Source organism: Dipodomys ordii, unplaced genomic scaffold, assembly GCF_000151885.1.
Source record: "Dipodomys ordii isolate 6190 unplaced genomic scaffold, Dord_2.0 Scaffold117, whole genome shotgun sequence".
In the NCBI taxonomy this organism is placed as follows: domain Eukaryota; kingdom Metazoa; phylum Chordata; class Mammalia; order Rodentia; family Heteromyidae; genus Dipodomys; species Dipodomys ordii.
In genome coordinates, this window is record NW_012267333.1 from 3,693,384 (window position 1) to 3,763,013 (window position 69,630).

Consider the following 69,630-nt stretch of genomic DNA (forward strand, 5'->3'; position numbering starts at 1 on the left):
CAGCCAGGACTGCCAAGTTAATGGGTTACACTTGAGTCTAGGGCTTACTTGAGAGGTTGAGGATGTGGTGTGAATAATAGATAGCAAGGAGAATCTAACTCTTCCCAGTATGCTTTCCAATCACCTGCCCACCATACCCTCTAGGCAGGCACTAACCTTTGAGACATGCTGGTGATCCAACCCAGGGCCTTGTTCAGGCCAAACATGCAATCTACTACTTATCACTGCCTCCAGCCCTGAGACTCTTTTTTTTATTGTGTAACCTTTTGTACTACTTCTTTTCTTTTTCTTTCTCTTTTTTTTAAAAATTGTGCACATGTATTATCTCTTTAATAATTTAAAAGATAAAATTAAAAAAAGAAGAAGTTTCTGCCCGAGGCAGGACCCACATTGGAACAGGGCCTTTCCAAGCTATAGGTAGAACGTCAGACTCCATAGGCCCAGGTGGGAGCAGATGGATGTCAGGGCTCAGATTCCTCCCCCACAACCCATTCAGAACCTTATTATCTGTATGGAGGAGATCTTCTCCTTTCCTTTCTTTGGCTAGTTGCTGTTAGTAGTGGTTTCAGGGGTCTGTTATTGGTATATTATTGGACATATTTCAGTAGCTTTGCTGAGCCTAAAGCCTCTCACCTCTCTAAGACTTTACTTTCTTTTTCTTAAGACAAAGATAGCACAAACTTCACACTGTGCTCGTGAGATAGACTGGTGTTGAGTGGTACTTGAAGATAAGAGAGAGTGACAGGGACAAAACTCTATGGGCAAAAGGCACGAAGCTCCCCGGTGAGGGATAGACTCGTCCAATCAGCACCTAACAAGAGCCATGAGTATTCCCTTTATTGGTTAGAGGACTTGGTGGGGGAGGTGCAAGCTACAGAAAGCCCATTCCTAACTGGCTTGACCAATAAGAAGGGCATGTTGCCAGGTGACAGTGGCACACTCTTGTAATTATAGCTCCTCAGGAGGCTGAGATCTGAGGATGGTGGTTTGGAGCCAGTCTGGACATGAAAGTCTTCTCCAAAAACTACCCTCACCCCCCGCATCAATAAAAAGTCAGAAGTGGAACTGTAGCCCCTCTATATAAGCTTATGGTTTGTTGTCCGCCTTCCTACTAGAATGCAAACTCCGTAAAATAGGTATTGGGCTAAAAAATCATTTATTTATTTTTGTGTGAGTGCTGGAGCTTGAACTGTGCTGGACTGGGACTTGAACTCATAGATGCCTAGGCAGATGGGGTGCACTGGATCTCAGATCTCAGTATGGGGCACACCCTATACTGAACTCTGGGCCCGGGCATTGTCTCTCAGCTCTTCAGCTCAAGGCTAGCGCTTCACCACTTGAGCCACAGCACCACTTCCAGTTTTTTCTGCTTATGTGGTGCTGAGGAATCGAACCCAGGGCCTCATGCATGCGAGGCAAGCACTCTCCCACTGAGCCAACTTCCCAGCCCCAATCCCTGAGTCTTACCACTGGCTTTGAACCCTGTTTTCAGCATCCAGCTTAATCTGAAACCTCTAGATCTGAATTCAAATTCTTCCTTGCCTTCATATTGCTTAAAAGCTACACGGTCAGGGGTGGAAAGAAACTCTGAGAAGCCCTGATTTTGTGTGTGTGTGTGTGTGTGTGTGTGTGCTTGAACTCAGGGCGTGGGTGCTGTCCCTTAGCTATTTTTGCTCAAAGCTAGTGCTTACCATTTGAGCCACACCTCTACTTCTGTGTGTGTGTGTGTGTGTGTGTGTGTTTAATTGGAGATAAGAGTTTCATGGACTTTCCTGCGTGGGGGGGCTTCGAACTATGATCCTCACATCTCAGCTTCCTGAGTAGCTAAGATTTCAGCTGTGAGCCACCAGTGCCAGGTGAAGCTCTGATTCTGAGGTACAAAATATTGGCGAGTTAAGGCAGGTTGGACTCCAGCTAGCCCAGGCCACAGTGTCTGAGGTTCTCTTCCCACCTTCTGCTCGAGCTGGAGGAGGACACCTCATGACAGAGGTGGGAAGGCTGAGTCTTCCTCCAGTACAGGCCCTCAGTCTGCCCTGATTGTGGCTTCAGTGGAAGAGAGTGTCTGTTACTTCTTGTCACCTGATAGCACAGGAAGTCTACTGGATATTATCTGCCCTTGCTGAAGCTTTGGACCTCTGACTGCAACTTAAGAGTTTGAGTGTGTCCTTCCTCCCTCCCCCAGCCCGATCCCCTCCACCCCAACATTCTCAACTGCTCAAGAGCTGGTCCTGAGCCTAATTAGTGACTTGGCCAGTGTCACCTCTTAGGTGTCACTTCCCCTGAGTTTAGGCATCTTTCAGCTGTGCGCTGATGAACGGCTAATAACTGTCTGCGCCTTAACCCCCCCCCCCCCCGGAGAGCCCGTTTCTCATTAGGGACTCACTAAATGGAAAGAAAAGCCAAGTCAAGCCTAGATGAGCCTGGTGGGCTCCCTGCAGGTGGTGGGGGCAAAGAACCCAAAGAAGGCAAGTGGAAAGTAGCAGTCGTTATCAGCTATGAAAGATGAAGCTGAGACTTTTTTTTTTTTTAAAAAGAGGAGCTAGAGCTCTCATGGTTGTTATCTTCCCAGATCTATTTGGGATGAAAGGAAAATATACATATAATGTAGAAACGTGGGACCATTTGTATCCAGGCCCTTCTTACCACCTCTTCTCCAGAGTGAGAACTCTAATCTCTGCAAGATGCAGCCTCTCAGGATGGGGGCAGACACTCTGAGCCTGGGGTGCGTTCTGTCCTCACCTGGAGATGGCCGGTGAGTGGTATATGAGATGGAGGAAAGGGTAACCAAAACAGAAGCTAGTTCCCACATGTTCCCCCAAAGGATGATCCAGAGAAGTACAAAGCCTGGGAGCTACTTGGCAGGTTAAAGTCAGAAGCAGCTCATTCTCAGAGGTTGTTAACATACCTTACGTCGTGTTTCTAGGAAGGAACTCTTGCTCTGTGTGGGTACCCTTCCTTTCTGCCTGCCTGCCTGCCTGCCTGCCTGCCTGCCTGCCTGCCTGCCTGCCTGCCTGCCTCCCTCCCTCCCTCCCTCCCTCCCTCCCTCCCTTCCTTCCTTCCTTCCTTCCTTGCTTTTCTTTTTCTATTTGGTGGTATTGGGGTTTGAACTCAGGTCCTCGTATTTGCTAAGGGGAAGCTCTACCATACAAGCCACTCTGCCAGATTTTTTTTTTAAATGTTGGTTATTTTTGAGATAGAATTTCACGTTATGCCCAGGTTGGCCTGGATAGTCATTCCCCACTTTGTTGTTAGGATGACAGGCCTATGCCATAGCACCCGGCCATAGAAGTCTTGTGAACTTTTTTTTTTTTTTTTGTCGGTTGTGCGACTTGAACTCTGGGCCTGGGCGCTGTCCTTCAGCTCTTCAGCTCAAGGCAAGCACTCTACCACTTGAGCTACAGCCCACTTCTGGTTTTCTGGTGGTTTTATAGGAGATAGGAGTCTCACGGTCTCTCCTGCCCGGGCTGGCTTTGAACCGTGATCCTCAGATCTCAGCCTCCTGAGTAGCTAGGATTACAGGCGTGAGCCACCAGCGCCCGGCAGTCTTGTGAACTTTTAGGCATCCCTTGAACCTCTGTCCTCCTAAGGAGTTGGGATTGCAGGCTTGCACCACACCCACTGGCTTTATGAGTATGGTTTTGAAGAATGTTTTGCCTCTTCAAACCTTAGAAGATGGCTGACTAAAGTCGGCTGTTTTCTGCCTTTGAAAAATTTGGTTTATAGGAGAAATTTAAGGGTGATAGAGCTACAGAATCTGAAGCAAACTAGTGAACAACCAAAGCACAGGGCTGGGTTCTTCCAAGAGTGCCCCTCAAAGGCATATGAATGATCAGATCTCTGGACCATAGTCTGGGGATCTGCAATCCAATGTTTAAGTTAAGGTGGCTTATGGGAACAAAATCTCTCATTGTACCAGTTCATGCGTATAGTGCATCTTGATCTGTGTCATCCCTTCCATCATCTCCAATGCCAGCCATACCCTCAAGTTACTGGGTTCCAATTTCAAATACATACATGGAGTATTTTCCCTGCATTCACCCATCCTTCTTCTCTGCATCCATCTGCCCTCCTTCCCCTGGACCCTTTCCTCACTAAGTTTCAGCTTCCTGGTATACATTTTGCTGAATTGTAAGTCAGTTATTCAAAGCAGTTACACTATGGGAAAGGTCCCCGTATGTATACCACAAGTATAGACTGTGTATATATGCATGTGACCCTGTATATATTTCCATATAAGTTGATAATTTAGATCTGATTTCTGTATAGGAGAGGAAATGTATGTCCTTTGTCTCACTGAGCCTGACTTATTTCATAGATAAAGTTAAGGAGTATCATTCATATCGTTAAAGGCTTTAGCCTCCAGTATACAGCCTAGCACATTTTCACATACCTTTAGAGTTATATACTTATCACCTAGGGGAAGGGAGAGAGAGCATCCAGGCACCCCCAAAACTGTATCATACCCCTTCCCATGGAAGGGAACCACCCCCCTCTCCCCTCACCAGAAGGAACTAACCACCCTTTCAACTTTTATCACTATCCTTTAGTTTAGCCCATTCTTGAACCTCACACAAGTATAATTTTAGATTATAATGCTGTGCATGTGTGTTTCTGGCTTTTATTCATTTATATGTTTATTTATGCTGATCCTGGGGCTTGAACTCAGGCCCTGGACATTGCCCCTGAGCTTTTGTACTCAAGGCTTACTCTACCACTTTGAGCCACAGATCCATTTCTGGCTTTTTGGTGGTTAATTAGAGATAAGAGTCTCATGGAGTTTCTTGCCTGGGCTGGTTTTCAACCAGGATCTTCAGATTTCAGCCTCCTGAGTAGCTAGGATTGTAGGTGTGAGCCACCGGTACCTGGTTTTCTGGCTTCTGTTGCTCAACATCATGTCTGCAAAACGTTGTGTCTGCCCAAGTTTGGTTCTTTTTTTAAATTGCAGAATAGTATTTCAGTGCATGAATACAAGACAATTTGCATATTCATATTCCTATTGATGGGCATGCCCACTGTTTGGCTATTATGAATAAAGCTGTTGTTAAAAATGTTCTTGAACTTATCATTCAGTGAACAAATATCTACTTTTCTTTCCCTCCCCCCCACCCCCCACTCCTCCCACCCCCACTATTTTTTTTTGGTGATACTGGAGATGGAACTCAAGGCCTGTGTTTGCTGTCACTTAAGATATACCTCTAATCCTTTTTTCAGAAAGGGTCTTGCATTTTTGCCTAGAGCCAGTCTTTGACCATCATTCTCTGAATCTATACCTTCTGAATAGTTGGGATTATAGGCATGCATCACAATACCCACCCTATATGTACTTGTTTCTTTTGAGTTAATATCTTGACTGGAATTGCTTGGTTGCAGGACAGGTGTGTTAGCTTTGTAATAATGTGTTTACGTGGCTAGGCTAAATGCTCATTCTTGTATGTCTTGGGGAAAGATGGGATATGAGAAGATTTTTGAGCATCAGTTTGTAGCTCAGACACCGTGTGGCTCATCAGCTAACATGCCTACTTGGCACACAAGCCCTGCTGGCAACTTGTTATTATTTTTTTGTGTTGGTACTGGGGCTTGAACTCAGGGCCTGGGTGCTGTCCCTGAGCTTTTTTTCCCCCTTCTTCTCAAGGCTAGCAGGCTAGCACTCTACCCCTTGAGCCGCACCTCCACCTCTGGTTTTTTGGTAGTGAATTGGAGATAAGTCTCACAGGCTTTCTTTCCCATGCTGGCCTTGAACTTCCATGCTCAGATCTCACATCTCCTGATGTGCCAGGATTACAGATGAGAGCCACTTGAACCTACCCAAAGTGGAGCCATTTTGATCGTCAGTTCTATCTTCACTGCGTGCTGGCTGTATGATCCTAGTTGACTTTTTATCTTTCTGGGCTTCAGCTTTTCATCTATGAAATGAATTATTCATCATCGCTAACAAGTATTGATTACTTACCAGATGGCAGACACCGTTCCAAGAGCACGAAGCACGCGTGCTTACAAATTGGGTTCTCTCGATGAATGTTGCTATCACTCCCCATTTGGAGGAGGGGACAGTCGCTTGATGGATGTGTTCGGGCTTTCAGAGCTTATCCATGATGGGATTCAAGTCCGGCTATTTCAGCCTCTAAATCCATGTATTTCCCACTCCCCCCCCCCCATCATGTTCACTGTAAGGCAGTAAGAGGATAGAAGGGTTATGCAGAAGCCCAGCATGGTGATTCATGCTTGTAAACCGGCCACTCTGGCTACTCAGAGGCACAGACAAGCAGGATAACACACGCAAAGCTTTAGTAAGACTTCAGTTTAACAAAACAGGTCTGGGGGTGTGGCTCAAGTGGTAAAGCTCCCCTTCCTAGCAAGTATAAGGTTCAGAGTTCAAACCCCAGAAACACATAAACACAGACCCAGACCCAGACCCAGACACACACATACACACCCCCCCCACACACACACCCTGTAACATAGACTTGAAGACTGCAGAAGGATGTATTGCTTATATGGAGTGATTATTCTTCAATGGGTCTCAAAGGGGCATTGCTTTTCAATTTTATTTTATTTTGTTGGTCATGGCCTAGGCGCTGTTCCTGAGCTCTCTTACTCAAGGTTAGTGTGCTACCATTTAGAGCCACAGTGCCACTTCTGATATTTGAGTGGTCAATTGGAGATAAGTGTCTCACGGGGACTTTTTTTTACCTTGGCTGGTTTCTAACTGTGATTCTCAGATCTCAGCCTCTTGAATAGCTAGGATTACAGGTGTGAGTCACCGGTATCCAGCTGCTTTTCAATTTTATTAATCACAGAAATTAATCTAAACAAATAAACAGATGTGAATTTCAACAAACACATACCAGTCTCCAGATGTGAATCTCAACAAACACATACCAGTCCCCGGGTACCAGTGGCTGCTACTAAGGAGGCTACTAAGGACGCTCCTCAGTTTGAGACCAGCACAAACAGAAAAGTCTACCAGTCTCCATCTCCAAAATAACCAGCAAAAAGCCAAACTGGAGATGTGGTTCAAGTGGTAGAGTACCAGCTGAGCAAGATCCAGGGGCAGAGTCCAAACCGTGATACCAGAAAAGAGAATCAGCCATTGATCATGGAAAGTACATGTTTCATGGGATCTGGAATAGCCCAGTGCTGTCCAGAGGAGAAACATGCAGATGGTTCTCTGCCAGGGGATGTCTGGTGCTTGGCAGATAGGAGGCTTCAGGAGATACGGCAGGCCTCACCTCTGTGTCAATCCATCAGTCCTTCCACTCTGACTTTGTACTGAGCAGAGAACCTTCTGGTATTGATTTCCTTTCCCAAAAAGTCTATCCTTCCTGAAAGAGTTTGTGCTGACCAGTCAACCTCAAGATTCCTGTCTGCTGGGTGATTTGATTTCTCTGTGTAAATTAATAAATTGAATGCTCAGGTGCATCCATCAGTCTCTTGTGAGTTTGTGTAGTGTGGGTCATTTCCTTTGTACCTAATCACAAGGAACACCCAGAAAGGGACTGGAAGAAGAAACACCAGGGTAGGCAGTATAAAGGAGATGGTTAAAGAATGGAATGAAAAAAGACATTGTGGGGCTGGGAAGGTGGCTCAGTGGTAGAGTGCTTGCCTTGCATGCATGAGGCCCTGGGTTCGATTCCTCAGCACCACATAAGCAAAAAGAAAAAAGCCGGAAGTGGCGCTGTAGCTCAAGCGATAGAGCACTAGCCTTGAGCTGAAGAGCTGAGGGACAGTGCCCAGGCCCAGAGTTCAGGCCCCACGACTGTACTCCCCCCCCAAAAAAAGCTTAGGGACAGTGAGTGCCCCAGCCCTGAGTTCAGGCCCCACGACTGGACCCCCCCACTCCAAAAAAGAAAAAGGACATTGTGAGCGGAGAAGGACCAAGTATAGACTTCAGCATGTATGTGTATGTGTGTGTGTCTGTGTGTGTGTCTGCGTGTGTGTATAAGGCCCATAAAGGAAGACTTCCTGGAGGAAGAGGACTTAAAACACAGAGGTTGAAACATAAGCCAGAGCTGGAAATCTTTTTCTTCCCACTTATTGGCTGAGTGACTTACTTGGCCAAGCTACTTTCTCCCGTCAGGCTTCATATCCCTCGCTTAAGGCTTGGATGACAACATTGCACAATGACAGCCATCCTTCTGGATAATCGAGACTTGATTTCAGCATCTCTGTAACTCAGGACACCCACATCCACAGGTGGCCAAATTCTTTATAGAAAATGGCAGAGATTTTCAATGAACCTACACACATCTCATGTGCCTTATATCATTCCTAGATGATATATAGCACTTGGTATAGTGTACTTCATATGTAGACAGCTGTCGCAATTATTATGATTATGATTATGATTATTTTTGTAGGTCATGGGGCTTGAACTCTGGGCCTGAGCTCTGTCCCTCAGCTCTTCAGCTCAAGGCCAGTACTCTACCACTTGAGCCACAGTGCCACTTCCGGTTTTCTGAGTGGTTTATTGGAGATAAGAGTCTCATGGACTTTCCTGCCTGGGCTGGCTTTGAACCACGATCCTCAGATCTCAGCCTCCTGAGTAGCTAGGATGATAGGCATGAGCCACCACCACCTGGCTTTACAATTATTGTTTAAGAGTGTGTGTGTGTGTGTGTGTGTGTGTGTGTGTGCGTAAAACAGTGTCTGTGTGTCTGAGTGTATAGTCCAAGTGTACTTTTTTTTCCCCCTGAGGATATTTTTGGGGTTGTTGGTCATAGAGCCTGGGTGCTGTCCCTGAGCTCTTCCACTTAAGGCTAGTGCTCTACCACTTTGAGCCATGGCTCCAATTTGGGTTTTCTGGTGGTCAATTGGAGATAGGCGTCTCATGGACTTTACTACCTGGGTTGGCTTTGAACTGTGATCCTCACATTTCAGCCTCCTGAGTAGCTAGGATTACAGCTGTGAGCCCCTGTGCCTGTCTAGTCTGTGAGCTTTAAGGCAGCCTCTTCTTCTAGAACGATCATAAGCCTGCCTGTCCTGTGGTTTGGCAGCCCTTGAGTGGAGCTGCAGGTGCAATCTGTAAGAACCCATCAGCCAGGAACTTCTGTGGTTTCAGAGTCACTGTCAGATCATTTTAGTTTCCAAGCAGAAGCTCCCAGGGCTTCTAGACGTTTCTGCCCTTTTCTGAATGGGGGGGGAGGGGAATAGTAGCCTCTGGGACAGCCAGCTGCACCCTAGGGAACTCAATGTGAACTTCTGCATAGAGTCCCAGAGTTTCAGGAAGTCAGGCCCCAGCCAAGAGCTCAACACTTGCTGTGTAGAGGAAGGAACTGAGGCTAAAGATGGCCTAGCCGGGGAGCTCTGGGGTTGGACCCGAAGCCCAGGGCACTGGCTTTCTTGTGCAGTACTGGTGGACTCTTCCCTAAAAAACCCACTTTTGGGGGCTGGAAAGTTGGCTCAGTGGTAGAGTGCTTGCCTCACATGCCTGAGGCCCTGGGTTCGATTCCTCAGCACCACATAAGCAGGAAAAAAAGCCAGAACTAGCACTGTTTCAAGTGGTAGGCCGCTAGCCTTGAGCTGAAGAGCTGAGGGACAGCGCCCAGGCCCAACGACCGACCCCCCCCCAAACAAAACAAAACTCACTTTTGTCTGATGGACAAGGCAGGGAGGGGAGGTGGAGGAATGGACAGACAGGCCTAGAGGGGGTTCTGGGGCTTCCATTTCCCAAGTTCTACCCTGGCAAGTAGAGACTCCTTTATCACCCCATCCCTCTTCTCACATCATCCCTGATCTTTACCCTGACCTCGTCAGCACCAGGGAAACCCTTCCAGTCTCTCCAAGTTTCTCTTGGTCCTTCCCTGCGACAAAACCATTTACTAAAGTTGTTTCTTTTTCTCTTAGCTGTGCAACTAGACTGTGTGTGTGTGTGTGTGTGTATGGTATGTGTGTGTATGTTCATGCATGCACACCAGACTTGAAGCTTGAACTCAGGGTCTCTGGCTCTTGCTTAGCTTTTGCACTCAACACAGGCCTTCTATAGGAGCCACATCTCCATTTCCGGCTTTTTTTTTTTTTTTTTTGCTGGTTATTTGTAGATAAGACTCATATGGACTTTCCTGCCCAGGCTGGCTTTGAACTGTGATCCTTAGATCTCAGTCTCTTGAGTAGCTGGGATTACAGGTGTGAATCACTAACACCTGACCTTGAGATAGCTTTTTATTAACAACAGCTGCGACCTGTTAACCAGATAGTAAGCTAGTTGGATAATTTTCATACATTTTTTTTTCTACTCCACTTTGCTATAAATGAGGAGGGGGAAGCTCAGAGAGATCAGTAATTGCCTGCGTATCAATGTACTGCTGATCAACTAATTGGTTAATTGATTCATTTTGGCTTCACCTCAAGAGGATTAGAATTTTTCTTCCCAGTTAAAATGAAAGGAAAATATATTTGCTTTTACAGTGTGCCTTCCTAAACAGGTTCTCAAAAACTCTTTTAAGAATGCAAGTGGAAACAAACAAACACACATTTTGAATTGTCCAGCTCAGATTTTGAAAAGAAAACAAGTTTACATAGGTTTGGTTTGCTTGCATGCTTAGCCTATTGTGTGGATGGCTCATAGTTCATCTACATATTAAAATCCTAAAAGGCCAGTACTGTGGTTCATGCCTTTAATCCTAGCCGCTCAGGAGGCTGAGATGTGAGGATTGCGGTTTGAAGCCAGTCAAGGTGGAAAAGTCCCCATGAGACTCTTATTTTCAATTAAACACTCAAAAACTGGGACTGGAACTATGGCTCAAAGTGGTAGAGCACTAGCCTTGAACAAAAGTGCAAAGGGACAGCGGCTAGGCCCTGAGTTCAAGCCCCACGACTGACCAAAAACATAACAATAAAATAAATCCTAAAAGGTAATCCTAGCCACTCAGGAGGCTGAGATCTGGGGACTGCAGTTCAGTCAGCCTGGGCAGAAAAGTCCATGAGTCACCTATCTCCAATTAACTACCACACACACACACACAAAATCTAGGCTGGGACGGTGGCTCAGTGGCAGAGTGCTTGCCTTGCATGCATGAGCCCCTGGGTTCGATTCCTCAGCACCACATAAGCAAATAGAAAAAGCCGGAAGTGGCGCTGTAGCTCAAGTGGTAGAGCGCTAGCCTTGAGCTGAAGAGCTGAGGGACAGCGCCCAGGCCCAGAATTCAGGCCCCACGACTGGACCCCCCCCCAAAAAAAAGCTGAAAGTGGAGCTGTGGCTCAAGGGGTAGAGGACTAACCTTGAGCAAAAGAAGCTCAGGGACAGTGCCCAGGCCCCTGTCCATGCAATATGATAATCCCAGAGGGTGGGCCAGCCCTTACCAGTAGATGGACTGGCTCTCTGGTCCTGGAGAGATTTAGAGCAGTTAAGAAACACCATTAAATGGGAGCATTGGTGGCTCATGACTGTTGTAACCTTACCTACTCAAGGGGCTGAAATTTAAGCTCTGTACTTTGAAGTCAGCCTGAGCCGAAAAGTCCATAAGACTCTCACCTCCAATTAACCTGAGCCGAAAAGTCCATAAGACTCTCACCTCCAATTAACCAGCAAAAAAATCCCTGGAAGTGGAGCTGTGGCTCAAGTGGTAGAGGACCAGCCTTGAATGGAAAAAGCCAAGCAAGAGTGCCAGGTCCCTGAGGTCGAGCCCCAGTACAATCAGGAACCATGGAGAGAGACTGTGGTAGCAGATTGGTGTTGGTGTGGAAGCAAGTGATGCCTGTCTGAGAAAGGATGGGTGTCTGAATATGGTCATGGCCAAGGATGGGTAGGAGAGATGGTAAGAGATGGAATCAATAGAGCATGAGTGATTGATATGGGCTGGAATCCAGATGCCGTCCCTCAGGAAGCTGCCATGGTTTTCAGTCTTGTTACTCCCCTTGCCAGTCTCTGCTTCTGCTGGTTCTGGAAAGTTCTTCCTCTTTCCAGGTTCCATGCCTTTGAAGGTTCAGTGCTGGCCTCTTCCTTCAAGAACATTTCCTCGCTCCAGAAATCTTGGGTTTCTTTGTCTCCACTTGTGAATGAGAGCTCAAGGGAAGGTACTAATTTCCTCTCTCTGAATCCCAGGACTTGATTCGGCGCCAAGCAATCAATAAAAGAAAAAAAAAAAAAGATTCAGGATGAAAGTCAGGGAGGCCAAGTGAGAAGCAATGAAGACATGGATGTGGCTACAGATCCTATTAGGATAATTCCTCTCCCTGACTGATATGCAAATCCTCATCAGAGAGAGGCGGGAGAGAAAGCAGGATAGCATTGGCCTGTGCTAGCCACTGGAAGTTGAACCAGACAAGATGGAGACAATTTACACAACACTCTAAGATTCTGTCCCAGCATTTCAGTTGTACTACCATTATTATGAGAGGTGGTATCTTCTGCCAACATGGATAGGGTATGAAATGTTTATCGTGAGAGCTGAGAAAAAGAGAAAGAGAGAGAGAGAGAGAGACAGACAGACAGAGGCAGAGACAGAGAGAAACAGAGACAGAGACAGAGAGAAGGGAAGGGGGGGGGAGAGAACAAGATAGAGTCCCGGTTGGCCTCTCCCTAAGCCTTGCAGTCCAGTCCTGGATGCTCAGATAGCTCATGATTTGGTCCTGCCTGCCTGTGCCTTCTGATTTGCATTCTAAATTCTATCTCAGCTTTGACTTTTTCTCTTCTTCCCTTGCTATTTCCACTTCCTTATCCCCCCAGGTCCTCAGGAGAGCAAAATGTAAGCCAGTGCAAAAGCCAGGGCATGCATTAATTTCGGTATCTTTGTAACTTGCAGTGAAGTAGAAAATCTTGCATCTTTAGTCCTGTTTGTCTTTGGTTGCTATAGACTTAGAATCTCCCCCTCCCTCCCATCTTTTTTTTTTTTTTTAAAGATTTGTTGGCCAGGCTCACACCTCTAATCCGAAGTATTCAGAAACCTGAGATTTGAAGATCACAGTTTGAAAACAGCCCAGACAGGAAAGTCTGTGAGAATCTTATTTCCAATTAACCAGTAAAAAGCTGAAAGTGGTGTGACTCAAGTGGTAGAGCACCAGTTCTGAATAAAAGAAAAAGTAAAAGGACAGTGCCTAGGCCTTCAGTTCAAGCCCCAGTACCAGTACAAAAAAAAAAAAAAAAGGGAGGGGGGAAAGAAAAAAGAAGAAGACTAGTTTTATGTAATCAAGTGCAGGTTTGGGGGTTGGGCAGACACTGCCATACTGGGCAAGTTCTTTGACAGTGACCCTACAAAGCTGCTTCCCAGGCTCTACTATAAAACTGTACCTTGGAAAGTCCACTCCTCTGCAGTGGGTCCGTGGTCTCTGCTCCCTACTGACCGCCCCAAACCCTTCTCATGCTTTTTCCTCTGGTCTTTCAGGTGGATAGGGCAACCAAAGAGCCTGCCTCAGGCAGCAGACTTTGCTAGTTCTTGGGGTGTAAGACAGAAGCACCTTCCTCCTACTCAGGCAAGTCACCTGAGTAATGTTTTTGTTTTTTGGTGCCCGTCCTGGGGCTTGAACTCAAGGCCTGAGCATTGTCCCTGGGCCTTTTATACTCAAGCCACAGCTCCATTTCTAGCTTTTTTGATGTTTAATTGGAGATGGAGTCTCATGGGCTTTCTTGCCTGGGCTGGCTTGGAACTGTGATCTTCAGATCACAGCAAACAGGATTACAGGCCTGGCTCCATTGACTTCCTTGTTCCTTTGCATTTTGGTAGTGACCTGGAACCCATTTCCTGATGCTGGCCTTCCAGTGTTCTAACCTTTCTTTTTCATGTTAAAACAGCTGGGACTCACATCTGTAAGCCTCACTACTCATTATGCAGGAGGCAAAACTAGCCCAGGCAGGAAAAGTCCATGAGACTCTTAGCTCCAACGAATCAGTAAAAAGCTGGAAGTGGAGGTGTGGTTCAAGTGGTAGAGTTCTAGCCTTGAGCAAAAAAAAACAAAACAAAACAAAAAAACAAAAAAACCTAAGGCTTTGCTTAGACCCTGAGTTCAAGTCCCAGCACTGCACCCTCCCTCAAAAAAATAAAACAGAAAATAAGAGGGCTGGACATAGAATAGAGTTCTTGGGGGGTGGGGAGATGGTGGGCTGGGGTGGAGGGAAATAATGTCTGTCTTTAGAATGTATGTAATATGCAAGTTCTTTTGGCCGGGGAAGTGCCAGGATAAGAAGTAAGATGACAGCTCATTTGGTCTGGGCTAACATGATAGCAGTCCATCGGGGTGGTAGCTCTGGGCTGGAGAGATAGCAGTGCAGCTGGGTAGGCCCGGCTATCTCCCACGGATCACAAGCTCCGACGGGCAATTATGTGTGTCTTTGATTAATAAAAAATGGGGCAATGAATGAATAGTTAATCAACGCAGTCTGGCAGGATGGCTCTTTCAGAACGTGGGCTGGGGGTGAAGCCGAGAATAATCAAAAGGGGTCCTTGGGGGTGAAGAGGCGGAGGCCCCCCCTCCTTCCAGGATATGATTTTCAGAAAGCCCCTGGGTCCCCATTCTGTGGTGAGAATTTTCTGGCAGATCGGGGTGTGGATTCTAGGGGAAGGGGGGGGAGGACCTAGTTGTAGGCAAAAGGGTAACAATATGGTGCCCACCCAAGAGACCAAGGTAAAAAGTGCCAGTGGCTCACCTGTGAACAGCCTGGCTCCTCTCTGGGAGATGTTGAATCTCTGTGGGTGGATTTGTGCTTGGGACAGTATTAAGACTAACTTGGGGCTGGGCAATGTGGCACCTGTCTGACTCTAATTGGGAGGCTGAAGGCGGTGGAGGATTGAAAGTTGGAAGGAAGCCAGCCTGGGTTCCGGAGTGAGAGACTCCATCTCAACTTCCAGCTCCAACAAAATAATAAAAACTGCTCAGTTTGGTTAGGAAAAGGGAGAGGCAAAGGAGGAGGGAGAGAGAGGAAAGAGAAGTAAGGGGGGGAGAGATACGGGGGGGGGGGAGCAAGGAAAAAGAGTCAAAGGAGGAGGAGGAGGCTGCAGAGAAGAGGGAGGAAGAAAGGGAGGGGGAGAGAGGGAGAGAGGCAAAGAGGAAGAGGGGGGAGGGGGGAGGGAGGAAGAGGAAGAGGGTAGGGGAGGGAGGGAGGGGAGAGAGAGAAAGAGCGCGAATTACAGTTGTGGAGAGAGGAAAAGGGAGAAAAGGGCGGGTGAGGTCCAGAAGTAAGTGATGGAGACAGAGGCCAGTCCCAGCCTCTTCCGGGCCCCACGCTGGCGGATGGGCGGAGGCCAGTAGAGGATTGGGAGGAACAGCCGGCCAAGTCGCCGGGATCGCGGGCGGGTAGGACGCCGCTGCCCGCTGCCGGGGCCGGGCATGGTCGGGCTGGGTCAGGCCGGGCAGGGCAGGCCGGGCCGGGCGCGCTGGGGCCGGGCAGGAAGTGGGTTAAGTGTGAGGCGGGAACCCTGGCAGTGTCTCGGCGGCGGGGAGGGCCTGTGGGGCGGGGAGCAGCCCGTGGACCTGGGGGAAGTTAGGGGCTGGTGGGGGACCGCAGGGAGAGGGGCCTGGGAGCCCCAGGCTAGGATCTTGGGACCCTTGGGAGTTGAAGTGTTTTGGCACTGGGGTGGCCTGCGTGGTGACTAACCAGCCCTGTGACCCTGGGCGCGGGAGCGGGGAGCGGGGTGGGGTGCGTGGGCCAAATCCTCCGCAAAGATTGTTTCCGGGTCCCTCAATAGAAGATGACAAACTTTGCTGGCGAGTTGTGTGTCCGGTCCTGTTGCCCCTAGTTTATAGAGGAGCTGGAGAAGTGCTTTCTCCTTCTCCATCTGCTGTTGGGGGGGGGGGGCTTTGGGGTTTGGCCTTCCTTGGCTTATCTAAGATCTCCCTCATCTCCTGGTATCCACATTGTGAGTTGGAGGATGAAAGTGTGAGTGTGTGATGTGTGTGTGTGTGTGTGTCTGTGACTGTGTGTCTGGTGCTGGAGTTGGAATCCAGGATCATGCACATGCCAGGTAATTGGTCTATGGCTGAATTACAGGCCAGGTATGCAAGGGTTGATTTCCCAAACTTGGCTGTCAAAGATCATAGCCATTCTTCCTATTCACTCCACAAAAGGAATTCTTTTTGCACCTGTCATTCCTCCCCTTCTCCCCCGCCCCAGTGGTTCTTCATCTGTGTGCTATCCTTTAGCTTCCCTCCCCCCGCCCCAGGCTGGCGCTCTACCACTTGAGCCACAGCTCCACTTCTGGCCTTTTCTTTTGCTGCTTCATTGGAGATAAGAGTCTCTGATTTGTGGGCCCAGGCTGATTTTGAATCTTGATCTTCCAGATCTCAGCCTCCTCAGTAGTTAGAATTACAGATGTGAGCCACCAGCATCCCGCTAGCTTCTGCTTTATTTTTCAGAATCCAGAGACTCACTCACTGATGGTGGTTTTCCCTTCGCTGAAGCCAGGAAGAGTTGGAACCAGAACGCTCCTTGAAGACAAGGAGGGCTTGCCAAAGGAATTTTCCAAGCGTGTAAAGAGCCTGCACTTTGTCTGAGAGGACAAAGCACGGTTTGAGGAGGATCTGTTTACCACCTGGCCATGGCGGGCCAGGGTCGGTCCCTTCACATGGCCACGCTGCTGACAGGGCTTCTGGAATGCCTTGGCTTTGCTGGTGTCCTGTTTGGCTGGGCCTCGTTGGTATTTGTCTTCAAAACGGAGCATTACTTTGAAGAGCTGTGTGAACCAAATGTTGAGCTCATGAGCAATGCCACCGAAAAGGCTGGTAAGGGCATCCAGGGTGGTTTTTCTGAGGAAGCTAAGTCTGCTCTCTGGTAGGTGTGGGGGGGGGGAGAACTCCATTTTGTGCCTACTTGCCAGCCTTTCTCTGGGTATAGGAATTGTCTTCCCCTGCCCCTTTGAGTAAGAGGAGGGAGGTAGCAGCTCCTGAGGGGTTATTAGGGGCAGCCACATTTTAATTCCAGTTAGGGACAGCTTTTCAGGAGTCCAGCTGTCCAAGATGGAGGGGAGCCCAGGCTGGATGCTCGCCTAGCAGGAAAGCTGGGTAGATGGGACTTTAGCTCCTGTACCCTGGGCTTCTGAGAGCTTTTTCTCCTCTAGACTGCAAAGGCCAGGATGAGAGGTTCTCGCTCATTTTCACCCTGGCATCATTCATGAACAACTTCATGACGTTCCCCACTGGCTACATCTTTGACCGGTTCAAGACTACTGTGGCCCGCCTGATTGCTATGTAAGTCCAGAGGCCCAGCCTGGGCAGCAGTGAGTGACAGGAAGCCTTTAGGCCTGTCAGGCCCTGCCCCAGCCACTGGATGATTGGATAGTGCTGCTGCTAGCCCCGCCCTCCTTCCAAATCCTTGCTTCTCTTTCCTTACTTTCTTCCTGGACTTGGTCGCCATCTTCCTTAGCCCCATTGCTCTCTCAGGGCTAGCTAACCAGGCTGTGACTGGTATTCCCCCAGGGTGATTTCACTTCCCCTGAGACTCTCAGGGAGACTGTGGGGGTTTCCCTGGCAGTTGGCAGGTGGGTCAAAGAGGGTAAAAGATATCTCCTTGTGCTTCTATGGTGTACAGCTTTGACCTTGGTGCACGTGGCCAGGTCCACAGCAACCCCAAGGAGCCATGTGTGAGAGCAGGGGTCAGAAAGATGGAGGCTTGGGCCTAGAGTAGGAAGTAGCCAGACAAGAAAGCAAGTCTCTCTTGTATCCTTTAAGCCTGTGGGTGAATAATAACTGTAGCTCAATCTTTCTTGGTCTTTGGGTTCCAGTCTCCTCTTTCCCACCCCACCCACCTCCTTCACCCAATTCCTTCTCTACCTTTAGGACATTGCTTTTTTTTTTTTTTTTGGGGTCCAGTAGTGGGGCCTGAACTCTGGGCCTGGGCGCTGTCCTTCAGCTCTTCATCTCAGGGCTAGTGCTCTGCCACTTGAGCCACAGCGCCACTTCCAGCTTTTTTCTTTTTGCTTATGTCGTGCTGAGGAATCGAACCCAGGGTCTCAGGCATGCAAGGCAAGCGCTCTACCACTGAGCTACCTTCCCAGCCCCTAGCACATTGTTTTTATTCACGATGGCTTACAGGGCTGTTCACTGGTTGGGGTTGGGGTTCTGAAATCATGGTGCCCTTTGCTGAATGGAGCTTTGAGCTTGGAGTCTAGATCAGTCAATCCTTTCCCTTTTCAGAAAAGTTGAAGGAAATCCAAAGAAGGCACACCTAGCTCAAAGTCACATAGTGAGGAGGAATTAGAGATCAGTGTGTTTGTGTGTGTGTGTGTGTGTGTGTGTGTGTGTGTGTGTGTTTGCTTTGTAGGCCACACATGAACTTTTTCCAAAAGGCCTCTTGAGACATCTAAGTGGGACTATGTCCACTCTCATCCTGGTAGGATTTTTTAGCCTATTACGGCCTCAGCTGAACTCATTATCCAAGACTTTGTGGTTTAGCCTTGGATCTTGACTTGAGCAAACTGCACTATCATGGCCAGGAGCCGGTGGTTCAATTCTGTAATCTTAGCTATTCAAGGGGCTGAGATCTGACGGTCAGGGTAGAAAACACCAATAGACTCTGACCTTCAATTAAGCCACAAGAAAGCCAGAAGCGAAGGTGTGGCTCAAGTAGTAGAATGCTAACCTTGAGTGAAAAACCCAAGAGATGACACCGAGGCCCTGAATTCAAGCTCCTATACTGGCACAAAAAGAAAACAAAGCCAATCGTACCTGGGTAAGCTCAGGACCACATGTTGGACCCATCAGGGCTTCTCAGCATCTGCTGAGCCTCTCAAGAGGCATCAGTCCTCGCTGAATTCTAGGCTGAGGACGTACTCAAGGTCTAAGCCTAAATGTTAGGTAAATAGCATCTTTTCCTACTATTCCTCCACTTCCTCCTCCTCTTCTCCTCTCTCCCCCTTCCCTTCTCCTTTCCTCGCCCTTCTCCTGCCCTCCATTCTCCTCTCCTCCCCTTCTCTGTCCCTGAGCTTTTTTGCTCAAGGCCAACATTCTACCACTTGAGCCACAGCTCCACCTCCAGATTTTTTGGTGGAAAGTCTCATAGACTTTCCTGCCCACTCTGGCTTTGAACCATGATTCTCAGATCTCAGCCTTCTGAGTATCTAGAATTACAGGTGTGAGCCACCAGGGCCAGACCAAGCAGAAAATTCTTTTTGCCTCCTAGCTTTCTCCTTTTAAGTAGTATGCTGCGGTTCTGCATTTCAGATTTTTCTACACCAGTGCCACACTCATCATAGGCTTCATCTCGGCAGGTGAGTGCTGGTAGGGGGGTGGGAGGGACCCAAGTTCAGGGTAGGATGCATGGAGCAGCTATGGGAGGCAAAGAGCAGAATTCAAGATGCTCAAGGTTACTCAGAGATCCACAGCTGGAAAGAATCCTTGAGAGAGAACTGAATTCTTGCTGATCTGTGAAAAGTTTAGTCCACTGGGAAAATCAAAAGCAAAGACAATGGAGAGGAATTCTGAGAATGTATTGAAGAGATTGCTTTCATCTTACTTATGTGTGTAACAAAACTCCTTCTCTCTTTATAAAGAAAAGATAATGGGAATGATAATTTTGAAAATATCCTTACTTAGCAGGATAAAAGTAGGCAGCCATATCGTACAAAAGGCATGTTTGTTTTCTTTTGAGTGGGGCACTGGTGGTTCACTTGTGTAATCTTAGCTACTCAGAAGGCTGATCTGAGCATCGCTGTTCAAAGCCAGACTAGGCAGAAAAGTCCTAGAGACTCTTATTTCCAATTAACCGGCAAAAAGCCAGAAATAGAGGTATAGCTAAGTGGTAGAGCTCTAGCCATAAGTCAAAAAGTGAAGGGAAAGCTTGAGGCCCTGAGTTCAAGTCCCGATCCCAGCAAACACACACGCACGCGCACACACACACACACACACACACACACACACACACACACACTCAATCTGAAACAAGGCTAGCAAGTCTCTTGGTAAAGGTGGCTGAGAGATGCGTCAGATCTTGTGGCTCAACTTTTTTTTTTTGGAGGGGGGTATTAGGAAACAAAAGGAAAATTCTAACTTTGATATGCAGAAGCCAGGTGATGTCATCTACTTTATGTCTCTACTTAATGTCTGGTAAACCTGGAGGCTGAATGCTTTGGTTTAAACATATCTCTAGAGGTTCACGTTTGTGAGTTTTGAGCACTAAAATCTGACTTTTTGGTTTGGAAAATGTTGTGGAACTTTGTTGGAAACACTATCTCCACCAAACATTAGCTCACTAGGAGAGATGCCCATTAGATGCGGACAGGAAGTGAATGTTACGTAGGACAAGCCTGTAAAATGAGCTCTTTACAAGGACTCCTCTTGCTCCAGAATTTGCCTGTAATCCTAGTTTAATCAGGAGACTGAGATTTGAGGATCATAGTTGGAAACCAGCCCTGGCAGACAAATCTGCCAGATTCTTTTCCAATTAACCCCCAAACCCAGAAGTTGAGCTGTGGTTCAAGTGGTAGAGCAGCAACCTTGAATGAAAAGGCCAAGGGGCAGTGCCCAGTTCCTGAGTTCAGGCCGCAGTTTGAACATACACAACAATTATATAACAACAATTACTTCCAGCTGGGCCTTAGTGACTCATGCCTGTAATCCTAGTAACTCAGGAGTCTGAGATCTAAGGATTGCAGTTCAAAGCCAGCCCGGGCAGGAAAGTGTGTGTGCGTGAGACTCTTATCTCCAATTAACCATCAGAAAACTGGAAGTGGTGCTGTGGCTCAAGCGGTAGAGTGCTTGCCTTGTGTTGAAGAGCTCAGGGACAGTACCCAGGCTCAGGGTTCAAGACCCACGATCGAAAAAAAAACAAACAAGCAACCAACAAACAAAAAACCCCTCTGAAACAATAATTACTTCCCTCTTCCTGGTTTTTGTTATTGTTGTTGTTGTGCTAGTCCTAGGGTTTGAACTCAAGGCCTGGGTGCTGTCCCTGAGCTTTTTTTTTTTCTGAAGGCTGGTGCTCACTCTTTTTGAGCCACAGCTCTGCTTCTGTCTTTTTAATGGTTAATTGGAGATAAGAGTCTCATGGCTTCTCTTCTGTGCCAGCTGGCTTCAACCATGATCCTCAGATTTCAGCTTCCTAAGCAGCGAGGATTACAGGTGAGAGCCATTGGTAATGGCTAAAACCATTCCCCCCCCCCCCCCTTTTTTTTTTTTTTTTTTTAAATTGCTCTTTTGGTCCTTCTGATTTGACAGAAGTCAATTTGGGGGAGCTGGTGTGGCCCACAGGGATTGACCACAGCTCTCAGTCTCTGAGCATGTGCTGGGGCCTTTGTCTCCAGCCTCAATTCAATAATTTTGAATGCAATGTTATTACATGATGAAAGGGATTTCATTGTGTTTCATTTTAAAATTTACTTTCTATCCATGACAGCCGGTGCAAATGTTTCTATTCAAAGTAGTGGTACAAAATGTCCTTTTTTTAAAACAAACAAAAAAAAAACATAACCAGGTTTCTTTTGGATGAAAGCAAATCAAATTAGAATCTTTTTCTTTTGATCAAACTCACAGCATCACACATGCTAAGCATGCACTCTATTGCTCCTGAGATGCATTCCTATTCCCCAAAGACAAACACTGTAACAAGTAAGGCCCAGGACAGGCATGGCTTATGACCAACATGCAGGGAGGGCAGAAGTCTGGTTTGAGAATAATCTAATACTTATGAACCTATTGTAACTAACCAGCAACTCTGTCGGTCTTTTCCTGAGCCAATGAGGGTGTGTTGACTCATTTCACATTTTCAAGGGCAAGTATAATGCCTGGCCCAAAGCTTCCTGAAGGGAGGAAAATGACCATTTTTTCTCACTTGGTTCTCACAGAGGCAGAAGAAATGGTGACCATTGTTTTCATTTAGAAATGAGGTGACAGGCGTAGTCTCAGAAAGCGAGGGTCAGACAGTGAATGAGCGGCTGGCCTCAGGGACTGAGTTCAAGGTCATCTTCACCAGTGTCCAGGATGAATAAATAGGAAGGGTTGCTTGCAGTTTGCCACAGACCCACAACTCTCTTTGTTGGGCAAGAGGGTGGCTTAGGAGAACTTGGCCTTGACTAATATCCTGACCCTTGGAAGGTGCTAGCAGGCATAGTTAGAATTAGGACTCTGACTGGAGTGTCTGAGTTTTCCTTTAGCTTTTCACTCAAGGTTGGCACTCTATCCCTTGAGCCACATCTTCACTTCTGGCTTTTTGGTGGCTAATTGGAGTTAAGAAATGCTCCCACCAGCCCCCCTCCCGACTTTCTTGCCCAAGATGGGCTTTGAACAGCAATCCTCAGACCTCAGCCTCCTGAGTAGCTAGGATTACAGGTGTGAGCCACTGGCACCTAGCTACCACTGACGACTTGGATGGTTCCAGACTCTGCCACGCTGCTCTTCCTGGCCATGCCCATGCTCACCATTGGGGGGATCCTGTTTCTCATCACCAACCTGCAGGTGTGAACCTGCCCCCGCCCCAGGCATTTGGGGGAGGTCGGGACAACAGAGGGGGGGGGGTAAAAGGGTACTGATGAGGTGCGCCCAAGGCAGGGTGGGAAACCTGGAAGAATGAGAGTTTGGGTATTATGAGTGCCTGGCATGTACTGGATGCCCAGGAAATACTTGTTTTGTGAATAAATAAGCGATGATCCTGTCTTTTTCAGATTGGGAACCTATTTGGCAAACACCGGTCCACCATCATCACTCTCTACAATGGGGCATTTGACTCGTCATCAGCTGTCTTCCTTATCATTAAGGTAAGAATAGCCATAGCCAATATCTTACGGAGTACTTGCACACTATCTGTGACAGGCCTGGCCTTTGCATGATTTCTGTGCACTCCCTGAAGGGGGCACCATTCCTCGGGTGACTCACGTGTCTCCACTTTGTCGAAGCCAGTTGTTAAAGAGAACTTTGTAATAAACATGGTACTTGAACCTGAATCCAGGCCTGGCTGCCTCTAGAGACTGAGCTTGAGACCACTAACCTCCTCCCTTCTTTACACGTAACCTAGGCTGCTGCTATTTATTTTGTTTCCTTTGTACCTGAAGTGGGTCTTGAACTCAGGGCCCTAGGATGCTCTTGCTTAGCTTTTCCCATCAAGGCTGGCACGTTACCACTAGAGCTATGGCTTCACTCTTGTTTTTTTTTTTTTTTAAACTGGCTCATTGGAAATAAGAGTCTTATAGATTTATTTGCTCAGACTGGCTTCAAACTGAGGTCTGCAGATCTCAGTCTCCGGAATCGTTAGTACCACAGGTGTGAGCCACCAGTACCTGGCTTAACCTAGATTTCTTTCTCTCTCTCTCTCTTTTTTTAATGCAGTAAGGGAGTTGTGGCCATAATATGTTTGGGCCTCGGATGGGCAGAGGCTGGAGGCCTTTGGAATGGGGTATTTGGTGGTGAGAGGGGCTAGTGGGCACAGGAGCAGCAGAAGCAGGTGTTCATCCAACTCTCCCAGTGCTGATGTTGAAGGTGAGGATGGACCTTCGCCAGGGATGTTATGCGGGACATCGGTAGCCATTCTGCTGGTTTACATAGGGTCTGGCCATGTAGTATAAGTTATTCCCAAATTCAGTATGCAAGAGAGGGGAACTAAAGCTCCAACTCTTGTTAATGACATTGAAGGGGTGTCATGGAGAACTTCAGAGAACATTTCCTTCCAGAAGGAAGACGAGAGCTGAGTAAGAAGACAGCTGCTAGTCTTTGTGTGAGAGAAAGTGTCTTTTCCATCGAAGTAGTTTGTTCCCTTGCTGTTAACCTTGAGAGAATGGTTTTTCTGAAGGGTTCCTGCTTTGGTCATGTGGCTTGGCTCTTGTTAACTACATTTTAATTACATACATCCTTTTTCTTGAGCCCTTTAATAAAGGCATCCTGTTAGGAGCTCCTTGAATGGTAGTTGCAGCCTGTTCTTTGAGCCACATCCTTTTGCTGATTCTGAACCTGAGCTCAGCCAATGGGAGCAGAGGGGTGGGGCCTACCGGGTTAGGGATGAAAAAGGAGCAGCCTATCTGCTCTGTGTGCTTGCTTGCCAGATTTTTGGCTGATTGGGCCCCCTTCTGCGAAAGTCAATGTTGCCTTGCTGGGTTCCTTTCGAGTTGATGCCCTTATTCCTATGCGACACCCCAACATCGTGAGCTGTTTCTGTCATTTGTCTCTCTTCTTGCCCTTCCTCTTTGAATGAGTAAGTGCAAGGGTACAGTAGCTGGAGCTCTGGCAGCCACACTTCGATCACAAAGCAAGAAGCCAGAGGACAAAACCTGGTGCACTAAAGATGGCTGAGTGAAAGGATTGAACGACTGTGGGTCTCCATCTGGGACTTCCCTTTGGACATGGTGGCTGCTGGCACCATGGGTAGAAGAGATCTCTTCTGTTGCTGTCCACACATGAGCCTCATTGAGTCCCATGAGCACCGAAGATTGGAGGCTCACTCAGAGACTGAGATCCTGGGGTACCATGGCTTTTGGACAAGAGCCACTTTCCAGGTTCCCCCTCCTCCTGGCTGCACCTCCCATTTTCTCCTCTCTGAAGATGGAAGGGAAGGGCTGGAGCAGGGACTGGAATTCTTAGCCTAATCTGACTGGGCTGTTTCCTCTGACCATGGGCTTCCCCAGACCTCTCTGTAAGAGGAAGCAATGGGGCTAGACCAGTGGTTTCCACATGAGCAGTTGCGGTACTTTCAGCTTCCCTTTGATGCTGTGTCAGTCACCTAAAAGAATGCTCGGAAAAAATGACTCAATAGCTTCCCAAGGACGTGTTTGGTAAGGAGACAGAGAGACAGAGAATTTGTTTAAAGCAGGATGTGGCGCTGCAGGCCCTTCATTCTAGCTCTCAGGAAGGTGAGGTAGAAGGATCTTGAGTTTCATGTCAGACTGGACTACACAGCAAGATTCTATCTCCAAAAATCCCCCCAAAAACAACAAAAAAGGCCAGGTGCCAGTGGCTCACACTTGTAATCCTGGCTAATCAGGAGTCTCAGATCTGAGGATCCTTGTTTGAAGCCAGCCCAGGCAAGAAAGTCTATGAGACTCTTATCTCCAATCAACTATGAGAAAAGCCAGAAGTAGAGCTGTGGCTGAAGTAGTAGAGGGCTAGCTTTGAGCAAAGTAGCTCAAGAACAGTGCTCAGGTCCTAAGTTCAAATCATGGGACTGGCATCAACATAATACAATCAAACAAAGAGATATCTGTAATCGCAGCTACTGAGGAGGCTGAGATCTAAGGATCATGGTTCAAATCCAACCTGGGCCCAGAAATTAATGAGACTCTTATCTCTAACTAGCTAAAAAGCAGGGCAGGTTATGTACGACTTAAGTGGTAGAGTGCCAGCCTTGAGCAAAGGGAGAGTGTGAAGCTTTGAGTTCAATTCCCTGGCAAAGAAAGGAAAAGAGGAGAGAGGGAAGGGACAGGGGAGAAGGAGAGAGGGAGGGAGGAGGGAAAGGGAGAAGAAAAAGAGAGAAAGAGACAGAGAGAAAGAAAGGAATTTTCTACTACTGGGACAAAAGAAGACCTCTGAGGGCCACACAAGGAGGTTCTACAAGCCAGGTCCGGTGGCTCGTGCCTGTAATCCTGTCTACTCAGACAGCTGAGATCTGAGGTTCATGGTTCAACACTAGCTGGGACAGGAAAGTTTGTAAGACTCTCATCTCCAATAAACTACACAGAAAAAGTGAGAAGTGGAGCTGTGGCCCAAGTGGTAGAGCTAGCCTTGAGTACAGAGAGGCTCAGGGTCAGAGTCCAGGCCCTGAGTTCAAGCCCTAGGACCAGCAAAAAAAAAAAAAAAAAAAAAGTGGGGGGGACAAAGTGACCCCCCCCCCCCCCCCCCCCCCCCCCCCCCCCCGGCTGGGCCCTGAGGTAAGGATTTGTAGAGATCAGCTATCCTTAATCAGCTTCCAGACTCTGTTGAGACTCCTTGGAAACCTGGCTCCTGAGCCTGCTCTTTCATGCACTGTACCTGTGGTAACAACACATACAGCACAACCCTCACCACCTTAACCATTTTAGGTGTACATACACAGGATGCACATCGACACTGCCCTGCAATCATTACCGCCACCCACCTCCCAAACTCTCTTCTCTTCACCAGACTGGAGCTCTGTACCAATGACACATGAAATTGCTCCTTCTCCCCAGTCCTGACTGCTGGCTACTGCCATCCTACTCTTGGTGAAGGAATGAATGGGGCCACTCTAGGAATATCAGTTACAAGATGTGTCCATTTGGGATGAGCTTGTTTCACTTGGTATGATGTTTGTCATGGTTCATCTGTACTGGCATGTCTTTGGAGTTTTCTTCCTTTTTTTAAGGCTGAATAATAAACCACCGAATGGATATACACCACCATTTGTATATCTATTGACCTACTGATGGACACTGGCTTGCTTCCTTCTTTGAAGCTATTGCTGCTGATGCTGTTATAACTTGGCTTTTCTCTCCTTTTTTTTCCAGCTTCTTTATGAACAAGGTATCAGCCTCAGAGCCTCCTTCCTCTTCCTCTCTGTCTGCAGTGTCTGGCATCTTGGGCGTACCTTCTTGCTGATGCCCCGGGGGCACATCCCTTACCCAGTGCCCCCCAACTACAGCTATGGGTAAGGGCCATTGGCCAACTAGCCCCATCTGACTTGGGGCAGGAAGCAGAGAAGGGCAAATCTGTTGTAGGGAAAGAGGATGGGAAGAGGTGAGTATCAGTTAGCTCTTGCTGCATAACAAATTACCCCTCAAATTCAATAGCCTAACACTAAGCTTGTCTACCTGAGTCACATGCTCATCTATAGCAGGATAGCTTGAACTTACTCACCTGGCGATTAAGGTGTGCACTCTCTCTGAGATTTGCATTTGTCACAGCTTTTGTTTATTGTGCCAGTCCTGGGGCTTGAACTCAGGACTTGAGCTCTAACTTTGAGCTTCTTTTGCTCAAGGCACTCTACCTCTTAAGCAACAGCTTTACTTCTAGCTTTTTGTGGTAGTTTAGTGGAGATCAGAGTCTCAGAGACTTTCCTGCTTGGGCTGGCTTTGAATGGAAATCCTCACATCTCAGCCTCCTGAGTAGCTAGGGTTACAGGCATGATCCACCAGTTGTCATCACTTTTGTTCGGCCCAAATACAGGAGGTGAGAAATCATCACTGTTGCAGGAGAAGAGAAAGGGCATTCATTTGCTGCTCTGCTATTTGTCAGACCCCATGGTGCTGTTCGATTTCATTCTTACAGTAATCCTCTCAGATCAATCTTCTGGCCTTCATTTTTTCTAATGGAGAAAACTGAGGCTCAAGTGTGACCCTTGGGTCTGCAGCTAGGGAAAAAACCAACAACAAAAGAACTGGGGTTTGAACCAAGGTCTATCCTCTTCTTCTTACGATTATAAACTTGGCTGCATTTTCGAATCACAGAGACATTTGGAGATCATTTTATTATATTTTATCTGGGGCTTGAACCTAGGGTTTATCTTTCTTGCTTAGCTTTTTTTTTTGTGCTTAGCTTTTTTTACTCAAGAAGAGAGCCACAGCTCTTCTTCCAGCAGCTTTTTGGGTGGTTAATAGAGATAAAGAGTCTCATGGACTTTCCTGCCTAGGCTGGCTTTGAACCATGATCCTCAGATCTCAACCTCCCGAGTAGCTAGGATGACAGGTGTGAGCCACTGGCACCTGGCTGGCCTTGAATTCTTAATCTTTCTGCCTTAGCTTAACTACCGGAATTACAGGCATGAGTCATCAAGTACCTGACTTACTTGGAGATCATTAAAAACAAACCAGTGAAAATGGATGCCTGGCTCTTACTCCTAGACAGTGTAATATAATTGGTCTGGAGGAACAGTTATTATCCTCCTCCTCATCATCATTATTTTATGCTGGTCAGGGTCTAGTTGCTGTCCCTGAGCTGTTTTTGCTGGAGGCTAGCACTCTACCTCTTGAGCCACACCTCTATTTCTAGGCTGTTAGTCGTTAATTGGCAATAAGAGTCTCATGGACATCCCTGCCTGTGCTGGCTTTGAACTGAGAGCTTCAGATCTCAGCCTCCTGAGTAGTTAGCATCTGAGGCATGAGCCATCAGCACCCAGCTTCTGGTGTTGTTAAATAGCAATGGCACATACAGGGAAATGTGTAATGGCCTCTGGCTTGACTCTTGTGCTCACGGTCCTTGGCCCAGCCGGCTACTGTGGCTTCTGTTTCCACAGCCTGTGCTCCAGATTTGGCACCAAAGAGAAAGAAGGGAGAACAACCGAGGAAGAGAAAACAGTGGAGCATGAGAACAGAGAGCTACAGCCCAAGGACTTGCTCTCAGCCAAGGAAGGTGAGGGCTGTTCCCACTCAGAAGTGGGCTTCTCCTGTCACTGGCCTGGCTTCTCCTTGGTGCTCACCCCAGGATGTCTCCAAGTAGCTCTGAATCATTCAGACCAGGCCGAAAAAGGTCCCTATTGCTTTAGGGGGAGTCTGGAGAGGGCAGGACTTTCCTCTCTTTTCTGTTGCTTCCCCCCTCTTTTTCTTCTCTTTCTTGAACCCCCTGAGAGTCAGGGAGCATCCTTCCCCCTCCCACCCCACTCTGCCCTGCCCTCTCCTGTGACTGCAGCCCGCCAAGGCTGGGTGCCTTGTCCCCATGTCTGGTGAGTCTACCACTTGTATCTCTACCTCTGCCTCCTTTCTCTTCTCTATCTGTTTGGGTGTTTGGTTACAAATATCACCAACTCCTGCTGTCTACCATTGAAATAAACACAGGAGGTGGAGAAAGGAGAAATGGGAAGACACAGGTAAAAATGATGGAAAGTCGCAGATGTGAGGGATGAACAGGACTAGAGATTTAATTCTCAACAGGAGGGCCGTAATTAATAAAATTGTATTTGGGATTTTTGCTAAATGAGCAGATTTTTAGCTGTTCCTTGGCACACAAGAAAGCGTAACCATGTGAGGTGATGGATATGCTAATTTGCTTCACTATGGTAACGGTTTCACTATCTATATGTGTCCTATGACATCATGCCATGTACCTTAAATATACACAAGAAAACATTGTCATCTAGAGGCCATGCGCGGGTGGCTCATACCTATAATTCTAGCTGCTCTGGAGGCTGAGATCTGAGGATCAAAGTTCAAAGCCAGCCTGGACAGACAACTCCATGAGAATATTGTCACCAGTTAACCAGCAAAATGTTGGAAGTGGAGCTGTGGCTTAAGTAGGAGAGTTCCAGCCTTGAGCGAAAAAGCCAAGTGAGAACACAAGGCCCTGAGTTCAAGCCTCGGCACTGGCACACATACAAAATTAGTATTAGTTTATTTAAATTTGGACTGGTCCTGGGGCTTGCCTGGGCACTATTCCTGAGCTTCTTGTGCTCAAGGCTGACATTCTACCACTTGAGCCACTCTGGCTATTTTTGGTAATTTATTGGAGATAAGAGTCTCATGAACTTTCCTGCCCAGGCTGGCCTTGAACCATGATTCTCAGATCTCAGCCTCCTGAGTAGCTAGGATTAGAGGTGTGAGTCACTGGCACCCAGCTATTATTATTATTATTAATTATCATCATCATCATCATCATCATCATCATCATCATTAGACAGTACTGGGGTTTGAATGTGTTGAGCTAGGTGTTTGAACCATGCCTCTAGTGAAGATTTATTATTTTTTTGGTCAAGAAAAATAAGAGTATGTTAGGAAACTCACAAAACCAAGAGGAAGTCTTGAACTCACCGGACTCCAGGCAGTGTAGATCCAAGAAACATTTGGATATTCTCCTTTAAGGACCTAGTCACCTGTTGAGGGAGAGTGAGGTAAGTGGTCAATGGAATGAGGAACAGAACCTTTCATTGATAGTCCCATCTGGACATGGAGAATAGAGCAGTGAAGAATTTTCAAGGGAAAGAAATGTGTGGGAGTCTGAGACCAAAAAGGAAGGGAGGATAGTGGGTGCTGGTGGCCCCTACCTGTAATCCTGGCTATGCAGGAGGCTGAGATCTGAGGATCACAGTCTGAAACCCACCAAGGTAGAAAAGCAAAAAGGCTGGAAGTGGAGTTGTGGCTCAAGTGGTAGAATGCCAGCATTGAGTGCAAAAAAAAGGCTAAGGGACAAAAGTAAATAAATAAAAAGAAAGAAAAAAAACACAAGAAAAGGAGAGGAAGCAGTCGATCACAAATCCTTACATCCTCCCTTTCTCCTTTCTTTTTCTTCCTTTTCACCATGGAGAGCTAGAAAGCTCAGGGATGGATTATTTCAAGAGAGGTCACTGAGCAGGGGTCATCCGTCGCTGAGGGACAGGAGAGACCTCCACAGGCTGAAGGTCAGAGGAAGGTCATTCCAGGCAGAGGGGCCGGGATGATAAAGCCAGAGAACGGGCAGTTGCTATAGGCAGCTCATTCTGGAGACAAGGCTAGAAGGTGAACTTGAACCTAACACTGTCCTCTGCAGGGCCACTCTGGTGCTTCTTGCCCTTCAGTTTTCCTTAGAATTCATGCTTAGTTCCTCCTTGCCCATCAGAGAGCCCAGGACCAGAGCAGCAGCCGGAAGTCCACTCGTTTCGCAGCTGCGTTCTCTCTCGGCGCTTCGCCTGGCACTTGGTGTGGCTGTCTCTTATACAGCTGTGGCACTATCTCTTCATTGGCACTCTCAACTCTTTGCTGACCAACTTGGCTGGTGGGGACAGGGACCAAGGTAAGTGGTGGGCGCAGGAGGCAGCATATCTGTAGATGCCAGCTGGGGAAAAGGCCAGGCAGGACCAGGGCAGGGGAGGAGCGATCGGTCCTGTCAAACAGGCCTGGAGATTTCTTCAACTCTGCCCTGCTCTGCTCTTGTCAGTCAGCGCCTACACCAATGCCTTCGCCATCACTCAGTTCTTCGGCGTGCTGTGTGCCCCCTGGAATGGGCTGCTCATGGACTGCCTTAAGCAGAGATACCAGAAGGAAGCGGGGAAGACAGGTGAGACAGAGGCAGAAGAGATCAAAGCCCTCATCCTCCTTTTTGCCCTTAACCCCCCTCTACCTTTATTTACTTATTTATTTTAGTTATTTTTGTGGCAAGAGTAGTCGGGAAATTGGGTGCTGGTGACTCACGCCTGTAATTACAGAGTTGTATCTGTAAACCTAGCTACTCAGGAGGCTGAGATCTGAGGATCGTGGTTCAAAGCCAGCTCCCAGCAGAAAAAATCCATGAAGCTCTAATCTCTAATAAAACTACTCAGAAAAAGCTGGAAGTGATGCTGTGGCTCAAGTGGTAGAGGGCTAGCCTTGAGAGAAAGAATCTCAGGGACAGTACCCAGGCCCTGAGTTCAAGCCCCAAGACTGGCATGCTCATACACAGACACACACACACACACAGACCCACTCACATACAGAACAGATGGGAGGCAGAGTCCTGGCTTCCTCCAGCCTCCTCTCAGCAGGCCCCTTATGTCAATGTTAGGTTCCATCACCCCCCCTTCCCCTTCCCCCCCGCCCCCTGCCCTGCAGGCTTTCCCATCAATCCCACACCTGACGATTTCCCCAGACATTGTTTGATCAATGTCCAGGCTTGTTACTTGATTAGGGCTATAAAAGGATGATTTTTTTCCCCAGTTTCTGTCTTTTCATAACTAGAATTCCTGTAGAAAGAAAATCTTTCCTCCATACTATGTCATGATGCTGAAATAAATACTGGGTTTTCCCTTCTGCTTTGTAGCCGACTGGGCTCAAACTCTGTGGCATATTTTTTCCACTTAGGTTTTCCCCTCGAGGCTAATGTTCTACCACTTGAGCCACATACTTCTTCTTCTGGCATTTGGTTGGCTAATTGAAGATGAGTTTTTTAGGTTTGTCTGCCAGAGCTAGCTTGGAATAATGATCCTCAAATATCAGCCTCCTGAGTAACTAGGAGTATCTAGGAGTACAGACATAAGTCTCCCATTTTGGGGGGACTTTACCTGTCTAATGTCTATGTCCTTTAGAAACAATCCCATAAGGTTTTTTTTGTTTTTTGTTTTTGTCAGTTGTGGGGCTTGAACTCAGGGCCTGGCTCTCTTGTTCATGCCTAGTGCTCTAACACTTTAAGCCATAGTGCCACTTCTGATTTTTCTGGTGGTTAATTGGAGATAAGAGTCTCATGGACTTTCTTGCCTGAGCTGGCTTTGAACTGAGATCCTCAGATCTCAGCCTCCTGAGTGGCTAGGATGACCTAGTTCCCATGGGTTTTAGATAGTGCTCTTACTTTCTATCTCTGTGAGGTGTTCAAGGCCATTGCATTGAGTTTGTTTCCTGCTCAGGCTTGCTAATAGCCATTTGTCCAACGAACCCTGGGCCCTTTAATAGAAAATGGTATTTAGAGATGGTAGTCTGGACATGGCTTCTTGGCTCCTGCTGTGTCCCCACCAAGTCTGGACCCTGGATAGAGTCAACATAAGCATTAAGTTTTTCTTAACCATGCCATGAATAGATTTTTTTCTTTCCTTTTTCTTCCTTCCTTCCTTCTTTATTTCTTGCTTTGGGGTGGGGGGAGGGGGAGATTTGAGACCATACCTGATGTTTTGGCTCATGGGCTAGGGTACTACCAACTGAGCCATGCCTCTGACCCCTGTCACAAAGACTTAATACTGATAGTTTCATCCACATTCCACTTCATTGATTTCATTTTATTTTCTGATTTTTGGCAGGATTGTTTCACTTGTTTTCTTCCTGTTTATTTATTTATTTATATCATGATGGAGTTTGAACACAGGGCTTACCAAGCAATCTACTACTTGAGCCCCTCTTCAGCCCTTAATTTTATTTTAATAAGTATTTAAATGTTAAGTATGTACCTTTCTGCAAATCTAGAACTGTGAAACAAGCCATATTCAAAGAAGTTTAGTACACTTCAGTTTCTCATTCCTCTTTCCTTTCCTTTTTCTTTTTTTGGCGGTCATGGGACTTGAACTCAGAGCTTGGGCACTGTCCCTGAGCTCTTTTGTTCAAGGCTAGTGCTCTACTGCTTTGAGCCACAGCTCCACTTCCCCTTTCCTCTTTCTTTAGGTACTCATTTTTATTATTTTTAAAAGATCTCTCTCTTCTCTCTTCTCTCTTTCTGTCTGTCTCTGACACACACACACACACACACACACACACACACACACACACACACACACACACACACACACACACACACACACACACCACTGAGGTTTCTCTAGCAGGTGCCTCTCCTTACCCTTTAATGATGGCCTAGTTCTCCAGCACATGGCTGTGGTGTACCTGGTCCTGTCTTCTCCTATTGGCCATTGGGCTTGTTTCTGATTGTTCCCTTTTTACCACTAGAGTTACAACAGAATGTATGGCTTCAGGTTGCAGGGTGCACAGGTGGATTTGGAGCTTGTTCAGAGCTCACAGAAGTGATCTATAAGAGAGTTAATAGTGAGGAGCTGGTGGGGAAAGGGAGCAGTGGACACACTCACATGGCATTTAGGAGGTGGGTTATCACCGTCTTTGAGGAGTTGGCATTGGACGTGTGGGTCGAGGATGACCTGCATGGTTCTCCCTGGATAGTTGGGTAGATGTTGATTCTCCTTCTTCTGTTCTCCTTTCTTTTGAACCAGGTCTCTCCCCCTCGGCTGTGGCCCTCTGCTCTGCGGTACCTTCCCTGGCCCTCACATCTCTGCTGTGCCTGGGCTTCGCTATCTGTGCCTCCATTCCCATCCTCTCCCTCCAGTACACCACCTTCATCCTACAGGTGGTCAGTCGCTCCTTCCTGTACGGGGGCAATGCCGCCTTCCTCACCCTTGCGTAAGTGGGAGGTGTGCCGTGATGGGGGACCCGCTGAGGCAAAGGCAAGTGGGCTGAGGGTAAAGAACTCTGAAGGTCAGGAGACAGGCCTGCAAGTGGTTACATGACAGCAAGTTGGATTTGGGAAAACAAAAGGGATCCAGAGCTCAGCATAGTACCTTTTCTCTATCCTGGGCTTTGAGTGCCTGAGAAAGGAAGAGGAGGAGGAAGGGCTTTGTGGGTAGATGGAGGCAAGGTCTAGGAGGAGGGGGTTAGCATGCATGGCTGGCAAAGGCCCCCAGGAACAGAGCCCTGCTTACAGGAAGAGTCCCTCAAACTCACTGGAATCCTGTGTGCTTCTCTCCCCTAGTTTTCCTTCAGAGCACTTTGGCAAGCTGTTTGGGCTAGTGATGGCCTTGTCGGCCATTGTGTCGCTGCTCCAGTTCCCCATCTTCACGCTTATCAAAGGACCCCTCCAGAATGACCCCTTCTATGTAAGTACTGTAAACCACCAGCAGGACATTCCTGAGGGACGGCGCCCCGCTCCACGGGCCTCCAGCAGGGGGCGCCAAAGCTGGCTCAGGTGACCTGGGTGGGCATGAGGTCTTCTTAAAGTAAGGTCAGTGGGGAGTATTCTTGCTTATACCAGGGGGTGTCCCTGTGGGATCCTCAATTCACAAGGTGCAGTTTCCCAGGGAGTCTGTACTGTTCAAAGTTTTGGGGAAGAATTTTGTGTGGGCATAAACACACATACCTATTGTGAAGTAGGACGCAATTTGTCACAAAATTTCAAGTGAAAATTGAAGATTTCAGCCGTGTACCAGTGGCTCACATCTAAAATCCTAACTACTCAGGAGGCTGAGATCTGAGGATCATGGTTTGAAACCAGCCTGGGCAGGAAAGTCTGAAACTCTCACTTCTAATTAGCTACCAAAAAGCCAGAAGTAGAGGTCTAGCTCAAGTGGTAGAACACTGGCTTTAAGCTAAGAGACAGCATACTAGGCTCGGAGTTTAAGCCCTAGAACAGGCACAAAGATCAAGAAACAACACAACAACAACAACAATAGAAAAAAAAACCTTAAGATTGCAATAATTTTTTCCCCCTGCTTTTGGTGAGTGCAAGCAAATCCTCACCTCTTCCCTAGGCTCCAACACACACTATGGGTATGGGTAGCAGCTGGCCAAGGGTAGGAGCTCTGTACTTTATATCCTTGGGTCCCCATACCTCATAGGACCTGCTCTAGGAGGTGAGCCAGACTCTCCAGATTTTGTAGAAACTGAGGCTCAAAGACATGACAATTATGTATTCAGACAGCTACCAGGCTGAATCTGTCTTTCCCTTGGAATCCATGCTCTGTCTCATGTATACCTCTTCCTCTATTAAAACACATGGACAAGGTATAAAACAAGAGTTCAGACCTTTCACTGGGAGAAAAGGAAGGAACAAGGTTAAAGATGGAGGAAAGTTGGGCGCTGGTGGCTCACACCTGTAATCTAACTACTTAGGAGGCTGAAGTTTGAGGATCACAGTTTGAAGCTAGCCTGGGCTGGAAAGTCTATAAGACTCCTATCTCCATTTAACTACCTAAAAACATTGGAAATGGAGCTGTGGCTCCAGTGATAGAGTGCTAGCCTTGAGCAAAACAGTAGCTCAAGGACAGAGCCCAGGCCCTGAGTTCAAGCCCCAGGAACTGTGCCAGGAAAAAAAAATGGGGGGGGGGAATTCCTCATTGTGAAAACAACTTTAAGTCCTTCCTCCCAAGCACCACAGTGTCCTGATGGAGCGTAGATTGTGAACTAAGCTCAGCTCTGATCTGTGGGCGGAGGTGGGTGTGTCTCAGAGCCGCTGGACTGGCTTCTGTCTTCCTCTTCCCCCAGGTGAATGTCACACTAGTGCTGGCCACTCTCCTGACATTCGTCCATCCCTTCTTGGTGTACCGTGAATGCCGCATTCAGAAAGAAAGCCCTTCTCTGGCCGCGTAGATCAGAAGTCATTGCTTTTCAAGCTCTGGGGATGTTTTCCCTAACTTTTCCTCCCCTCTGAGGATTGCAAAGACTTTGCCCACTCAAGATACTTCTATTAAGTAGCCATTATTTTAAAAAGAAAGCAAAAGGACTGGAAAAAAAAAGGAAGGAAGAACATCTCATTGTAAGCCAGGATTTCTGACCAGCAAGAAGAGAACCTCAGCCAGGCATAATGGCTGGTATCTAATCCCAGCTACTCAGGAAGCTAAGATCCTCAGGCTAGTGAGACCAGACAAGATAAAAAGTTCATGTGACCTCATGTTAACCAATAAAAACCTGGGTATGGTGGCATGCATCTGTTATCCCAACTACATTGAGAAGCATAAATAGGAGAATCGATCCTGGGCACAAAAAGTCTGAGACAAATAGAAACTGTCAGACAAGTTGATGTTAGGCGAAATGAACCCCAAGATAAGGATTCAAATGTTTTTTTTTTCTTTCTTGCGATTGTTTCCAACATATTTATAAGATGATTTCTTTGTTACTTTGTATGTACCTCCCCCAGGGTAGAAGCCCTGCTTTCACTGTATTTGATGTTGGTATAATTTGTGGAGGGGAAGGGGAAAAACAAATTGTTTAAATAGGGTTACAGGTAGGCCCATTGCAACAATGAGATGTATATGATGTTCTGTCGATAAACTTTACAACTTTGGTGGGGGCGGTGGGGGGGAGAGGGTTGGGGGGCGGTGGAGAGGGGAAGGGATGGGAAGGGGAAACAAAGGGGGAGGCAACAATGCTTGATAAGAAATGTACTCACTATCTTGCCCAGGTAATTGTAACCCCTCTGTATGAAATTTTCACAATAAAAAAAATCCTATTCAAAAGAAATAACAAAAGGCTTAAAAGTTGAAGATGTGACTCAAGTGGTAGAGTACTTCCTGCCTAGGAAACATGAGGCCTGAGTGCAAATCCCACTACCACCAAAAAAGAAAAAGAAAAAGAATCTTTGTTGCCAGGCAGATTGCTATCATACAGACCCAAGGCCAGAGCATGTGTGGACGTTCTCAGTGACGTCAAGGCAGGCGGTCACTCCATGCACGTGACTTTGAGGACCTGGAGACACGCGATATGGAGGGGTTTCACTTGCAGTACCTGCCACCAGGTGACTGTCCAGGTGAAGCAAGAGGTTGTCATGGCTGAGGGTCTCCACTGGCCTGGCAGGTGGAAGGCCCAGGGGACTCAGACGCACATTCTGGTTGGAGAGCTCTCGTAAGCTTTGGGAGAAGAAAGAAGAGATGGGAGGTGCCTGGGCCTGAGCCCCAGCTCTTCCACCAATGCAGTTGACCTGGGGCTTGCCCTTAGCAGGCTTGAGCCTCACTTTCCCCTTGTGAATCAAGTAAGGGCTTGCAGTTGAAGGTTCTTTCTGGAGCGGATGTCCTGGGAGGCTGTCAAAGCAGTGAGCGTAACAGAGCAGACACCCTTAAGAGCCTGGTGAACTGGCTCAGCCCCCCGGACAGAGTTCCGATGAGCCCTCCAAGATGTCTCCTGTTCAGGCAGGAAGATAGTGGTTTTACTTTCTGCCTTTTCTTTTTGTTGGTCATGGGACTTGAACTCAGGGCCCTGGTGCTGTCCCTGAGCTTTTCTACTCAAGGCTAGCGCTCTACCACTTGAGCCACAGCGGCACTTCCAGTTTTCTGGTGGTTATTGGGAGTAAGAGTCTCACAGACCTTCCTGCCCAGGGCTGGCTTTCATCTGCGATGCTCAGATCTCAGCCTCCTGAGCAGTTAGGATTATAGGTGTGAGCCACTGGCACCCGGCCCCTAAGACAAATGAAAAACAAAACATTTCTCCCAGTGGTACTCAGTAGCAACTGTGTTAAAAAGGACCTATATAACTTGTGAGTGGCATTGGAAGTGGAAAACTGGGAGTGAGGGAGGGAAGGGGGTGATATTGTCCAAAAAGAAATGTACTCTTTGCCTGACTTATGCAACTGTCACCTCTCTGGAAGTCACCTTTACAATAACAATTTAAAGAAAAAGGGAAAAGAAACCAAAAAACATTTCTCTGTGATAATTTCATAGAACAATAAAAGCACTGTGTTGGAAGCAGCCATTGTTTTTCTGCCTTTTTTATGGACTGAGGTGTGTATGTGTGTGTGTGTGTGTGTGTAAGTGAAAGCATGTGCATGTGTGTGTATGCATGTGAGCAGGCACGTGCATGTGTGGAAAGCACAGATTGAGAGGGTTGTGGTTCCAGGCCAGCTGAGGCAAGAAAGTGAGCTGGATCCTGTCTTACAAAATGAGCTGGCCCTAGTGGTACATGCCTGTGATCACAGCTATTCGGGAAGCCTAGTCGGGAGAACTGTGGTCTGAAGTCAGCCTGAGCAGAAAGTGTGAAGAACCAAGCTGAAGAATAACTGAAGCAAAAAAGGTCCTCATCTAGAAAGTTCAAATCCCAGTACCAACAAAAAGAAAAATGGACAAATTGGTACATGAATTATATCTCAATATAGTCATCATCTTTAAAAGAAACTTTCTTTCTCTGTCTCTGTCTCTCTCTCTCACACACACACACACACACAATACAGAGAACACTCACACCCTGGGGGAACTAGAGATAATTCCTGATGGAGGTGGGCAAGAAGGGAGACAGTAAAGCTGGATGTTGTACCTCACATCTGTAATCCCAGCTATACAGGAAGTAGAGACCCAGAGGACTGAGGTTCAAGGCCAGCCTCGACAAAAAGTTACCAAGAACCCAATTTCAACCAGTAAGCCAGGCATGGTGGCATGCACCTGCTGACCCAGCTATGTGGGAGGCTTTTATCAGTAGGAGAATCATGGTCCAAGCCAGTCTAGGCAAGAAATCATGACACCTTATCTAACTAGATATAGATAGATACTGATACATGCAAAAGTGGTTGGAAATAGGGCCCAAGGGACAGAATGTTTGCCTAGCAAGTGAGAAGCCCTAAACTCAAGCCCTGATCCTGCAGACCAAACAGACAAACACCCAAAAATAAAACAAAAAGAGAACAGAGACAGTGAGAAACGGTCCCCCTTCGGCAACTTCTTCCTCAAGGGGAACCAACCGCTCTTTCAAGTAAGGAAATAAGCAATGCAGAGTTTCACAAACTTGGGGTTGCCTTAGCAATGAGTTTTCAGCACAACGCTTGTCTCCAGCCATCAGTCTTGGCCAAGAAGGACCTGAGAGCACTGAGCAGTGAGCAGTGGCAGGCAGGGCCTCTGCAGGGGTCTAGCAGCCTGCCCTACGAAGGGGCCTGAGACTCTGGGCAGTGTTTATTCTCTCTTTAGGTCAGGAAGTGAGTCTGACCAGCCCTATTTATTTTTGTTTAGTTTTACCAAGGAAGAGAGTTCATCAGCAATGGACTTGTGAGGCTGGGGCGTAAGCTGGTGTTTTGGTGTTTTTGGCGTGTCTTCCGTAAGACACGCGACTGTTGCAAGACAGATCTGAAAATGCAGAATGGCTTGGTCAAGAGACACCACTAATGGCTCACACCTTTGACACAACCCTGGCTTCCTTGTTGCCTCCATGTTTGTTTTCAGTCCTTCGGTGAGCAGAAAGGAACCGATCTCAGTACGTAGCATGGGCTGATTTGGACCTCAGAATCAGCCCACCTCAGCCTTCTGCGTGCTGGGATTACAGGAACGCGCAACCATGCTGGGCTCTGATTTTATGTAAACATTTGACCCTACACTTCTGCTCACAGGCCCCCTCAGCGTTTTGTCTAATGTTAAGCAGAAGCAGTAGAGTGTGTGGTTTGAAAAGAGGTCTGGGTTTTTGCAAGTGCTGACCAGCTGCAAGACCTCAGTAAAACCTTTCCACTCTGCTGAGCCTCAGTTTCCTCAGCTGTAATGGAGATACCCCTGGGCTTTGTGGCCAAGACTAGAGAGAAAGGTTTGGACTAAAGGGTAAAAGTGGCTTAGATTCTGGACTTGATTGGGTTGTTTGAGATCATTTTCCAGCTCTTCCACAGACTCTGGGACTTCAATTCACTGTGCCTCCATGACTTGGACTGTGAAATGGAGCAGTCACAGAAATACATTGGGGAGTTGTCAGGGTTGAGTGACTTAATGAAAGCCCAACACTTCAATCAGAGCCTGGCATACTAGAGTGGGGTCTGTGGGAGCCACCTGCCTGGAAGCAGGTATGCCACCTGGCTGCCGGTGTTTCTAGGGGCATCTGATGCCCTCAGGGAAATACAGGGTGAGCTATGTCTTCATTTCCTCTCTGAAGGAGTCTGCAATGCCGCCGCCTCACGTCAGGCTAAGAAACCATCCTCCCAGCCTTTTCTGTGGCTTAGTTTCCTGTCTAAGGAGGCAGCCTGAGACGGAACACATCAAAGGAAAAAGAAAACAAAAGACTTTCTAATTATCCCAAATCTTAAGCCAAAGTCAATGCAAAATATCAATCTTCATATTCAAGTGTGTGTGTGTGTGTATCTGTGTGCTATGTCCGTTCCTCCTGTAGTCAATGTGGAAAATCCAAGTGCACAGACATGTCAGTTCCCAGGGGGGAGGGCTTTCTATTCCCTTTGGAGCAGAGGTGAAGAGACTGGAGACAGCTCGGCCTCTTGTTCCCACGTTCCCACGCCAAGTGTCCTTGAATGAGCTGAGCTCTGGCATCTCTGTCTCCTTGCTTGGGGGAAAAAGCAGATTACAGCATCTGCTTCTAGGGGTGGGGTGGTGGTGAGGATTAGTAGTTTCCTGTGAAAACACTTGGCCCTGGTACAGAGAAAGACCATAATCACCAGCATCTATTAATTTTTGTTATAGCCAGGCACTTTACTGCTTGAGCCAGTGGCTTGAGCCACTGATAGTTTTGTGTGTGTGTGTGTGGTACTGGGATTTGAACTCAGGGCCTCATACTAGACGGCAATTGATTTGTTTTTGTGCTGATGCTGGATGAACTCAGGGCCTTGGCGCTGTCCCTGAACTTTATTGTTCAAGGCTAGTGCTCTACTATTTGAGCCACAGGGCCACTTTGGATTTTTGCTGGTTCATTGATGATAAGAGTCGAATGGCCTTTCCTGTCCCAGCTGGCTTTGAACTGTGAGTCTTAGAACCCCTGAGTAGCTAGGACTATAGGCATGAGCTATTGGCCCTGGCAGGAGACAATGTTTAGGAAGAAGGCAGTGAAGAAGATAAGAAGGCAGAGAACTGAAGATGGACTGTTGGGTTTGGCCATTGAGTGGTCAGTGGTGATCTTGGGAGGAGGAGGCTTTTGGTAGAGCAACTGGAAGGATAGAAACCAGATTTTATGGTGTGAGGACTAAGAAAGCTTGGGTTTTCCATTTGGAGGAGGACCCGGGTTTGGTATAAAGCAGAGAAGCCATGGTGTTGTTCAACTTCCAGGAAACAACGTATCAGCTATATTTCTAGCTCAAGTGCCATCTGTCCAAGGCCCTGGCTTGGTCTCTAGATGTGTCCTCCCACACCTCCTCTGCCTGTTCTATTTGTCAGTCCGTCAGAGCCCAGCCTAAGTACTGCTCCTCCAGGAAGCCCTCTCTGCCTGTTCGGTATGCAACTCTTGTCAGAACAGCAAGTTCGGATCTCCCAGCTCACACGTGTTCTACACCTGTAAGCACGCACCCAGAACTCTCAGCGCAGAGCCTTCTCTTCCTAATAGGTCATGCTGTCTTTCTTATTTATTTGCCACAATAAACCAACCTGAGAGCACAGACTACCTCTGAGTAGCTATTGAATGAGGGAATGATTCATGGTTTAGGGGCTGATGGTTTAGGCAGGCGCACACACACACACACACACACACACACACACACACACACACACACGTATATGTATATATTGATGGGAAATCAGACTTTCTCTAGGGTGCAGTGTTCAAGCTAATTAGTCAATAGATGGATAAATTCACCATCTAATTGAAAACCTTTTCCTCTGACCTTAGTGGAATTCTAGGCAGAATAAGATTGAACAAGACTGACAACGTCTCTGTTGTCATTAAGGATTACTTCCTGCTAGTGAGAGAGACGGGGAGACAGAAAATAAGAAATCGATGCATAAGCAAGATGATTATTTATTATTTTGGCCAAGGCTCTCGTGGAAACAGAGGAGATAATATTGAACAAAGTTATTAGATAAGGCGTGGGGTGGTCTTCGGAGAAGGCTTCTCAGAGGAGGTGACTTTTGGCAGATGAGCTAAAGTTAGTGGGAAGACTTTAGCTGGGGAGCCAGGTGCTCATTCTATAATCCCTACCTCCTCAAGTGGCTGAGATCCAAGGATCCCAGTACAAAGTCAGCCCGGGCAGGAAAGTCCATGAGACTACTAGCCACAATTAATGACCAAAAAGCTAGAATTGGAGGTGTGTTTCAAATGATGGGATGCCAACCTTGAGCTACAAAGCGAAGGGACAGTTCCCAGGCCTTGAGTTCAAGCCCTAGTACCAACACACACACACACACACACACACACACACACACACACACACACACACACACCCCACACCAAAGGTTGGTCAGTGGAGCTGGTTCCAGTTTGATGGAGGTTGAGTCAGTGGCACCCATCTTATTAATGGATGGCCCCGGCTGGAATTGTGGCATTGAGTTTGGGTTTATTGCTAGGCGGCAGGAGGACTCTGAGTGGGACACATGGGGATGCTGGGCTCTGATGTGTCCTATCAAACATCTAATAGTGTTCTTCCAAATCTGAGACATGGGGACTGGATCGGGTCATCTCTGAGGGCTCCAACATATCAATTACCTTAGTCTGTCGATCATTGGGGCATCAAAAGGGGGAAGTGTTAGGGGAGCTGTTGTTGAGGTTGATTTCACAGAGCAACGGCCCACGTCCCTATCTCCTGGGCCACTGGTCCCTGGATTGTGTTAGCCTTTCAACACCTCTTATCTGCCCCAGCAGGCAGGGGCTCAGCTTTGCAGGTCAGTTTCTGAGGCAGCAACTTGGACCTAGAAGGTTGTTTCCTCCTCCTCCTCTTCTTCCTCCTCTTTCCCCCCCCCCCCCCCCCCCCCCCTTCTTTTTTTGGCAGTCCTGGGCTTGAACTGAGGTCCTGGGTACTATCTCTGAGTGTCTTTTACTCAAGGCTAGCACTCTACCCCTTGAGCCACAGCACCACTTCCAGCTTTTTTTTTCTGTGTATGTGGTACCGAGGAATCGAACCCGGGGCTTCATGCATGCAAGGCAAGCACTTTACCTTTAGGCCACATTTCCAGCCATCCTTCTTATTTTTTAATTATGCCAATACGGGAGCGGCCTGGCTGCTGTCCTTTAACTTTTATGCTGAAGGCTAGTGCTCTACTACTTGAGACACAGCTCCACTCCTGGCTTTTTGCTGGTTAATTCTAGATTAGAGTCGCTCAGATATTCCTGCCCAGGATGGCTTTGAACTGGGATCCTCAGATCTTAGTCTCCTAACTGTATTTTTTTTGTCTTTTCTTTTTTGGTACTGGGGATCGAACCCAGGACGTTGCGCTTGCTAGGCAAGCGCTTTGCCACTGAGCTACATCCCAGCCCTCTTAGTCTCCTAAATAGGTAGGGTTACAGGTGTGAGCCACCAGCTCCCAGCTCCTTCAATCTTTAAACGTTAACTTTTTAAAATTGTTATTAGAAAGATGATGTGCAGAGGGGCTACCGTTGCATCGGTCAGATATGAACACATACATTTTTTGGACAATGTCACCCCATTCCCCTCTCCAAGTTTTTCTCTCTCATTCCTGCCCACAAGTTGTATGGTCCATTTTTAACCTAGTGTCTAGTGAGTACCACTGCTGCATTTGTCCACCCTTCATTCCTCCATTTCTGTGCCCTCTTTGCCCTTCAAAAGACAGATAAGTGAACAGACAGGACAAAAAGAAAAGAGAGCAAAATTAGCAAAAAAGAAAATAACCTCGTGTTGTCATTTCCTAGAGTTGATTTTCATAGATACAATTTTGTAACAACCATTTTATTGTTATTATTAAGGAGTCTTACAGAGGGGTTATAATTCTGTAAGTCAGGTGATGAGTGGACAACGCCACCCTTTCCTTCATTCTCCCCCATTTTCTTCTGCTGTCCCTCCTCTCAAGTTCAATTTTTTTGCATAGTGTACATTGTATAATACAGTGGCTGCGTTTGCTCACCCTGCCTTCTTCAACTAGTGGGAGACAAGGGAGGAATCTCGGTCATTGGCACGATATGATATGTGTTCTTTCTTGGTGTTTCCAGCCCTTCTCAATTGCATATTGGGGTCTTTGGTTCTGAAAGAGACGGCATTGTCTTCTGCATATGCCATGGTCATCTCATCGACACAGCTTTGTTCATACTGCCCCTTCTACCTGAAACACTTCTATTTCCTTCCCTTCTACTCACCACCTGTCAGGACTGGAGGCGGCTCTGTGTTTCCATGGAGGCATTTCTGCTCTCTCTTCCCGGGAAGTGGGCTTCCTTCTGGGCTGCCTAGCTTGAATCTTGACCCTTGTCCTTTGGTTTTTATTTGGATTTGTCCCAGCTTGCAAAGCCAGTCTGCAGACAAATGGAAGTTAAGATCTATACTGCACATGGATTTTTGTCTCCATATAATCACACAGAGCACATGGGAAGGGAGGGAGGTGTGGTGGCGGAGAGATCCAGATTTGCATTCTAACCATTCATATATTCATTCATTCATTCAGCAACTATTTATAGAGCCCCTACTGTGATCCAGGACTTGAACCTGGAAACAAGGACATAATGACAAGTAAAGCAACAAGATCCGAAAGCACATTATTTTGCATAAAAGGTAGATAATAGATGATGGATGGATGGGAAGACAGATGACAGATGGAAAAAGTGATAGATGGATGGATGAATAGATGACATATGATATATGGATAAATGGTGGATGGATGGATGGATAGATAGATAAGATAAGGTAAATATGGCCTCTGTTATTGTGAAGCATAAAACAGGAGGGAAGATAGACATTGATCCATGAACCAGATAATATCACCAAAGAGGTGAATATGGCTACTACAACAAGGACAAAAAATAGAGGTCCAAAGCATAGGGTAGTTGACCCATTTGGATGGTAGGGTGGAGAGGGGTCAAGCATAACGAGCCTCAGTTTCCTCACTTGGAAAATGGAGGCATCAGTTACCCAGCTCACTAGATTATTTAAAAAGGCTTAAATGAGATAACACTCACCATGCACATTGCTTTAAAATGTCAGCAAATATTGTTATAATGAAGCCGGGCACTGGTGGCCCATGCCTGTAATCCTAGCCATTCAAGAGGCCAAGATCTGAGGACTAAAGTTGGAGGCCAGCCCATGTAGGAAACTCTTATGAGACTCTTATCTCCACTTAACTACCCAAAAGCCAGAAGTGGAGCTGTGGCTCAATTGGTAGAGCACCAACCTTGAGGGAAAAAAATCTAAGGGACAGGGGCTAGGAAGGTGGCTCAGTGCTAGAGTGCTTGCCTTACATGCCTGAGGCCTTGGGTTCAATTCCTCAGCACCATATAAGCAGAAAAAGCTGGAAATGGTGCTGGGGCTCAAGTGGTAGAGCGCTAGCCTTGAGCTGAAGAGCTGAGGGACAGCGTCCAGGCCCAGTGTTCAGGCCCATGATCAGCAAAAAAAAAAGAGGGGGGACAGCACTCAGGCCCTGTTCATTATTATGGTAATGAAGGAGATGTGTTGGCAGAGTACTGAAGGTAAGCAGTAGACCTAGAGAAGCACTTCCTGAAAGGAGAGATTCCCAGACTCATTCTATTCTTGTTACCCAGTCTCTTTTCCAAACCTACTGGCCAGAATTTTCCAGTGAGAGGCATATATATATATAATATATATATATATATATATATAATATATATATATGTATATATGTATGTATATATATACATGTATGTATATATATAATTTAAAAACACTTCTAAATGATAGATTTAGCCCATATCAAGCCACTGGAGGAATGTGAAGTTATAAGGAGAAGGAAAGTAACAATGCTCCTTTGCTTTCTTCCTTCTCTTTGCTCATGGAGGGCCCCAAGGGAGACCCCCCCCTCCAGGTCAATGGTGTGGTGGGAATCTTTTCCAAACCTCAAAATCAAAGAAAGCAAACTCATGGTAAGGACTGGCATGAGGTTTTTTTTCCTTTTCTTTATAAAACTTTGTCATACGGAATGTCTTTCTGTGTGTGTTGTTTTTGTCTTGTCGAATATAGCACACCCACCCCAGCTTTATATATATAGATGCAGCCCGTGTGTGTGTGTGTGTGTGTGTGTGTGTGTGTGTGTGTGTGTGTGTGTGTGTGTGTGTGTGTGTGTGTTGGTCCTAGGGATTCTAGGGATTAAACTCAGGGCTTGGGTGCTGTCTTTGAGCTTCTTCCTTTTTTTTTTTTTTGCCAGTCATGGGGCTTGAACTCAGGGCCTAGGCACTCTCCCTGAGCTGCTTTTGCTCAAGGCTAGCACTCTACCACTTGAGCCACGGTGCCACTTCCAGCTTTTTCTATTTATGTGGTACTGAGAAAGCGAACCTTGCATGGTAGGCAAGCACTCTACCACTAAGCTACATTATCAGTCCCCTGAGCTTCTTTTGCTCAAAGGTATTGCTCTACCATTGAGCCACACCTACAATTTTGGCTTTTTGGTGGTTAACTGCAGAGTTTCACAGAGTTTCCTGCCCAGGCTGGCTTTGAACTGAGATTCTCAGATCTCAGCCTCCTGAGTAGAATTACAGTGTCTGGCTCTTCTTTTTTAATTTGATGCCACGGGAGTTTGAACTCAGGACCTTTTGCCTGCCAGGCAGTCATGCTACCACTTGAGTCATATTCCCATCCCTTTTTGTATTCATTGTTTTTTTTACATAGGGTCTCTCTCACATTTATGCCCAGGTTGGCTCGGATTGTGATCTTCCTTTTTCTACTTTCTATGTTGGCAGAGAGAAAAGATACAGAGCACTATGTCTAGCTTTTACTGGTTGAGATGAAGTCCCATGAACTTCTTTATCTGGGTTGGCTCTGAAACATGATCCTTCTTCTCTTAGCCTCCTGAGTAGCAGCTAGAATTACAGGTGTGTGCCCCTGAGTCAGAATAGTTTAGAATAGCATAGTCAAGACCCACGTTATTTCCTAGCCTTTTGGTGGGAGTCTAGGTTGTTTTCAGTTCTGCCAACAATAAAACTGTACCTAACGAGAAAGTGTTTCTTATAATTTATAAGTGTCTAAAGAATAACCATGAAGGAGTCAAATTTCTCAAATATGTGTTTTTAATTCTAATGAATATTGGAAGACTTGCTCCCCGAATCTCCATCCGATCATGGCCTCCTACACGAAGGAGGAAAGGCATGCATCTGGAAAAGCTTCTGAGGACTTTCAGATGCGCAGTGCAGAATTAGAACTCTCAGCCCAGAGCAGAAACAGAAGGACCTCCAGGTGCCTGGGAAGGGTGGGGCTGAGGGAATCACCTAACAGCTAAGGAGTGGAGTCCCCAGGAGAGTGAAGAAAGAATTATCCGTCTCCCTATCTCCCTGGAGCTGAGGCAAACCCCACTTCCTCCAGGCCACTTCCTCCATGGTATGTCTATAAAAATGCCGTTGCAAGATGGAGGAAGGGAGGATCGGAGCTTTAGAAGTTTCCAAAGACCTTCTGGGTAGGTGAGCTCTTTCGCTGATGGCTGCTGTTCTCTCTGGGGACGATTCAGTCTCTCGGGAGGCACCCAGCCTTGGCTGAGGGGTCTGGGGGACCTGCAGTGCTGTGTGTGACTTTCATGTTCAGGTGTGTTCTGGAGATCAGGACTTCTTGCCCTTCTGGGGTCTATGAAAACTCTTCTTGGCTGGGGAGGAGAGAGATTGAGGACATGGGAGGCACACGTGATTTTGGGACTTTGAGGAGGAGACATATTTTCTGAGTGGTCTGAGTTCCTGAAGGGTCTGGCTAGCTTGTGTGTGTGTGTGTGTGTGTGTGTGTGTGTGTGTGTGTGTGAGAGAGAGAGAGAGAGAGAGAGAGAGAGAGTGAGAGAGAGAGAGAGAGAGAGAGACAGACAGACAGACAGACAGATGGTCTGTTCTCCATTGCAGAACAAAGCCAAGATGAAACTCCTGCTTCTCGCTCTTCTGGTTGGAGCCGTGTCTGCTCTTCATCTGATGCGTAAGTCTCCTTTGCCTTTGGTCTTTCTCCATTTTGTTCCTTCCTATAGGAAATGCTGAGTACGCCACCTATTCACTCCATCCTCTGATGCTTCCCTCACTTAGAATTTCTGTGTACTTGAGGAATCAGAACTCAGTAGCCACAAATGGAAAGAACGCTTTAGGACATCCATGATGTTCACACTCCAGGTTCTTCTATGACGGTCTCAATTGTGTTCTTTCTATGTTATGACTAACATATTCCCCATAATGATCACTTCCTTTTACCTATGTGTCATCTCTAGTTTTCCTCGAGCCTCCATGTAGTACTATATACCAGTTTTACAAAGAATGAGAGAAATTGACTGGATGGTTGGTGGAGCTCAGCGCAAGCTCACAGATGACCAACTCTTAGTCTTCCCTCCTAACTGCCTAGACTTCATGGGGGACGCGGGTCTCCTTGTGGAGACTTGGTTCTAGATTCCTCTGCCTGAGTACTCTGGTAAGGCAGTGGGGGAGCAGTCGCTGTCCATGGTCCTGAAGAGACCAGGGGAAGACGTGAAGGAAGAACACTTGGTCTTTCTCCTTGCCAGGTGCTGATACTCCCAACTCTAAGAGTCCCTTGGAAGATAAGAGCCTGACTCGGGAGGAGGAGTGGCCCACTCAGGAAGTTGAGGATCTCCTTTCTGGGGAGCTGATGGAGCTGGAGGAGGCCGAGGGCTCTGGAAGTAAAGAGATCTCTGAGGAAGAAGGAGCTGTGCAGCCAGTCTCAGCCCTGGATATAGCAAACAACAGCTTTCAGTGTCCTGCAAAAGAGAACACAGTGGAACTGCTGGGCATCCCTGGATGCAAAACCTGCCACTACATCCTGGTGACAGCAGCCGCAACTTTCAGTGAAGCTCGGGTGAGGGGTCCATGGCTGAGGCTGGGAGAAGGGCAGGGGGTGGGGCACATGGCTCTGAGCCTTCCTGTCACAGATCCTGCCCCTCTTTGGGGGCTCTAGGGGGTGTTCCAGAGCCAGAAAACTCCCTCAGAGACACTGAAAGAAGAGGGGAGGGCCAGGTGGAAAAGTTGCCTTTTGTTCTATCTAAATTGCTGTGCGAAGGCAGTAAGCAGAGGAACTTTGGGGGCTGAGAGACGGAAGACTTCCCTATAACTCTGAGGAACACCCCCTCTTTTCTCATCCATCCATCCCCTGCAGAATGTTTGCCAAAGGTGCTACCGGGGCAGCCTCGTCTCCATCCACAGCTCCATCTCTAATTACCAAATCCAGTGCTTTGTCCAGAAGCTCAACCAGGGTCAAGTCTGGATTGGAGGCTGGATCTCTGGCTCGGTAAGGGAGGGGCGGGGAGTACCACAGCCACTGCAGCTTCCTGTAGACTTCCCTAATGCCCCGCTAAGTCTGGGGTTGGTTTGCTCACCACTGAAGTGGGAGTGGCTTGTGCCTCACCTCTTGCTGGGACATTAAAATGATCACATCATCAGGATCAACACCGAAGGTGAGGGTGATAGGTCAATAGTTTAGTTGACCAGGATTGGTGGTCAATGATCAAGGGCCCAATGGGCAGAAGGCAGAGCTAGCGAGGACTGTGCTGACAATGCCATTCTGCCTCCTCCTTAGACATCAATTACCTCCCTCCCTCCCTCCTTCCCTCGCTCTCTCCCTTCCCTTCTCCTTCCTCTCTTCCCCAGGGTTACTGCAAGCGCTTTTACTGGGTTGACAACAGCTCTTGGAATTTTGCAAACTGGGCTAAGTGCCAGCCTTCGGCCCACGGGGGCAGCTGCGTGTCCATGTGTGTCCAAGGTACAGTGGGCTGGGAAGGAACACCAGGAGGTCTTGGAAAGGGGGGAGGGATGTCCCAAAGAGGAGGCTCCAGGAAGAAAGCTGGGGTCTCCAGGGGGCCACCTGGCATTGGTGGGAAAGGTCTTGGGGACTGAGTGGGGGTAGACAAGATGCCGAAGGGTCCTTACTGTTCTGTCTTCACAGGAGGCCGCTGGCGCACATCTCACTGTTGTAAAAGGCTCCCCTTTGTCTGTTCCCGTTGAGTGCCCTAGACAGGAGTTCAAATCTACTGCACCGTGGACAACTGTCTCTCCCCTCCCACCACCTCCCTAACAATAAAATGGCTTCACTGAAACAGATGTATGTTCTCGTGTGATCCCTGGCCACTCTGCTTCATCTCACCTTCTCCCAACCCTCGTGCCTTTCACGGGAGTCAGCAGTTACCATTCTTCCAGGACGAGGCAGGAGTGGTGGCCCTGAGACCTGGTGACACAGGAAAAGGTGTAAGTGGCTCTTGTTTTGGTACCCAGTCACTGGGAACTTGAGATTAGATATGGTAAGGAAGCAAATAACCAATCACACATTCCAGACATTTAAGGTTCAGGTAGACTCCCAATAGTCTACACTGTTGTCTCCAAGTCCTGCCCAAACTATGTGTGGCATGTTGCGCAAAGAAATTCACGTATCTCTTGAGCAGTGGATGGGAGGGAAAGCACTCACTTCTTTCCCTTCAAGTGGAAAAAATTCATGGCACGTACTGGGCATTGCTTCTCACTTAGATGCTAAGGTGGCCTTAGAACCCATTTTAGTGCCAGCTGCCTGTCCTGAGAGGAATTCTCCACTCCTCTCCCAATGTCTCCAAACACCCATGTCAACGCAAATCCTTGTCTTGGGTTCTACTTCTGGGGCTCCTCATTCCTACAGGTCCATTCGGCAGTGGTAGGGTCAAGAAGGGGGCAGGAAGGAGTTTCTGGCTTCTTGGTCATGTCCTGTATGGCTCTCTGGGTGTCTTTACTAGGTGCAGTTACTGTAGTTTCTCTGTGTACTCTATGCAAGTCTCAGGGGCCCTTGACGAGATGCAGATGCTTTTCTTCAGTAAGATGTTTGCTTTTGAAAAAAAAAAGACAATGGCTGGGCGTCAGTGGCTCATACCTGTAATGGATGTTGGTAGAGCACTAGCCTTGAACACAAAAGCTCAGGGACAGCACCCAGGACCTGAGTTTAAGCACCAAGACCTGCAAGAACAAACAACAAACAAAAATAATGAAATAAGGATACTGGTTCTATATTTCCAAATACAAAGTGGGCTGTGGGTTTTCTTTTTGCTATTTTTGTATTAGCTTTAAATAGTTGTACAAAGGAGTTGCCAGTTTAACAAAGAAGTTTATGAATTCAGTGTATCTTGATCAATGTCAACATTCTCACCCATCCTTCCCCTACCGACCCCTTCTTAATTTTGTAGGATTATACATTGGATTCTTGACTCCATCTCTTCTTCTCTTCATTGGAGTATCACTTTCCCTTTGATTTCAACCCATCCCTTTGGAGTACTTGCTTCTTGGTGTTTTATTTTGCTGAACTTTGATTTCGCTTTTCTATTTGAGATCTCCCTTGAATCTACTATATTTCATCTAATACATTTGTATACTGTTATAAGTAGGCTCTCCAAGAACCACTGGGGATAAAGAGTTGTCTCAGCAAGGCAAGATTTACTTCCTCAGGAAGCTGTGCCAGCAGCCAAAACCCTGGCCAGCAAGCACACCGAACCGGCAGGCTGCTCCCTTATTTATCCCTAAGGAGGCAGGCCACGCCCCTCTGCTCAGATTGGTTGAGCTCAGGTTCACAATCCGCTCGCAATTGGCTAGTTTGAATAGGGTAAAATGTATTTACATAAGGTGATCTTGGGTATATTTTGAGTTTACTAATAGTCTTATTCCAAACATGGGTTTGTATGTAAGTCCCTCAGCTCTAACAAGAAGGTAACTGGGCTCGGTGGAATGAACACATCTTTAGAATGGAATCCTTGGAGCAAAGCAGACACTCAGAGCTCAATCCTTCAGTTTCCACTGCCTCTGTGTCCCCAAGGTCCTGGTCTTAGTTCAGCTTTCCTGACAGGGATCACTTCCCCCCCACCTCTCAGAAGGTGACTGGTAAGGGCCACCAACTCTGTGTACCAGATACTCTTCTGTGAGGCCTATTTTTAGCAAATCTCTTTAGAGGAAATTCCTGTCACTGTCTTGCTTACAGATAAAAATACTGAGATACAGATAGGCCATCTCTGGGCCATATATTTTATATATCACATCAACACCCTCTTCAGATGATAAATCACACCCTTGGTGTAATGCAGAGGCTGAGTTTGAAATCCCTATGGAAAGAAATACAAACAGTAAGCCAGAGGTTTGGGAAGTTTGATGCCCTTGGCTAGGTTATTCGAGGGTTATATTTAGATGTACATTTAGATGTATCCAACAAGGATTTGAGAGTCAGACAAAGTGAGGGTCCTGTGTGTTGCTAGTGTTACTAGTTGTGTGAACTTGAATAAATTATTGGGCCTCCCCTGAGCTTTTGCAGTAAATATGCAGGCTGTAGACATCAATACCCAATTTGTAGGGTGACTTGTACAAATTAAGTACAGACGTAGTGGATATGTGAACCTTAATAAACGGTAGCATCTGATCTGGAATTGTCTTTCCAAAACATCAATTCTGGTTTTAAATCAGACAGGGATCATGGTGGCCACTGATACATCCACTGAAGTCAGAACAGCCTTCCCCAGGGTTTGTGAATAAAGAAAGCAGAGTCATGGGCTGGGAAAGTGGCTTAGTGGTAGAGTGCTTGCCTAGCATGCATGAAGCCTTGGGTTCAGTTCCTGAGTACTACATACACAGAAAAAGCCAGAAGTGGCACTGTGGCTCAAGTGGTAGAGTGCTAGCCTTGAGCAAAAGCAGCCCAGGCTCTGAGTTCAAGCCCTAAAACTGTCAAAAAAGGAAAAGAAAAAAGAAAGCAGTGTCAAATGCAAGGAGGGGGTATGGCCCTGGAGAAGAAGGGAGGTCCAGTCAGGAGGCTGGGGGAAGGCAGCTATGAAGTAGGTAAAGAGCTGGAAGATAATGGACTTCAGACTGATCTTTGACTTGCTGTGTCAAAGAAACCCATCAGGCACTCTGAAACTCTATAATAAAAGAACATGATCCAAAGCTTGTGGTGAGCTGAGCACTGGTGGCTCATGCCTGTAATCCTAGCTACTCAGGAGGCTGAGATCTAGGATGGCGGTTCAAAGCCAGCCTGGGCAAGAAAGTCCATGAGACTCTTATCTCCAATGAATCATCAGAAAACCGGAAGTGGTGCTGTGGCTCAAGTGGTAGAATGCTAGCTTTGAGCTGAAGAGCACAAGGACAGTGCCCAAGGGTCTTAAAAAATAGAGAAGCAACTGAGAGGTCACTCTGGGGCCTGATTGCTGAGTAACGGTCTCAGCTGCTTATCTCCCTGTCTAACAGACAGCTCTACTTTATCTGTGGGAAGATTAGACAATTTCAGGCCCCCAAACCTGGTCTTTGAGTTTCAAGCTTTGGAGCTTCTCAGTGAGGAAGTGAAGAATAGAGCCCTCCTCCTCTACATTACTCCTTCATCCTGGGGCCCAGCCCACAGGCAATGTTCCCTTCGATGGCCGGGGTGAGCAATGAGGTTGGCTCTTCTTGTGAGCCAGTATCACCCACCACAAGCCTTCTTTCTTTTTCCTTTCCTTTCCTTTTCTTTTCTTCTTTTGTTCATCTTGGGTCTTGAACTCTGGACCTGAGCTGCTCCTGGAGGCTGCTCTTGAGCTAAAGGACGTTGTTCAGACTTGAGCACTCACAATAATTGAGTCTGGACATTGACAGGATATGAAATGGACATCTCAGACAAACCAGCACAGGTTGGGTCCCATTTAGGACAACAGGCCCCAGAAAGAAGGGGGCCCATAGTCCCAGCCTTAAGCTGGGTGCAGGGCTGAGAAAATGGAGCAAATTTGTTGTTAGTTCAACACTACCCAATCCTGGTGTGGGGTAATCATCCGGGCCCCTTCTCACTTCCCCCCAAAAACTAGGTATAGGGGCTGATTATGGAGCCCAGCAGTTAGAAGCACTGGAAGTAGAGAATCTCCCAGCTCTCTGAGGTGAGTGGTAGAAGAGCCCTAAGTCTGAGTGAAGTAGGACTTGCTGTATGTATACAGGACACTCCCGGCCCACTGCCTTTCCTCTCTTCCCTGGTACAAATGAAGCCAGTCTGACTGTGAGTGGACTGTCTCTCCCTGCAGAGTCTGGATTTGGGCTGGGGAGAGTTATAGTTATATAGTTATAGTTATAGAGTTCTGTTTTTGTTATTGTTATAGTTATATAGTTCTGTTTTTGTTTTTGTTTTTTTTAATCTCGGTCAACCTCCCCTCTTTATTTTCCTCCAGATTCTCTAACAAAACAAATATCAGGAGCTGCACCAGACACACACAGGACAGCCGCAAGAAAGGGGCTACAAGATTGAATCAGGAATGAAAAGCCTGCTGCTCCTGCCACTTCTTCTGGGGACAATGTCTTCTCTTCCTCTAGGTAAGTCTCTCCTCCCTTCTCATGCATCTTTCTCTTTTCTCCTACCCTCTTTTCTTTCGTGCTGGAACTAAAAAACCGGAAGTGGTGCTGTGGCTCAAGTGGTGGAGCTTAAACTTAGGGCTTGAGTGCTGTGCCTTTGTTTCCCTCCCCCCCCCCCTTGTGACTAGTTCTCTACTACTTCACTCACACCTCCACTTCTGGAGGTTAACTGGAGATAAGAGTTGCATCCTGCCCAGACTGGATTTGGATAGGATCCTCAGATCTCAGCCTCCTGAGTAGCTGGGATTGCAGCATGAGCCACAAGGGCCTGGCTTTGTCCCTGCTTTTTTCGCTTTGATGGGGCCGTGGCCATAGTTTCTCCTTTTCAGTTGACTCAGCCCATCCCTGGTGAGATTTCTCCTGGACCTAGAACTGTGCCATGAATTTTGTATGAAGGTGAAGGGCTGGTGAGCTTGTCCTAGGCTTACTTGTGGCTCCTCCCTCCCCCCTCCACATGCACACCTGTAGTGTCATCCAGAGGGCAGGTTCTTATCCATTGGTGAGTCTGATTCAGAACATCTCTCCTCACCCACTACCAAGATGGAGAGAGGCTTCTTTCTTTCGTTCTTTTTGTTGGTGGTGGGTCTTGAACTCTGGGCCTGGGCGCTGTCCCTGAGCTCTTCAGCTCAAGGTGAGTGCTCTACCACTTGAGCCACAGCACCACTTCTGGTTTCCTAGTAGTTCATTGGAGATAAAGTCTCATGGATATTCCTGCCCAGGCTGGTTTTGAACCAGGATTCTCAGATCTCAGCCTCCTGAGTAGCTAGGATTACAGGTGTGAGCCACTGGCACCTGGCTGAGAGAGGCTTCTTTTTAAAAAATATAATTTATTATATATATAATTTTTATATTTATAATTTTTATATTATATTATATATGTAATTTTCTTGATCCATTCATCTTCTGAGGGGATTTTGGTTCCATATCTTCGTTGTGGTGAATAATGCTGAGATAAACATAGTTGTGCTGGTAGCTTTAGTATATCCTTGTTTGTGATCATTTGGGTAAATGCCCAAAAGTGGGATTGCTGGATCCTAGGGGAGCTCTATGTGGAGTCCTTTGAGGAACCTCCCCACTACTTTCTAAAGTGGTTGAACAAGTTTACACTCCCACCAAAATGCAGTAGAGTGAGGATTCTTATGGCTGCAGGTGACTTCCTCAAGAAAGCATGAGCCCCATGGTTGGAACTATCCATGGTTCTGGAATACAGGACCTCCTGATATGATGATAATCGATACCTCTTCTTTGTAGAGAATGGTGATGCCCCCCATCTGAAGAGCCCAAAGACAAAAACAGATCTGGGCCAGGGTCTAGATGGTGAGGGGGAGCAAAAGAGAGAGTTGCCCTGACCCAAGAAGCGACTCAGGCACAGGGAGAGGACCCCAGGCTTTAAAGCGTCGAAATGCCTTCAAGGAAGACAAAGAGGAGGAAGAGGAGGAGGCCATGGAGTGGAAACCAGATGCTCTAGACAAGGATTTGCTGTGTACCAGAGAAGAGGACACAGTTCATGTGGAGGAAGTCAGGAGTGCAAGACCTACCACTACCGGCTGGTGTGGACCCCTGACACATTTACTGCGGCTATGTAAGTGGCAGAGGGGACTTGAAGGCCTAGGGAAAGAGAAGAGCGTGGCTGGAACCTTCTCTACTCTATTCATTTAGACTAGTGGTTTTGCAATCACCCAAGGTTTTATTAAAATACAAGATTTGGGGTTCCCCATTTACAATTTCCGATTTAAGAGGAGTAGGGCTTGAGAACTGGCAATTACAACAAACTTCCAGGTAATGATGATATTGTTGGTCTGAGAGCTGCTCTTGGGGAACCACTATTTGGGACCCAAACCAAAATCCAAATAACAACAACAACAACAATAATAACAATTCTCTGGTGTTAGATTCCTATCTCCATGTTAAATACTATCTCTAGGCAGATTCTGGTGGCTCATACCTGTAATCTTAGCTACTTAAGAGGCTGAGATCTGAAGATCACAGTTCAAAGCTAGCCCAGGCAAGAAAGTCCATGAGATCCATATCTCCAACTAACCACCAGGAAACCTGAAGTAGAGCTGTGGCTCAAAGTAGTAGAGTACTAGCCTTGAGGAAAAGAGCTCAGGGACAGTGCCCAGGCCCCAAGTTCAAGACTTATAACTGCCAAAAAAAGACTACCCCACCTTCCACTGGGTATGTTACCTGGGCAATCACTTCACTTTTTATTGCCGGTCCAGGGGCTTGAATTTGGGGCCTGGGCACTGTCCCTGAGATTCCTTTGCTCAAAACTAGCACTCTACCACTTAAGCCACAGTATCACTTCTGGCTTTTTCTGATGTGGTACCAAGGAATCAAACTCAGGGCTTCATGCATGCTAGGCAAGCACTCTACCACATTCCCAGCCCTCATTTCACTTTTGAAACGAGAAAAAAATGAAGTATCCATGGGGGATTGTTTCCAGAATTCCCCAAATCTGTGATCTGTATTTGCATATAACCTGTGGACATCTTTCCTTCTGCTTCAAATCATTTCTAGAGAACTTGTAATACTTATGACAGTGTAAATTCTACATACATCATTGTCAGGCTTTGTTGACTAGGAGAAAGAATGTACATGTTCAGTAGAGACACAACTGAAAAAAATACTGTGAATCTGTGGTTAGCTGAGAGTGCTGACCATCTAGTGTTTGTCAATCCCTTCGAGCTCTGGTGAGGGCTGATGAGATAAAGCATTCAGAACAGTCATTGGAAGTTCCAAAGGTGGCAAACATCTGGCTTGCTGACCATATAAAGCCCTCAAAATTGCTTGATACATGAAGAAACGGCCAGATAATGCTTCTCTTTGGATGCTTGTGGCTTGCTTTCTTGTGTTGATAATTTTTTAAGGCCTGTAATGATACTATGAATATCCAAAAGGCCAATAGTGACAATAATAGTAGCAATTATTATTATTTATGAATACTAACTCTTATTAATTAGCACCAATCGCTAATTACTATTTGTTATCATAATTATTTTCTGCAAAGATATCCTGACAGTTCCAGAAGCAAAGCACAGGATGGAGGGAGGTGACTTGTCATTTAAAAACTAATGGAGGGATTTTCAAAAGTGGATCCTCCATGTCACCTCTTGCTTCCACAGACCCTCTGCAAGAGATGCCAGAAAGGCAAGCTTGTCTCCATCCATAACAGACATGAAAACAATCTCAAGCCAACCTCGCCCAGGTCTGGATTGGAGGCCCCCTCAAGGGCTGGGTAAGTCAAGGGTCCTCTAAGGACAGGAAGTTCTTCCTAATCATCTTAAGAGAGTGCCTGCTGATGCCAAGTCTCAGTCCAGTGACAAAGGTGTTCTGAGAGCGGCAATCGAGGATGGCTTGTGGTGCTTTGACAGGATTGTCCACATTCCCCCCCCCCATACACACACATACACCAGATTCCATGCACAGTGACACTATGCTTGTAGAGGGAGATCAGCCACGGTGGGAGTATTTACACCCAGGGTATTGGCAATTGTTATCAAGTAGTCAATTTTTCCCTCACTGCGACAAAACAGCTGAGACCACTAGCTACTGTGGAAGGAAGGTTTAGTTCATAGTTCCAGTCCATGGTTACTTGGCCTTCTTAGTTGGGGTCTCTGGTAGCATGGTGCACCATGCTGAGGGGTTTGACAGAGAAGACACATGGGAGAGGAGGGGCCAAGGTCCCAGTAGCCTCCCCAAGCACCCTAATGACTTAACTTTCTACAGCTGGGTGCTACCTCTTAAAGGTTCCACCATTTCCAAATGGAAGCATGAGTTGAGGACCCAACTTTTAGCATATGGAAGTTTGGGGGAAATTCCAGATCTAAACTGTAACATGTTGCAAAACAAGGCCCCTTCCTACTTCTCATCTTCTCACCCTTCCTCAGAGCTGAATGAAAAACTATATCTGGAAGCCAGTGGCTCATGCGTATAATCCCAGTTACTCAGGAGGCTGAGATCTGAGGATCATAATTCAAAGCCAATCCAGGCAGGAATATCCATGAGACTCTTATCTCCAATAAACTACTAGAAAACCAGAAGTGGTGCCATGGCTCAAGCGGTAGAGTGCTCGTCTTGCAGGGAAAATGTCCAGGCCCAGAGTTCAAGCACCATGACTGACAAAACAAAAACAAAAAAACTATGGTTCTGGCTGGACACAGATAGTTCATGCCACTTCTGGCTTTTCTCTCTGTGTGTGTGTGTGTGTGTGTGTGTGTGTGCGCGCGCGCGCACATGAGTGTGCACGTGCACCAGTACTGGGGCTTGAACTCAAGGCCTGGGAGCTTTCCCTGAGTTGGTTTATTTTGCTCCAGGACAGTGGTCTACTATTTAAGCCACAGCTCACTATGGCTTTTTGCTGGTTAATCAGAGATAGGAATCTCAGGTACTTTTCTGCCTGGGCTGGCTTCCAACAGGGTCTCAGCCTCCTAAGCAGCTAGGATTACAAGTATAAACCATTGGTGCCCAGCTGCAAAGGGTTCCTTTGGGCTGCTTGGAGTCCCCTTCAAGTCACACCAGCCCTCCACCTTCCCCAAGCTGAAGAACTGGAGTTTTGCTGATGGAGAGAGCTGAGATCCTTTAAGCAGAACCAAGTAGTCAGGTGCCTTGTGGGGGGGGAGGGAGGGGGGAGAAGCTGGCTGGAGGTCTTTTCCTTCATCTGAGATGAAGATGGCAATTTTGAGTAACTACTGTGATCTGTGAGAAGAACAGATGTGAACAGAAGATGTGGATGAGGGAGAGGGAAAGAGGTGGGGATTAGAGACAGCTGAGCGACAAGATGCCAGCTAGGAGCTGCAGATGTGGGCACCAGCAGGGGTGGCAGATGTGAAGGAGTTTAGGAGTGTCTAAGACCAGATGTGTACGCGCAAGAGGGCTGAGATTCACGTGCTGGCTCTGCCACTTGCCAGCAGAGATTACAGGCACATCGTCTGCCTACACACAGTCGCCATGGTTTTACCTGTACCACGAGGACCAGGCCAGCGCCTACCTCTCACTGTGGCCAGCCTATACACCATAGACCACGTAAGGCGCTCAGCACACAGCCTAGGTCATGGTGAGGAACAGCTAGCAGGTGACAGCCATGGCTGTGGAAGGGGACCTAGAGGAGCCTCGGGAGGGACCGGGCGGGACCCAGACCAAGGGGGACAGCTGACCTCACTCTGCTCTCCGCTGTTAGGGGGCTTCTGGCAAGGAGCTCTCTGTGAAACACGCATGCACCCTTCGTCTGCTCCAGTTAATCCAGAGGCACCCAGACCCTGACAAGAAGCTGTCTTCACACCTGTTGAGGTTCATGCTCATTCTTGACATCCATAGTTTCTCTTGCTCATAAATCCAGACTTCCCATAGCATTCCCCGAGTCTTGTTTCTTCCTTGTTCCCTTTGGGGAACTCTTCCATGTTGAGGAAAATCCTACCAACGTTTGCTGCTGTGGGAGAGGGAAGGGTGGCAGAGCTGGGTGAGGGCATGCTGGCCATCAGGGCCCACCCCGTGCTGTCCAGATGCAGCGCCCCCCTGGAGACCGGGCAGGGACGAGGCCGAACTGTCCCCAAGGCCCCTTCAGCCTGGTGGCTCTGGATCCCGGGAAAGGGGGAGGATCCCTTTGGTGGATTGTAGGAAATGGGCCCTCTTGCTTTTGGCTCACTGTGAGGGACAGGAAGGAGGGATTCCTACAATGAAGGCAGCCAGGCTCTCCTCTTCTTCCTCCAACCTGTCTACCTGTGCAGAGGGATCATGATCTTAAGAGAAAGTTGCTTCCATTCGTAGGGACAAAGCAGGGTGGCTGGCAGCAGCATAATTCCCAGGTCCAGTTCACACCCCAGGCCTCAGCCTCTCTTGTTCCTCCACCTCAGACCCTGGGGACATTGACAACATCAAGTTTGTTTGTTTGTTTTGGTCTCACTTTTGTGCCATCTGGGAAATTTGGATTTACAGTTGAAGAAGGAAGTTCAGAGCTCAGATTGGGTATTATGAGAGCAGAGAGAGCTAGAGAGAGAGAGAGAGAGAGATGCTTCTTGGGAGTGTATTTTCTACACAGGGCCCAGGGAGAATGCAAATATTTGTGTGCACATGTACGTATGTGCATATGCATATGTATTTTGGTGTATACATGAGACAATACACACTTGTGTATATCTGAACACTGTAAATGTGTGTGTGCATATGTGTGTCAGTGTGTATTTATGTTCAGGGTGCATCACTTTAGTATCTTTCTGAATATCTGTGAATACACCTGTCTATCTGTGAATGCATGTCTGTGCGGCTTTCTGCCCTTATGTTCAAAATCTGTGTGTGCACATATGTGTACCTCATTGTCTATGATCAGATGCATGTGGATATTTGTTTCAGTGTGTGTCTGAGCATGCCTGTGTATAGAAGTAGGTTTGTGTGTGTGCATGTGTATCTGTGTACACAGCTGATATGGTTTTAGGAGAAACCCCTTCTCCTCCTCAGGTTTTCTAAATGTTGGGTTTCTAAGGGTGCTGGATTTTTTTTTAATGGCTATCCTGGGGCTTGAACTCAGGGTCTGGGCAATGTCTCTGAGCTGCTTCTGCTCAAAGCTAGTGCTCTACCACTTGAGTCAGAGTTCCACTTCTGGCTTTTTTGTGGGGGGAGGGGCTTGTTTATTGGAGGTAAGAGTCTCACAGATTTTTCTGCTTGCTCAGGCTTTGAACTGAGATCCTCAGATCTCAGCATCCTGAATAACTAGAATTATAGGCATGAGCTACTGGTGCCTGGCTGGGTGCTGGATTTTGGGAAACAAAACAGGAATTGGAGACAGCCCTGGTAAGTGAGTAATGGGGAAATGACAGGATTAAGTCCCTTGACCATAGGGAGGCTTCTGGCCACAGGAAGAAGGGTCTTGGAGAGACCAAGAACCTTACTGGTGCTGGACCCTGGGATCTATTTCTAGGTGAAAAGACTTCAATGGTGGAAGGGCCTGTTTTTCTATCTTGGATGGAGATAGGGCCAGGAAGCTCCTAAGCATTGCCCCTAGGGATCCTGGGGCAGGAGGAGTGGTAGCTACATGTAGGGTCCCACCCAGTTCTCACTGGAAACTGAAACAAGCCAATTCTTCATGCTCTGTTCACACAGGAACCGCGAAGCCCTCTGCAGGGTTGGAAGGGTGAGCGGAAGGGAAGGTGTGCAGGGATATAACAAGTCAACTGATTGTCAGGCTCCTACTATCAGGGGACACATATTGCACATATTTCCCAGCGGGGGGGGGGGGGAATGGCCTCAGGCCAAACTCCTGATAGCTAAAAACAGAGGTAGAAGTAGGAAGAAGGGAGTGGGAAATGAAGCCCAGAGCCTTTCAAATAAAGCTTTTTTTTTCCCCCTCCAGGGAAGGCCAGGGTAGGCAAGATGTCCCTCAACTCTCCAACACTGTCAGGTCTTTTCTTCAATCCTTATATATCAATTCCTTTGGCTATTTATGGCCTTTCTGTCTTAGTTTTTTTTACTAAAAAGCAAATATTCTTGGGAGAAATTCCCTAGAGCATTATCTATTAATACCCCCTGGGAGGCTGATTGGCAACTTGTTGAGAAAGAGGCTTTGTGAGAATACAAGGGAAGGGCGTGTAGAATTTTCCGTGGGAATGGTGGGCACTGGGTGGGAGGGAAAGAAAGGAAGCTATAAAAAAAAAGGAGATAATGAAGCAAAGAGAATGCTGTTTTCTTGGAGTCCTAAGAGGACTTATTTCCCAGTATTCCTTGTGGTAAGTTGGACTTTGCAGCCCACCTAGGGCCAATGGGATGTGGCTGGAAGTGAGCTCAGACTTGGTCTCTGAAGAATTCCCATGGTCCGCCAGCTCGCTTTCCCTTCTGCAGGGACCTGGGCGTCCCTGGGCTCAGATGGTACAGGTAGTACATGGAGAGGCTCTCTGACCTACTTTGTTATAGCAAACCTTGAAGTGTTACTTGTTACTGGAGCAAAACCTGGTTTAGCCCAACTAACCTACAAAGAAAAGAAAGCATCAGCCGGGCACTTGGACCAATGGAAGCCAGCGTGAGCGATGACTGGGCCTCTCCACGGCTCTCCAGCTTCCTCTTGTTTCCTTTTCTGAGGGGCAGGACACCTTGAATCTCTCTTGGCCACTAACTCTGGGGCACTGGGCATGTTCTGTTCTCTTTGGGGTCTCAGTGTGCTCATCGTAAGCTACAGGGTTTCACAAGATGGGTTTGAAGGTCCCTTTTGCCCATTTCTGTGGGAGAAGGTTTAGTTGGTCTGGCTGACCATAGGCATGGGTTCTCACTGGGAGTTTTGTGGTTGTGTGTGTGTGTTAGTCTTGGGGATTGAATTGAGGGCCTGGAGCTGTCCCTGAGCTTTTTTGCGCAAGGCTCATGCTCTACCACTTGAGCCATAACTCCACTTTGCAAGCTTTTGTGGTATTTAGTTGGAGATAAGAGTCTTATAGACTTTCTTGCCTGGGATGGGTTTGAGCCATGAGCCTCAGATCTCAGCCTCCTGAGATCACCTGCACCAGGCTTTCCTAGGAGCTGTTCCACCAATGTTTTAAATGGAGACCTTTGTCTTCTTGGGGCTTCTCTGTCATCGAACCACCTTTTATCCTGGAAGCAACTTTTTGAGTGAGGGAGGTTCAGAAGGGGAATAGGAGGTGTCCATTCCTTGCTTTGGATTGAGCTTTAGGATGAGGTGAAGAGAAATCCACTGATAGTCACTCCTATTTTTCTGCATCTGCAACCCACCCAAGTCAGAGACGAGACCTTCTACCACGGTCTCACTGGTCTCCTAGTTAGTGGGACCTGAGTTTCTGGGAAAGCTTGGATTAACTCTTTATTGTCCTAATCATGGGCAGGGAAACAGGGCAGGGTAACAGTAGAGCAGATGCCAGGAGGATTCATTGTTCCTTCATGGGTATGGGGAAAGTCAGACCTAGGTTCAAATCTTAGCTTTCTCACTTCCTGGGCGGAATGATTCAGTCTTCTTCCAACTGAGCCACAGTTTATCTTCAAAATGGGGAAATGGATATCTACTTCATAGGAGTCTTCTAAGGATTAACTGAGATAATGCATATTAAAGTGCATGGCACTTAGTGGGCCATCTTGGGACTACTATTATTGTCTCTAGCCTTCAGGAGGGAGCTAACTCAATTGCTATTTCCCTGGGGCGGGGGGGGGGGTCCCAGGAAGCAGATGGGGCATGCAAGGGGTGAAGGTAACAATTCAGGGCTTAGTGGGGAGAACCACCTTTTCCTGGAGCAATGGGACCCAACCAACTGTGTCTCATCTGTGGCTTAGGGGTGAGCCACAGGACATGAGAGCCCATGTTTTCCCTCACCCCCCTCCCTTTGCCCAGGTAGGGCCCTTGTTGGGAGATCTGGAGCCCAAGGGTGAGTTCAGGCCCTAGCCAGGCCCTAGTGGCCGATGGAGTAGGCCCCTGAGTCTGTAGACTGCTTCTCCTCGGTGGCCAGGTCCCTGGGGTCCACTGGGTTGGCCAAGGTAGTGACCTTCAGTGTTGTCTCGTTCACCTGCAAGCAGAAGGGCATTGTCATTTTTGACCTTGGGCAAGGACCTTTGTGGGGGGGGATGGGAGGTGGGGGAGTCTTGGGGCTTGAACTCAGGGCCTAAGCAATGTCCCTGAGATTTTATTTATTTATTTACTTTTTGCTCAAGGTTAGTGCTCCATCCCTTGAGCCACAGCTCCACTTCTGGCTTAACCACTTTGCTGGTTAATTGAAGAGGAGCATCTCCTGGGCTTTCTGGTCTTATGATCCTCAGCCCTTGGCCTCCTCCTGAGTAGTTAGGATGACAGGTTTAAGCCACCAGTGCCTGGCGAGGGCAAGGTCATTTTCTGTGACCCACTTGATAGAATCAGAAGTGGGGTCTACAGCCTGGTTATTAGGGGAAAATCTGGGCATCTTGACTCTTTGCAGGTACTCTATGGATAAACAGAAACTTGAGCCAAGATTGGCTCCTGCAAGATTGGTCCCATCCCCTTAAATGGAGAGAGTAGGGATGTTGACAGTGAGGATGCATAGAATCCCATAGTTCTCTGATTATCAACTCTTGGCCAAATCCTCTCTTGTCTGGACCCCACGTATTCAACTGCAGCCCAATGAACTTGACTTCAAGTTCAGAAAGCGATCCACGGGGAGCTCCTGATGTCTCATGTCCCTCCCTGGCCCCTCTTCCCGACCTCTTAGTGTCCCCACCGTCCATGGCCCCCAACTCACCTCCTCAAACTTCCTGGCTTTGTACTGATCAGCCCCCTTGAGGAAGTTGAGCAGGATGATGTCACAGAGAACAGTCCCCTGGAGGAGAGACAGGGAAGGCTCAGAGGCGCCACCAGGGATGGGTAGGAGCAAGATGGCAGGGCTCAAGTGGACATCGAGTTGGCCAGACCCTGGGTAGGACAGATTGGGTAGGCCAGGGTAGAGAGCAAGTCCTCCAGAGAGGCCTGGGGTATGTTTTCTCTCAGGGCTTTGCTCACCATCCCAGCTCCTGGGCATGACCCCAGGTCATACACACAGAGTCCTTGGTAGAAAAGCAGAGGGGACCTGGAGAAATGGGGCTGTGTCCCTGCCTGGCCAAGTGACTCTGTTTCTTTTCTTCTTGTTTTTGTTTTTGGTTGGTTGTGGGGCTTGAACTCTGGGCCTGGGTACTGCCCCTTAGCTCAAGTCTACTGTTCTACCACTTTGAGCCACAGGGCCATTTCCACTTTTCTGGTAGTTCAGTGGAGATAAAAGTCTCATGGACTTTCCTGCCTAGGCTGGTTTTGAACCGCCATCCTCAGCTCTCAGCCTCCTGAGTAGCTAGGATTACAGGCCACCAGTGCCCAGTGTCTCTTCCCCAGTGAGAAACAGGATCATTTTAGAGGATGATGCCTCCTGGAAACCAAACGTCAGTTTGGGGACGTCATGAGCTTCGGCAAGTAATGATGGAGATGTTCAAACCGGGGCCACTCAGCAGGAGAGGGAGGCTGAGGCACCCAGAGCGAGGGCTTACTGAGGCCGCTCTCTGCCTGCTGAGCTTGGCTGTGTCCCACCATGCCTGGCTGCCTGTCAGAGATGAGAGGGGCAGAACTCACCACTCCTACGGAAGTGAAGGCCGCCACGGAGCTGATGATGGTGGGGATGATGTTGAACTTGCCGGCCTGTGGGCACAGAGATTGAGGCCATGGGGCCCGGGGCCCAGCAGGGGAGGTAGGCAGGAAGCCTGAGGTTCCAAGCTAGAGATGCCATGCAGTCACAAGGTCTCTTGATGGGACAGTGGGTGCCAGGTGAGGTGACAGAGTCGTGGCCAGAAGCTCCGGCCCCTCGGGGGCCTCTTTGGGGCTCACTGGCTTGCCTGTAATGTCTCCCTGGTCTACCCCACGTACCCAGTTCCAGTACTCACATTCCCATAAACCAGCACATCAAAGCGGATGCCAAAAGCCTTCAGGAGCGTGCGGTATTCAGTGCCGTTCTCTGTCTTGTAGTACTTGGCAAATCTGGCGGACCGGAAGGTAAAGTGGGTCTCCTGTTTGATCCTTTGGGCTCCTCCAGAGCCACATGGCTCTCACTGACCAACCAATCCTTACCAGTGGTTTGCTGAAACATCTGATAAAGCCCTTTCTAGGTGGTTGCCTGATATCTCCATTCTACAGGCATCCTCTTGGGGGGGGGGAGCTTGTTTTAAAAGTAGATTCTGGGGTCACACCCAGAACCTGTAGCATCAGCATCTCTGAGGGCAAGACCCAAGGCTCTCCCTTGTCAAATCATTTTTCCTGTGTGAGGCTGGTGTGTGCAAAGGTTTGAGCTACTGCTGGAGACCAGGTATCTTCAGTTCTATTTGTTTGGGTATCCTAGAGTCGTATTTGGGTATCTTGCTGCAGGTACTTCACTCTCTATCCCAGCCCCCCACCCCTTTCCATCACCCTACTTCCAGGCATCTCATCCAACCAACCTGCGGTGCCAGTTCTTGATCTCTGAGGCTTGGGTGCCTCAGCTGTGAGGGGGAGCAATACAAAAGTCCTGCTTCTCCAGGCTGCCAGGAGAATCGAGTGAGGGCCACATGCATCCGGGGTCGAGAACACAGTCAACCCTCAGGACATACTTGCTGATTCTGGCTGCTGCTATTTGCTAATGAAACCCATTTTACTTTTGTGGAGTTGTAGACAAAAATGCTTTCAGACACCTCCGGATGCTTCAGACACCTCCCCTGGATGACAATACTATGAAAGAGGAAAGTGACTGTCCTGTTCTCCAAATGAGGCTCTGAGGACTTCAGTCACTTGGCCAGTTGGGTTTACCCAGCTGATTTGCACAAGTCCCAGACTTTTAGTCCCCTGTCCCTTCTCTGATTTGGCCTCTGGGTGTTCTGTACTTTGTGAGAGACTATGAGAACAGTCACATTATATTGTCACCAGAGAGAGGGGGGGGAAGAGAAGGAGGGAGGGAGAGAGAGAGAGAGAGAGAGAGAGAGAGAGAGAGAGAGAGGTGCTCAATACAGAGAGTGGAGAGAGCTATGGGAAGGAAGGGACTTTGCCTGCGGCTGGATTTGAGATTCAACTTGCATGAATCTTTTGGCTTTCCCAGCCACTGTACTTGCTATCATAACCCAAATGTTAACATTCACACGGTATAATCTCTTTGAGCAACTGTCCCTTGGATGTAAAGTCAATTTCTGCTGCCAGTATCCTTGGCAAGTGATGGTGGGGATGGAAGAGCCCAGAAAAATCTGTGTAAGTGTGTGTGGTTGACACTGCTCTTACCAGTGCTGGCTGACACCCTCTAAGGTATCCTGGGCCCCGCTCACTCCCAGTCTCTCTCTGTGGGGAGAGGGGTCTGGAAATTCTGCAGTGAGCAATGTGGTGTCCTTCCCAGACACCTCTGAGTTTGAGACTGCACAGTGTAGAGTCTCAAGCAATTCAGTAGTGGAGGACCCCAGACACAGGAGGGAAAAGGTCACCTGGAAGCATAAAATGATTTCCACTGGTCTGGCTGCCACTGGGCACAGGGAAACTCTGGAGTTGGACGGAAATAAATCTCCATGCTGGCTCCACCACGTGCTCCCATGTGACCTAGCCTCCAGGTGTGGAACACTGCGGGTACTCCTACCTCTCCGAAGCTCTGTTAATTGTTGAGACCAACTCTTCACGGCAGACTCCTAGGGATCCCCGGATTCTATCTGGCCCCCCACATGCATTCTCCCTTTCTCTGCCCAGCTCTGAGCCTTGGAAGCCTGGTTGGTTTGAAGCCTTGTTTCTACCAACTGTTCTACTTGGATGCATCAATGGAAAGTATCAATAGGAGATAGGGGCCCCAAAGGGGGGTGGAAAATGAGAGGATGCGCAGGGGATGGGATACAGAAAGGTCAGGGTATTCAGTCTTCTAGGTCTGTAGCAGTTGCTTATTATCCACTGAAGGCCAAGGGCAAGGCCTGTCCTGTCGCCTCATCTTCACCAGGTTCTGTACGTCTCTCCCTGCTTCCCCCTCCCCTCCCACCACACACAGGGGGCAGCAGTTTTCATATGTTGACAGCCTTTGGTGGTCTTCATCAGTTTGCTTGTTTCCCTTTACCCCATGCGCCCCTTTGTGAATACCCTCCCTGCATCCTGTCGCTCCTTTGGAGACCATTCTTGTGTCCTGCAGGATGCCTAACCTAACCCCTCCCCACTTTGCAAAGTGGCCAGCCCAGGTTTTATCTGGGCCAAGAAGGAGTATAGAAATAAAGGCAGTACACTTGCTGTCTTTGCCTATGCCTGGGCATGGCCAGAGCTTGTTCACCTGATCTACACTCCTGTTGCTGGAGATTGAAAAGCATGTGTTGAGGCAAAGCTCCCTGGGAGAACCTAACCCAGGAAATTGTTTGCTATGAGCTCTTATTTGGTGAGGCAAAGTTTGGGGGGCAAGGGGAAAAGAGGGAGAAGAAAACCTGGCCCAGGCACTTTCCTGTGAGCTATCCTGCTGAAGGAAGAGAGGCTGGACAAACTACAGGATCTTCTCCAGAGGAGGCCCAGGGTAAAAATAAGGGCTCAGCAAGGAAGGCTAAGGAAGTAAAGTTCCTTGGCCCCAAGAAAGACTTGGAAGTTAGGGAAAGAGTTGAGAGGTGAAACTTGTTAACTAATTTTATCTAGACGGTAGCAAGAGAGATTTGCACCAACCACAAAAAAGGCAGGAAAGATGGTAACATGGGTATCTGGAAGGATATCATTTCTTTATCATTGGTCAGATCCAAGAGCCTCTCAGGAGATCTCAAAAGTCTGGAAAAGAAGGATCTGGAATGGGCAGAGGCTTCAGAAAGTTCTCCCTGTGGTTTTCTGGTTGGCCTGAAAGTCATCTCTATACCCTTCATGATATAAGCATCTTGGTTAACCTCATGAAGAATCAGCCTTGTCGACCCATGTTATAGATGAACAGACAGAAGAGAATATAACTTGCTTGAATCTAGATTCTGATCTGCACTGATGACTCCAAAGCCCACACTTGAAGCTCAGAGCCATCAGAGCCAGCCTCCCTCCAGCTCTAAGGTGGCTGTTAAGGACACAGGTAGCCCTTATGCAAGGTCTCAAGGCTCTTCTAAATTCAGCTTTCTTACTCTACTGGACACTATGGGAGAATTCAAGGCCCTTGTCTAAAATTGTGGCACCTGACATTCATTGGAAGGGGGCAAAGGTTAGGTCACAGATATTTGGGAAAGAGCAAGGGTTGGGTGTGTGGTTCCAAAACCTGCATTCTTAGCGTAAGGGTGCAGCCATGAAAACTCTGATGCGAAGAAGGAGGAGGAGGAATAAGGAGAGGAGAAGGGAGAGGAAGAGGAGGAGGAGAAGAAGGAAAAAAGAAGGAGAAAAAGGAAGAGGATGAGGAAGAGGAAGAAGGAGAAAAGAAGGAGAAAGAGAAAGAGAAGGAAGAGGAAGGACAGGAAGAGGAGGAGGAGGAGGAAGAAGAAGAGGAAGAAGATGATGACATCCTGGGCCCTGCTGTTCAGAGTGAGAACTGGCTAAATTTATCCTGGTAAGAAATGTGAAAGGAACAGGGAGAGAAATCAGAGCGGACTTGGGTTTTCTCCAGCACCTGCCTTCCAAGAGGCAATAAGTATGGTAAGATCATTATCTCACCAGCCACCCACCCTGGAAGAGGCTTGGCAGAATGCATTCTCTTTTCCAAAGGGAGGGACAGAGTGCAGGGGGAGGAACAGAGCTCAGGAAGGAGGGACAGAGCTCAGGGAGGAGGGACAGAGCACAGGGAGGAGGGACAGAGCTCAGGGAGGAGGGACAGAGCTCAGGGAGGAAGCACAGAACTCAGGGAGGAGGGACAGAGCTCCGAGAGCAGAGCTCAGGGAGGAGGGACAGAGCTCAGGGAGGAGGGACAGAGCTCAGGGAGGAGGGACAGAGCACAGGGAGGAGGGACAGAGCTCAGGGAGGCGGGACAGAGCACAGGGAGGAGGGACAGAGCACAGGGAGGAGGGACAGAGCTCAGGGAGGCGGGACAGAGCTCAGGGAGGAGGGACAGAGCTCGGGGAGGAGGGACAGAGCTCAGGGAGGAGGGACAGAGCTCCGGGAGGAGGGACAGAGCACAGGGAGGAGGAACAGAACTCAGGGAGGAGGGACAGAGCTCTGAGAGGAGGGACAGAGCACAGGGAGGAGGGACAGAGCTCCGGGAGGAGGGACAGACAGAGCTTGGGGAGGAGGGACAGAGCT

General features: G+C 47.7%; 3 protein-coding genes across 6 annotated transcripts in view; 2 read left to right on the forward strand and 1 right to left on the reverse strand.

Annotated features, from left to right (window-relative positions):
• The first annotated feature begins 15,050 nt into the window (after positions 1-15,050).
• On the forward strand, positions 15,051-35,674 carry Slc43a3 (solute carrier family 43, member 3). Of its 4 annotated transcripts, none has more exons than XM_013028950.1 (13): positions 15,051-15,107; positions 16,285-16,650; positions 16,986-17,115; positions 19,087-19,133; positions 22,238-22,314; positions 22,521-22,613; positions 26,304-26,443; positions 28,028-28,143; positions 30,319-30,492; positions 30,637-30,756; positions 33,380-33,566; positions 33,916-34,039; positions 35,424-35,674. In XM_013028950.1, exons 2-13 carry the CDS (start codon positions 16,467-16,469, stop codon positions 35,526-35,528), a joined length of 1,497 nt encoding a protein of 498 aa, XP_012884404.1. In that variant the 5' UTR covers positions 15,051-15,107; positions 16,285-16,466; the 3' UTR covers positions 35,529-35,674. The 4 variants fall into 4 exon arrangements, with proteins under 4 accessions (XP_012884404.1, XP_012884403.1, XP_012884406.1 ...); XM_013028949.1 differs by lacking the exon at positions 15,051-15,107 and adding an exon at positions 15,118-15,225; XM_013028951.1 differs by lacking the exon at positions 15,051-15,107 and adding an exon at positions 15,285-15,322.
• Positions 35,675-47,078: 11,404 nt separating this feature from the next.
• On the forward strand, positions 47,079-49,696 carry LOC105995486 (bone marrow proteoglycan-like). Its single transcript, XM_013029201.1, has 6 exons — positions 47,079-47,110; positions 47,538-47,607; positions 48,179-48,489; positions 48,787-48,918; positions 49,278-49,389; positions 49,573-49,696. Exons 2-6 carry the CDS (start codon positions 47,550-47,552, stop codon positions 49,629-49,631), a joined length of 672 nt encoding a protein of 223 aa, XP_012884655.1. The 5' UTR covers positions 47,079-47,110; positions 47,538-47,549; the 3' UTR covers positions 49,632-49,696.
• Positions 49,697-63,294: 13,598 nt separating this feature from the next.
• P2rx3 (purinergic receptor P2X, ligand gated ion channel, 3) overlaps positions 63,295-69,630 on the reverse strand; it is a 33,446-nt gene continuing 27,110 nt past the window's right edge. Inside the window, exons 9-12 of the mRNA XM_013029129.1 lie at positions 65,346-65,439; positions 65,038-65,103; positions 64,184-64,261; positions 63,295-63,478 (exon numbers count right to left, since the gene is read on the reverse strand). Of these exons, the coding sequence (XP_012884583.1) occupies positions 63,365-63,478; positions 64,184-64,261; positions 65,038-65,103; positions 65,346-65,439 (352 nt within the window). The 3' untranslated portion in view covers positions 63,295-63,364. The remainder of the gene's footprint in view (positions 63,479-64,183; positions 64,262-65,037; positions 65,104-65,345; positions 65,440-69,630) is intronic.

Bases quoted from the DNA above. Each gene is read 5' to 3' on its own strand.
- LOC105995486 (XM_013029201.1), top strand. From the start codon at position 47,550: ATGAAACTCCTGCTTCTCGCTCTTCTGGTTGGAGCCGTGTCTGCTCTT. The intron at 48,490-48,786 runs GTGAGGGGTCCA...CATCCCCTGCAG, and splicing joins CAACTTTCAGTGAAGCTCGG to AATGTTTGCCAAAGGTGCTA. The intron at 48,919-49,277 runs GTAAGGGAGGGG...TCTCTTCCCCAG, and splicing joins GAGGCTGGATCTCTGGCTCG to GGTTACTGCAAGCGCTTTTA.
- Slc43a3 (XM_013028950.1), top strand. From the start codon at position 16,467: ATGGCGGGCCAGGGTCGGTCCCTTCACATGGCCACGCTGCTGACAGGG. The intron at 30,757-33,379 runs GTGAGACAGAGG...CTTTTGAACCAG, and splicing joins GAAGGAAGCGGGGAAGACAG to GTCTCTCCCCCTCGGCTGTG. The intron at 33,567-33,915 runs GTAAGTGGGAGG...TCTCTCCCCTAG, and splicing joins GCCGCCTTCCTCACCCTTGC to TTTTCCTTCAGAGCACTTTG.